At 38.2% G+C, this 72,089-nt stretch overlaps 1 protein-coding gene across 1 annotated transcript; it reads right to left on the bottom strand.

Annotated features, from left to right (window-relative positions):
• Positions 1-12,709: 12,709 nt before the first annotated feature.
• On the bottom strand, positions 12,710-48,729 carry LOC122800222 (selenoprotein P). The gene is made up of 5 exons (XM_044069719.1): positions 48,599-48,729; positions 34,787-35,007; positions 29,215-29,427; positions 15,189-15,306; positions 12,710-14,723 (listed from the first exon to the last, which is right to left on the bottom strand). The coding sequence occupies exons 2-5, from the start codon at positions 34,987-34,989 to the stop codon at positions 14,412-14,414; spliced, it is 846 nt and encodes a 281-aa protein (XP_043925654.1). The 5' UTR covers positions 34,990-35,007; positions 48,599-48,729; the 3' UTR covers positions 12,710-14,411.
• Positions 48,730-72,089: the final 23,360 nt, after the last annotated feature.

The raw sequence follows: 72,089 nt of genomic DNA, 5'->3' as shown, positions 1-72,089 counted from the left end.
GTGTCACTTTTATAACAACATATAGTCTTAATAGCAGTGAATGCTTCCAGGTACTATGTAAAAATTGGGAATTGTTTAAAAATGACAACATTGTTTATCACAAACTTGGTAACCATCCTGTAGTTACATATAAAAGAGCTAAAAATCTTAAAGCCCTTCTTGAACGACATCATATTAAAAAGACAAAGACAGCTGGCATGTTTAAATACCAGTCGTGTAACTTTTGCCAATATATTATTGAATCCAACAGATTTAAAGTTCATGATTATGAATATAAGTTGAATGTAAGGGCTAATTGTAACTCTAGAATGGTGATTTATTTAGCTAGGTGCCAATTTTGTACAGCTTTCTACGTAGGCAAAACAGAACAACGCTTATGTGATCGTATATATGAACATACGTATGCAATTAGGAAACAAAAATTGGAAAATGCACTAGCTAAACATATTTCAGTTCATCCCAATCATATGTTTAAATTCTTGGTTATTGATCAACTTGAACAAGATTTTAGGGGTGTTCCTTCACCCCTCAAATTGGAAGAGCGTGAGTTGCATTGGCAAATTAGACTCAATGCATATAATGCTCCAGGCCTGAATGAGAGCTGCTCTTTAAGCAGTGTCCTTAAGCTTAAAAGCCTTAATAGGTAAACCTTTTAAGTTTCCCTGTATATAGTTATAAATTCAGGGATTCTAACTAGATAGTTTATTCCAGTTTACAAGTACTTATGGTTATAGTTGGTTTAAGGCTTAAGAATTGCATTCAGGTGTACCATTGGACATCACCCCTTACACCAATAGTGTTTATTGTATATATATATTTTTGAATGTTTATAATATATATTGTATTTAATATATAGTTTTAAATACTTAAAAAGTATTTCCAAGTTTTTATTTTTATTTTTATGCTGTGTCTATATAGTAGCCGAGTGGAGGTTTAGTATTAATATTCTTATTAGTATTAACAATTTTATTACGACTTCTTGTTCTTTAGTTTTAAAGTGTGTCTTGTATAAGTTCAGTCATGCTTTTAGGTAAGATGCACTCCATAAGAGCGCTTTTACTTTAAGTAGTTAATTGACTAATAGATTATTAGCTCAGGGTGTATTTAAATTGTGATTTCACATTGTTCTTTGATCTGAAGAAGTTTGTTTACTGAAATAAACGAAAAGCTCTTAATTTTCGTAGTATGGTTCTTTCCAGGTTTTGTTTTGGTACTAGTTCGTTTTTGCCTGTTTTATTCAACCAAATGGTTGTCAAACTACAAGACTGGTTCTGCCTGGAGTAACCACTCCATGGTGGAACACCAAGCCCAAAGATTTGCTTTGTAGATGGATTAACATGAATTAATCCAAAGTTGTTCCTAGTGCCTACAAAGTGTTTAGCAAGGGCCATAGAATCACTGACCCAGATGATGAACTCACATGCTAGCCAGCTTGAGTGAACCAAAATGAGTCAAGAGGAAATCCATGAATTCTTATAAAAGGTCTACATGCTGCCAGGTGAATGGTAAATTAAAAGAAACCTGCAATTCATTCCTGCCTCATGGCACACTCAGAGGAGTTGGCGGTCCCACTTGGAACCTGATTCAGGCCCAGAGCTAACTTAAACAGTTAGCTCCAAATGTTGCCATATTAAGGGTGCTGAATGATAGACATCTGGAGGCAACAAGACTATTAGGTAAAGTCCAAGAATGGAATTATGCCAGGTTTCAGTTAAAAGCAATACTAGCTTACTGTCATACTACAAGTGAGGAATGATGCCACTCTTGTTGTAGACAGACTTAGCATCCAATTACAGTATGTCATATGGAACCACAGGGCCATAGCTGAGAGGGTTGCAAGCTTGCATACAGTTTCACCCAAGTGCAGTGGGAGGAGACCCTGACCAAGATCAGTCAGCATTGCTCCATTTGTGAGAACCTGTAATACCTATGAGTCTCTCTACTTTCCATGCCTTTAAAGGCTTTCCAGCTGATAGCTTAATCAGAATACATAAACTGGCATTCAAGGAGGCACAAAAGGATGAAGTACGCATGGGAGTCACTCATCTGACACAGACCAAGAACAAGACAATAAATACTAAAAAATAAGACTAAGTGAAGGCAGTTAAGTATGTAAGCCTGATATGGTCTCCAATTAGTTGTCTAGGTATGCAGCAAAGCTGGTATGCCAGCAGAAAAGTTATTTAAAACATCCACGTGTAAGTAGTTCCTAATTGAAGCAGCAATATAAAGTCATAATCTGCAGTCCTCAATATGTTAAAACTCAGGCAAAATGCATTTATCTTCTAAACCCACCACAGATAATACTCTGCTGGGATGAGACATTAAATACCAGAACAATCATGCAGCCCACGAACAGAAATACTTCTTTCATGATCCAAGCGGATGCTGGTACCAAACAAAACCATCTCAAAAATCTCTAGTCAGACAGTATAAAATCACAGAAATCTTTATACTGTAGTTAAATAGTGCAATACGATGATCAGAAACAATCCATCTAGGTGAGCAGACTGGACAGTAATAGTCTAAAAATGAAATATATAACAGTAAAATCTAGCAGCAACAAACATTTATAAAGTTTAAAAGTCTGACACTGGTCCAATTCCAGATACTATATCCAAGAAATAGAGATGGATGACAGTATACAGCTATGAACATGCCTCTGCAATCAGCAAAGAACACAAAACACTCCATGATGCTCAAGCTACCCATGTTTACAGGCTACATAGCCATTGGTCAGAGGTACATTGCTTACCTTTACTTTATTTATCTTTTTTAAAAAGCTAGGGAGACTGATCCAAAGACCCATTTTCATGCACAATCTCAGCTAAAGGTGAAAGGAAACAGGGTGGATTGTACTATACATACCCACACACACATCTCTCTCTCTCTCTCTCTCTATATATATATATATATATATATATATATATATTTATAAACAAACTTGAGATTACGTTACTGCACTCCAAATGTCACACATAGTCAATTAGCAGCTCATGTGATGGAGGGACCAGACTGCACAGGATGGGAGTGAATGGCTGATGCCAGTTTGCGCACCCTGAAGAGATGGTGGATTCCTACTCTTGCTGTGATATCAGCATTAAGAGCATGGTGAGCTCCATGCCACAAGCAGTATACTGCTTGGTCAGATTATTCATGTGATAAAGCACACATGCACCTCTCACAGACTGTAACTGTAGAGCTTACAAGGCTGCTGTTGGGTGGGAGAGGGTTACAGCACAACTGATACAAAGAAGTAAAAAAATAAGAAGGGCTCAGCAAAGAGGCTGTCACATTTGTGCATTAGCCAGCCGATATAAAGTACTTGCATTTAAACTTCAACATAAGATGATCGGTTTCATTTGATATACAGCCAGTATAGGTTCATTATGAAATTTCTGCTGGGAGTTGATTCTGCCACCGATGAGATGAAAACGCAGTCTCGTGGGGGTAAGTCCTCCCCCTTCTTTGAGTAGTTAGAATAGATATCAGTTAATGGAGGACAGTATATTATATTGATTAGTTTGTATGTGAAGGTTAGTTGGTAAGTTTATCAGCCATGCCCAGTGAAGTAACAACTACTTTGCACTTAGCAAGAAGACCAAATAAAAATGCAAGCAACCTACAAGTCATTCCAGGACAGCTTAAACTGGAATAAGCTTCACTAACTTGCAATTCTGTTAGCTTTACTTGCTTTAAATAAACCCAGAAATACTCGCCAAAGTAGAAACAATATTGTTTAATAGGACAAAACAATCCACTAACGTCGCACACAACAGATAGCAGGTTACCAGTTTCTTTTATCAATGTAAACTTCATCAGACAACATTCAAGTGCATTTCTAATATTTAAATATTCACACTCAAGTTCTAATTGGCTGAAACACTTAAAGCAACATTAACCCCTAAAATGTCTGAATAGAATCTACTGTGTTCTATAAAATATGTGTTACATGGTAAATACAAAATGAATGCATTGAATTAAAACAACTGCATCACATTATTCACTTACAATCTTACCAAAAATATATATATATAACTACTTAAAATATATTAAAAAAATGTGAAACTTTTTTCACCACATTCTGATTCATTCATGAAAAATATCTACTATAAAATCACTTAGAAAGGAGCAGCATTCATTTTCCTTCTCTATCTTCCTTCTTTCAAGTGCCTTTAATTTCAAAACTGGGACAATTGAAACTCTATCATTTATGCCCAGCCATCTATCAGCTTGTAAAAATATCTGCCATTTTAGTTCTTTAAGTTCTAAACTGGTACCCCATGGTGTCCTTTCATTAAGTTCCACATGGTCGATTGCCATGAACTTGAATGAATGGCTGACATTTTCATGACTATGACAGGCTAGGGCATTATTAAGATTTTGTTTTTTAATAGCATATTCATGCTCGTAAATTCTCTGATTAAATCTCCTCAGTTTTTCCTATATAAAAAACTGAGCACGGTTCAAAAATGGCTAAATATACTATAGCTTTTGAGTTACAATTGGATCTGTCTTTAATTTTTATTTTGAAATTCTTGATTTCAAATTCATCTCCTGTTCTGACCTCTTCTATTAAATTATTGACTAAATCTACTGGGTAAGCCCTTTTTATGAACATGGATCTCAAATTGGAACATTCATTTAAGAAATCTTCCTGTCTAGACACCATAGAAGCAGCTCTCACCAATTACTCCTTTACAACTGACCTTTTTTGATGTTCCGGGTGTGAGCTGCTGTAGTGTAAGAAGGAGTTCAAATAGGTTTTCTTTCTATAAATTGTTGTTTCGTATACATAATTCTCATCTTTAAACAAATGCACATCAGAATAGTCCATGTGGCCCTTATTTACTATCCAAGTAAAATGCAAGAACGTAGTTGTAGTGTTAATATATTCTAAAAATAATTCCAAAACTTTTAAGGATCCTTTCCAAATAATGTTGATGTCATCCTGAAACCTGTAATAAACCTTTATATGGGTATGATAGTTATATTGAAAGACATACTTCCTTTCCCAATATGCCATGACACTATTGGCATATGCTCCCCCACAAGCTAATCCCATGGCTATTCCAGTTAAATGTAGGTAATATTTATTATCAAATGATATAAAATTGTTTGTTAATACTGTCTCCAATCGTTCCATTATAAGGTTTATTTTGTAGTGGTCTACTTTATGTTCTAACAATAGTTCATTAACCCAATGTAAACCAATATCTCGTGGAATTACTGTATACAGGTCCCTAACATCAATAGTGACCAATATGTCATTCACATCATATTCTATTTTATTGATATGCTCTACAATTATCCAGGAATCCTTGTAGATTTGGCTCTCCTTCTTTCATATTGTCTTAAGTTTGTAATCTGAATACACTGAATAATGTGATGCAGTTGTTTTAATTCAATGCACTCATTTTGTATTTACCATGTAACACATATTTTATAGAACACATAGTAGATTTTATTCAAGCATTTTAGGGGTTTATGTTGCTTTAAGTGTTTCAGCCAATTAGAACTTGAGTATGAATATTTAAATGTTAGAAATGCACTTGAATGTTGTCTGACGAAGTTTACATTGATAAACAAAACCGGTAATCTGCTATCTGTTGTGTGAGATGTTGGTGGATTGTTCTGTCCTATTAAACAACATTTTTTTTACTTTGACGAGTATTTCTAGATTTATTTGCTCCTAGGAATGAGGCACAGCCTGTTTGTCTTTCTGCAGTTTGTTTCAGTTGGTTTTCTACAGTTTTTATGGCTTCAGGCTGTAACCTTGATTCCATTCAGGAGCGAATGGTTGTTTCACCAAAAGAAAAAGAGAACAGCATCGGCAATTTAACTGCCTTTATATTGTAGCTGAGTCAAAGGCTTGACAACTTATATCAACAGATCAGCATTTCTGAGAATTCTGATGCTTGTGGAACTTTGAATGCACCTAGGGAAGGAATTTGTCCTTCCTCTGACTTTAGTTCAACCCCTCTATGCCTAGCAGCAAGCCGTGCTGCAGATCATGTGAACAGCTTGCATCATGACACTTTTGGTTTGGAAGAAGCTGAACCAAGAGTTGTGAGTACACGGAATGGCGAACTTGTTGGTAATGGTATTTTAAGGAAGGAAATACCTCTTCTAAAAGAGTGGCTTGGGTCTGGACTTTCTTTTATGGTGGATTCAAAACAAAGCCCGCCATCTTTGAATGGTAAGCCGGATGAATTTGATGACCAACTTTTATGTTGTAAAAAGTTGCAGTTGGAAAACGCACACCTTAGAGAATGCATTAGACTAAAAATTGTCCCTAAGGGTTTAAGGTTATGGTGTTTTCCAAGAGAACTTAGTCATAATTCTGCTCTCCATCTTGAATTGTTGCAGTTATTTGATAAGTTTGGGACTGAGTTACTGGTTACAATAGACTCTTTATTTAAAGACTTGAATGGCTTAGATAAAGTTATTCGTGAGGATGCTCAGTATGACACCATGAAGTTTGAGCACCTAAGGATCTATAACAGCATAGACCAGTACATTAGTAAACTAAAAGCTGGCAAGCTAAATAAAATTAACAGAGACTTGAGTGACTATGCTAATGGTTCAGCTTACCCAAGACCTCCAGGCTCATACAAAAAGGCCAAATATAATGGTGGCAATAAGAACATGCATTCTAATACAGCCACAGAGTATGAGCTTGAAGAAGAGGTAGCTGAAATTATAAGTTAGCCAGCTTTGAACTATGAGAAAGATTATCCTGAACTTAGAAGAAGTGAGCGGCTTAGAAACAGACAACTCTTATGGACAGCAGCAGTTTCAGATGGGGTTTCCAGCAGCAGGGTTTCAAAGGGCAAGACCCAAAACCAAAAAGTGGAGATCATAAATTCCAGTTTTTTGGACAGCACAAGTTCAAACAATTCATGTATGAGTCAAAACATTTAGAATGTGAAGTTTCTACAGAAACTGAAAGTTTAAATAATGAAACTCAAGTTTTTTGATCAATCAAATAATGGTGTGAATGAAAATGTGACTGATGTTGTTTTATCCAGTATGAACTTAAACAGCGAATGTGAGATAATTTACAACCAACAGAAAGATTTTGCAGTGTATAACTATTCAAATTTAGGTATTGATGAACATATAGCTGATTGTTTATCGAAAGGGATGACATTTGTACCCTCTAAAGGGTTCAATATTATTGACACCATGACTGACCTTAAGCTCTATGTAAGAAAATTAAACTTAGCTTTAGTGCTTGGGAATCATAGACAGAATAATAGTCATAACTTATATTCTATCAGCTCTACTTACAACCCTCCTTTGCACCCAAAGCTTATAATTTATGAGAAATTGTGTGAACTGGATCTTCACAATTTATATAAACATATAAATAAGGTTGACAGTATGAATTTGAGTGAGGACTAGTCAAACATTTTGAGGTACTTAAAGAAAGGGAATGTCAGAATTATGAAACCAGATAAGGGGTGGGGTGGTTGTGATGGATATTGATGTATACAATAATAAAATGCAAACTATTTTAGAAATGGACATTTATAACGAAGTCTCTGTTAACGAGTTGAACGGGGCTTATAAGAAAATATATTGTCAATTGACTGATATTTTTTTGGAAAAAAGAACAGACATCAACCTTTACAACTACCTAAACATTATAACCCCTAGAATTCCCGTGTTTTTTGGCATTTGTAAAATACACAAGGGGCTTTGTGATCCCCCCATGAGGCCCCTTGTGGATGGTAGAAATTCTATAATATCTGCATGTGCCCAGTACCTACATTACGAACAGAAGACAATATTAAAGAAGGAGAACCAAATCTACAAGGATTCCTGGTCATTTTTAGAGCATATCAATAAAATAGAATATGATGTGAATGACATATTGGTCACGGTTGATGTTAGGGACCTATATATAGTAATTCCACGAGATATTGGTTTACATTGGGTTAATGAACTATTGTTAGAACATAAAGTAGACCACAACAAAATAAACCTTATAATGGAACTTTTGGAGGTAGTATTAACAAATAATTTTATATCATTTGATAATAAATATTACCTACATTTAACTGGAATAGCTATGGGATCGGCTTGTGGGGAAGCATATGCCAATAGTGTCATGGCATATTGGGAAAGGAAGTATGTCTTTCAATATAATTATTATACCCATATAAAAGTTTATTACAGGTTTCAGGATGACATCAGCATTATTTGGAAAGGATCCTTAAAAGTTTTGGAAGAAGTTTTAGAGTATATTAACACTGCAACTACGTTTTTGCATTTTACTTGGGTAGTAAATAAGGGCCACATGGACTATTTAGATGTGCATTTGTTTAAAAATGAGAATTATGAAGTGTATGCAACAACAATTTATAGAAAGAAAACCTATTTGGACTCCTTCTTACACTACAGCAACTCACACCTGGAACATCAAAAAGGTAAGTTGTAAAGGGGCAATAGGTGAGAGCTGCTCGTATGGTGTCTATACAGGAAGATTTCTTAAATGAATGTTCCAGTTTGAGATCCATGTTCATAAAAAGGGCTTACCCAGTAGATTTAGTCAATAATTTAATAGAAGAGGTCATTAGAAAAAGAGAAAATGGACACTTTAGGCCCATTATTAACAGAAAGAAAGGCCCGAGTGAATTGTCATCTTTTAGGGAGGGAGTTGCACAACAACTGAATGGCTCTTTGTTAGTGTCCAATCTTTTGATAGCACAACAGCAGAGGCTGAAATTGGTTTCACAAGGTCTTTGACCATTACTTTCACTCATGATTTCCACACTTTGAGATGGGTTTTTAATAAAAACTGGGAAATTTTGAGCGAAGACTTTAACATCAGAACTCATTTAGGTGACAAACCTGTCATTACCTATAGGATAGGTAAGAACATGAAAAACTTGATGAGAACTAGTTAGGTTCCTTGATCACAGGTACATTTTTGTATGTATAAGTGTGGAACATATAACTGGTGCCATAAGGTTAGAAGAAGAGATGAATTTGAAGTCAAGAATTCCAAAATAAAAATTAAAGACAGATACAATTTTAACTCAAAAGCTATAGTATATATAACCATTTGTGAACCATGCTCAGTTTTTTATATAGGAAATACTGAGAGGAGATTTAATCAGAGAATTTATGAGCATGACTATGCTATTAAAAAAACGAAATCTTAATAATGCCCTAGCCTGTCATAGTCATGAAAATGTCAGCCATTCATTCAAGTTCATGGCAATCGACCATGTGGAACTTAATGAAAGGACACCATGGGGTACCAGTTTAGAACTTAAAGAACTAAAATGGCAGATATTTTTACAAGTTGATAGATGGCTGGGCATAAATGATAGAGTTTCAATTGTCCCAGTTTTGAAATTAAAGGCACTTGAAAGAAGGAAGATAGAGAAGGAAAATTAATGCTGCTCCTTTCTAAGTGATTTTATAGTAGATATTTTTCATGAATGAACCAGAATGTGGTGAAAACAGTTTTTCCCATTTTTTAACATATTTTAAGTAGTTATATATATTTTTGGTAAGATTGTAAGTGAATAATGTGATGCAGTTGTTTTAATTCACTGCATTCATTTTGTATTTACCATGTAACACATATTTTATAGAACACATAGATTTTATTCAGGCATTTTAGGGGTTTATGTTGCTTTAAGTGTTTCTGCCAAATAGAACTTGAGTGTGAATATGTAAATGTTAGAAATGCATTCGAATGCTGTCCGATGAAGTTTACATTGATAAATGAAACCGGTAACCTGCTATCTATTCTGTGTGACATTGGTGGATTGTTTTGTCCTATTAAACAACATTGTTTCTATTTTGGCGATTATTTCTGGATTTATTTGCTCCTAGGAATGAGGCACAACCTGTCTGTCTTTCTGCAGTTTGTTTCAGTTGTTTTTCTATAGCTTTACTTTGTTTGCTTGCTAAATTGCATTAAAAACAGCACTTATTGTCTAGTTATGTATAATAACACAAAGCCACAAGATAAATCAAAATCAGAACTGACTACTGCGTCTAGAAAGAGAGTAATTGCCGTCAGTGAAAATGAGTGGCAAACAACATGCATCTGCTAGCTGTACAAAATAAAAAATAAACTTTTAAAGTCTCAAACCAGATATCAAGTGACACAGACAAGTAAGACACACAGCGATGAAAGGAAAATACAGCAAACTAGTGAATAAGCGGACAGACAGTAGCATCACACAACCTGTGGCAAACTGTCCCAGGGCAGTGAATGTGACCACCTTAAGTTGCAGATCTAGCCCTCTTCTAGAGCTAAGAATCAGGGACTCTTGTTTCTAGAATATCTTTTGATGTAGATAATCCTGGCAATCAGTATATTTGCTACAAAAATGCAGTTCTCCAGGTTCTGTTCATTTCAGGAAATAGCCAACTGCTTTTCTCACTTTGGAGCAGACAGAATTTATTTGCACAGTCGACGGTAGACAGATTCTCCTTTGTATAAAAGGGACAGTTCCAATATCCCTTCCCACCATTTCCCATTTTTTGTACCTTTTAGTCAAGTGCAGAAAAAAAGGTCAAAGCTCACTTTTGTCACTCCTTGGTAGCCAAGAATAGTACGGATTCAGACAATCATATCCCTAGATACATAGAAGACATTCCCATACTGAGTCAGGAATATTGCAACCTGTTGGGGAAGCAACTTGCTCTACCTCACAGCCTAGCTGCTTTGGTATATCCATTGATCCTGGTGGGATTCTGGCTGAGGTCTTGGGAGGTAACTGAGGCCTCTAGGAAAAAAAAAATCTATATTAAGTAGAAATAGCTGGTGAACATACAGGTCTGTTTGATCTAATCCAGACAGCTGTTTGATTTGTTCCTAAATGATTCCATGGTCAAGCTGAATGTTTTCATCTCAGCATACATGGACAGCAGGACTTTGGCTCAGCATACTCTTCACAAGAAGTTCCTGAAGGAGGTGTTCCTTCTCCACTTGAGAATTTCTGTCTTCTACAGAACTTCAGTCTCAGCTGGAGAATGAGAAGTGCATCCGTCATGAGCTGGCTGTCTTAGATTGCTTCCTGCAAGGCCTTCATAGTGAAAATGACCTTCCACAAGATGGACTTTGTAGTAACAGGCACTTATTTGCAAAACCTCCTACTTGGTTACTCACAAGACCTGTTTCCCATTAGAAATGGAATCCATTAGTAATAAGGCTTTGTACTTTGGACATGTACTATCAGCTCAGGTTCTATCTGAAAAGGTTGCAACAATTTCTTAGTTTTTGTTGTCACAGGTAAAGAGGGACAGGCAGTGGCCAAACAGATGTTGCTTCAGTGGATTGCTAACAGCATAGTATGGCCAACTATCCATTGACCAGTGGTGTCAAAAGTCACTCAGAGAGAGAAGTTGCTGATTAAAGTGAACATTTTACCAATGTGTGCATTCAGGAGATTTCTGCAGTGAGCATCAGCCAGTCATCATACACCTTCATCAAACAGTACTGTTTGCATCTATTCCAGTCATCAAATTGTCTCTGGCACACCTACATTGCAGAATTTGGCCATCTGAGACTCATCTTTGCAACTTCTTTGGCCCTTGCCATCACAGGAATAATCTTCATACTATTTAGGATTCTTCTTAGCTTCCAATTAGTGCAGACGTCCCTACAAAGTACAGTATAGCAGACATAGGAGTACTCTACCATATCAGTTGTTCTTCAGCAGAAGCTTCTGTAGTGATTACTTATTAGCGTCCTTCCATCCCTTTGTTGGTGGATAGCCCTTCCACCCACTTTTGGGGTTGTTTTCTTCTATACTTATTACAAACTTGTACTTTTATATTTTTGTTTAATGTTCTTCCCTTTCAGATACAGTTCACTAATGCTGGGGTGGGGGGCAGAAATGAAGAAAGTGGTGTCAGGGGCTCCCTACTAACCTGGCACAATTACATTATGCTGTACCGTGAGGAGCAACAACATAACTGAATGATTATGTATGTATAAGGATTCAAATCCAACATGTCACTCACTGTGAAGACCATAGTGACCACTCACATATCTATTGCTTCCTCAGCATCGTGTCAGTGGTCTCCCTGTCTTTCAACTATACAGATTTTCTCAGAATTTCCAGATTTTTGCCTCATATTTTTGGTCTGTTCTTCATAAAATTAGTGGTTTTCTGGCAAATCACTAATGACTTAAGTCGCTAAATAATGATATGCATTTGATTTTCAGATTTCATAACCTTCAGAAAATGCATGCTAACATAAATCCTGTTATTCTATAATTTTATTAAAGCTGTCCCTATGTCTGGGGCTTTTTCCACCCAATATGATAGGATTTGACCAGATTTGTTGCACTAACAGGTTAAGAGGTATGACAGTCCCTCTTTGTTCTTCAGTACAAGCTATACACTGTCACTGATTCCATTTCAGTTAGTGACCCCAAGATATGAGCTAGCATACCCAGTAGCAGGAAACAGACTGCATCTCTTACTTCACATTTTGTAACTCTAAGAATTTACCTACTAAACAACTCCATGTGCAAATGACTGTTTCCTTGAGATCACCGTCCCGTCCTGGTGGTCCAGCTGCCAGTTATTTTTGTGTGACCAATGCTGAAAAGTTTAAACTAAACTTTTAAGCAGTTTTTTTCCTTTTTTGTAAATATGCATTATTAATTATCTCACACTTTGCTTTTTTATTATTATACAAATGAATAACAAAACACCACACAACATCACATTGTTATGCATTCCTTTATTTGAGTAGCAGCAGTATTGGGTTAGATGACCTAAAACACTTGAAGATGAACTAGGCGATCTGGTTAAGTTACATTCACATAAAATAAACTGTAAAATCAAAGCTGTCCACAGTACAGCACATTCAGTACTTTCTGGTACTGGTTGTTAGCTTTCACTATATGAGGAAATCAGGTAATACAGGGTACGGTTTTCCCTAAAAACCATCATGAAATATAGCTTATGCTTTCAAACAAACCAGAAAATAATCCCCTCCTTTACTCTACCTGCTCATCTTCTTAACAACACACACACATACAAAATATCCTACATACTTTAAATTTTAGATGAGAAACTAGCAATCTATACTTTCTGTTTAAGTGGTGGTGACAAAACTATGTTGCTGATGACACTTATTAAACAACAACAATTTAATTTGGGTCTTTTTCAAAGAAGATGCTTCTTTTTACAAATATAATGTCACTGGTGCTTTTTTTTTTATAAACCATCAATAAGCTGTTTCATTATAAACAAGACAAGTAGTTAAAAATAATATGTTAAACATGGATTTCTAACATTTTACAACGTTGGCTTATATTTTGTTATAGTTTAGATAAAAATTGCTATTTAAGCCATTTTCTGATGGAATTATAACTAAAATGATTAGCACTGTCTGCTTCATCTCCTTCAATTCATTTTTGTTACATGTCAGAAAGAAGCCCCTATCGCTAGTTTATGCTTCTGCCTTCATTAATACAAAAGTGAATGCTGGCTGAAGTTAGTGAGGAGACATTAACTAACCAAACCAGACTGAATGAAGACTGTTTGGCAAAAAATAATTAAGATGTTCTTTTGCAGTTTATGACCAACATCAAACCTACAGGTGATACTTGGAAGTAGGCGCTTCTTTTTTAAGATATAATACCTAGAACAATGTGGTTTTACATGTAATTTTTACAAACCTCCAGACAAACAGATTATTACATTTCATTGACTCTATAGGCAGTGGCAGCAGATTGCCATTGACTGAATATTACATACTCTTCATCAGTATATTACTGCTTATGGAATTCTCTAGTTGTAATAGTAACAGTAGTACTAATGAATGATTCATCAGGTTATTTCCAAATACTGTTTGGAGATACCCAGAAAAAAATAATCTCAGCAGTCCAAAGATGTTGAAAAGTGGTGACATGTTATGATATGGCAACCACTACTGCAGTGATGTCATATTTTTCCATTATTACTTTTCACTGCCTGTTTGAAAAAGTAATAACCACATTGGTTCAGTAAAATATCATTAATATGTGAAGATACACAGGACAGTAACATATTTCAAAGATAAACTGTTTACTGCTCCTGATTTGGTCATAATCAGCTGCCTTCCCCTGTGGGTCATTTTCAGGACCTGACAGACTCTTCTGCTTTGTGTCGGTTATCATGACCTGTTTGGTCCCTTGATCGTCAGGCAGCCAGAGATGAACGTCACTGTCAGGATTCAGCAACATTCGACTCAAGCTGCTCCTGCCTTTCTCACCGACAAGAAGATGGAGGCTGTTCCATGCAGTGTCAGGTAGCTGTGTGGGCTAATGTTTCTTTGCCTAACAGCCGACGTCAGTATCAGCATCAGCTAGATGACTCTAATGTTGATGCCCCGAGCCACTTTCAGCTAAACAGGTGGCTGCATCTAGAGGACCCTTTTTTTCAGGGCTTAATATCTAGGGCATGACTCTCTACAGGTTGTGGGGGAATGACTAATTCACGATTTGTTTTAGACCGATCATGGACACTAGCACCTGGTGCCAGCTGATCAAATGTCTGATCCACTTTGTGCTTTTGGCCATGGGCATGCTGATCATCTGCAATCCTATCTGTTGCATGCTGCTGATGCTGCTCATGTCCATGGTCTCCATGGTCTTCATGAGGATGATGATGATGGTGGTGGTGGTGTTGGGGTACTGGCTCAGTTTCTGTCTTTGGATATGTTTCACCACATACTCCTGAAATATTTGTTGGCTGAAAGAAAAGGAAATCAATGCTTAAAATATATTTCAGATATATTCTTAGTCATTGCTTATATCTTCAAAATTATGTTTAACAGATTTAACAACAGTTATGACACTAACTCAGTTAATTTTCAGCAGCAGCAGAACACAAATGCTTTCATGCAGGCAGAAGGGCTTATTTTAATCACTTTAACAAAAAAAGTGGCATGCATTGCAAGAGCTCTGTGGGGCATATCATATTGAGATGTTTGGTATATCACAAATACTTTTGCTCACTAAATCAAAGGGCACATTAATAGAGACAGCTGTTGTTTATAGCAGAGCAATCCTGTGTTAGTTTAGACGGTCTCTGCTATGCACATGCCGCCATATACCTGATCAAACAATGTATTTGTACTTGTAGGGATTTTCTGCCGATTAATTTTTATACTTGTGAAAGAAGGCATGCAAATAAATAAATATAATTTGTACTTACTGTGTGTGAACAATTTCCACAGGGTGTTTTACAATATGCGACCCTAACTGCTTTCTCTACATGTGGGTAATGCAGCAATGAATATGGTAGACCAATGTGATAGATCAGACGACCACATCTAAAAGAGATAATAAGGCACAGTTTTCTACAAATACTTCACTAAGTATGTTCTAAAATAAATGTTTGCTTTAAATATAATCACAGATTTACTTTAGTATAACTGTCAAAAAATGATTAGAATAAATATCTGCTGAAGTATTTAAATTTTTTATCAGTCTGTTTATAAGACCACTGCAAAACAGACCCATCCATCCAATTTTGTAAACCACTTTTCCCGGTGAGGATTTCAGTGGTAGCAAACTGACCAAAGCAGGACAAAATTCGCTAATCCCCTGGGGAGCTGTCACTGCATGTTCAAGACAGATTAAACGTATAATGTCTGCAGTCTGCCCTGGGTCTGCCTTGGGGCCTCCTTCCAGCGACTGAGAGTCATACCCTCCAGGGAGAATGCTCAGGGGTCTCCTCACTAGGTTTCCAAACCTGCCTCAACTGAATCTCCATTCCTGAGGGGCAATGGCTGTACTTCAGGAGTCTATGCTTGTTAGGCTACTCACTCCATCATGGAAAGTGAGTTCAGTAACCATACAAAGGAACTATACTTTTCCCTCCTGTATCCATGATCTCATACACATTTGGTCAAAACATGAAGCTCATGAACAAAGGTGAGTATGAGACATATACTAACTGATAAACTGAGAGTAATCATCCTGGGACTCATCTCCCACTTCATCACCACAGTCTGGTACACTGCCTGCAATACTGCCAACACTGTACCCATCCACTGGTATATCTCCTGATCCCAGCCACCCTCACTTATGAATAAGACCCCAAGATACCTATACCTCTTTACTTCACGTAAACACCAAGCCCTCATATGCAAAGAGTGAGCCACTCTTTTCTGGGAAAGAACCATGACTTCAGATTTAGACGTGCTGATTCCCAAATGGGTTCCCAACTAATATGTTTAATCAAATCTGTGTCCTACAGAATAGAATAACAAAAGAAAGATGCAGGTAATAAAAACAAAATCATCTGACATAGCAAATAGCGTATTTCAGTTTTATTGAATTGTTCACATTCCACCATCTACTACCCTCTTCTTACCCTTGCTCACACCCTTCCAATTTCATAGGTCCACCACTGAATTCCAGACTGTACTTGGTCCCCATAAGGATTGCCTTGATTTGCCTCACAGTAGGTGGTAGGGACTTCTGCCATCAGGGATTGTGATTTTCAGAACCCATTTTGTCTAATCCTTCCAGGGGCAGCCTTAGCTGAAACGGCACCCTAGGCGAAGTACTGCTCTGGCGCCACTTAAGCCCCACCCACACTGAACTCAAGGAATACCCCTATTTGAGCCATGTCCACAGATGGGTCACTCCCACAAAACCCACTCCAGTTCTTTCAATGTTTAAATGCATGAAAAAAACAGTCATATTGTAACAGACACTTTGTAGTGTAGTTGACTGCAATTGAAGGCTGAATCCTCCTTAACAAACCTGCTTGATCTGTTGCTAGTGTAGCGTTCACACAGCCAAATGACAGGTGCTAAAGCCATGGTTTAAAGCTCAGTGCCACAAAATGTATAATAGTACCCTTTGGGAAGTCACTCACCCTAGGACATGACCTCACTGATGGCATACCCCTAACGGGAGAACAAGTCGGGATTTGGGTATGCATGTAGATGGTAACCTGGTTTTGACCAACATGTGTCCAAGATAGTAAGGAAATTATTCCATGTTGCTCAACCTATAAGCAAGGGCATGCCATCTAGGTCCAAGGAAGTTATTATTTCACTGTATTCGGAACTCATCAGGCTCATAATTGAGTACAATGACCTCTTTAATTTGTACCTGATTAGGCACCGGTAACAAATGAAATGTCTATAAAGGTTTTTCACAGAAAGAATAGAGGGTGGAAACCACATGTCCTATGCAGATCGCCTTACAGCCCTATCTCTATATTCTGTTTCCTACAGACTGTTGAAAAGCAATCTATGCCTGGCATACAAGGTGTCCTTGAATCCTACTATGATGGACCATTTGCATATCAAGAAAATGAATAAGATTCAAATGACTTGATCTAGGGATTTAAACTTCTCTGCGGACTTAAACAGGACACGTTGGAGGGACAGGTGTGTGTTTCACAGAATTTCTCTTCTCTGGAACAGGCTTCTTATCTATGTGAAGCAGAGTTTTTCCCTAACCCTATTCAAAAGAAACCTGGACCAGTAGATGGGAAATTAGAAATACACCCTGGGTCTTGCACCTCTGTTTTTTGTCCTAGCTTACATATACACCTTAAAATAGCCTTTAAGGCATATAAACTTCTGGGATACAATTTGCATGCTTGGCTAGGCTTATAAAGGACACACTGGTCATTATCTTAGTATACACCTATTAACTTATAACAAGTGTCTCATAGAACTTGGAATATATATGTCCTAGACCAAACATCAGTCTGATGGTATTTTAAATCGGCATTGCTCTGTCTCACCAGTTCATCTATCAGGAAAGGATACTCCACTGATTGTTTTCTAGGCCCCATATGTCATACACTTGTTATAAACACTGTCATGATTATTAGCTCAAATATTCTAGACTAAGATCACTGAACATCATCTAAAGGTAAATAAGTCATTGCCAAAAATAGAAATAAACATTAACTGTAAAATGGGCAATGTGCTGTTGTTTAGTAACTATAAAAGGGTTAAACTAGTACCTTTAGACTCAGCTGCTTATTGACAATAGGAAGCAATTGAGATTGTGTAATGGGGTAAATATCTATGGAGATGGTTAGACAGCCATCCTTTCCTTTGCTGACCATGTAGAGAAAGCTCAGAACTATGTCTCATAATTGCTGAGAATTTGCTCCAGAATATAATACCTGCTAATCAGACTAAGTAAAATCTCTCTTGAGAAATTAATACCCATCCCCCTACTAGATGTGGGTATGGCAGTGGTCGTCTCAAACTTTAAATGGGTAAGACTATGCAATTTCTATTATCACAGTCATCTCCACTACAAATACTTTGGAACTTCATGACTATTTGTAGTGTCATGCAGCAGTTTCCAGGAAGGGATCACTGCTGTGTTACTCTTTCTAGACCAGCTGCACCTTAAATGTAATCTGCTTTGCAGAAACAGTTTCAGCGAGGTACCTAGTGCATGCATATTTGAGATATTATGTACATTTCCACTTCCTTGTTATTCTCATAGCTAGTGACCTGGACTATAGCTGAAAGTGGCTATTAGACTAGTTCTGTTACTCAGAACAAATCAACCTACATTAATCATTTGTTGTACTACACCTGAGTAGGGGATTTTGCCAAAATGCTTGGCCAGGTCAAGGTAATGTGGCTGTTTTCACCTTCATCCATTGCTTTGGTAACAAGAGTAAAGCTTAAACTTTGCCGATGATTGAGCCTTTCACACTTTTCTCTGGGCTGGTTTCGAACATTTTTAGGGCCATGCACATGTGAATACATTCTTTGATTCACCTTCATGATTATATTAAATTATATTCCTTGTACAATACAGCACCAGTTGTTAGATTGTGTTTTAAATTTGTAGTTTTGAACAGTCTTCTAGTAAGCAATGAAACAAAATGTATGAACCAATGACACTACCCATTTCAGAAAATTTCAACCATAAAAGGCCACTCAAACTTCTGGCATTACAACTCACCAGTATCAGTAAACATGCAAACTCTCTGCAGAAGTAAGTAATCTAAATAATTCCACATCAAATGGATCTATCACTAATGAAGAGGTCGTTGCTAGGAAACCACTCTATATTTCATCGTTTCATCTACAAATAAAGTGGCTGTTGCCCTTGAAGAATAAATGGTCTATGTTAAATTAAAGAATGATAAGCTAGTCATTTTTGCAATAGGGAATGGATGGCAACATGATAAATGGTTCATAGTTACTAGGTAATTGCTCCAAAGGAGGACATTCACAGGACTGCAGCATCCACTCCCTTTAAAGTGCAACACAGTGCAGTATCAGTGATCCAGCGGCATAATGTGGGAGATTTCAACCATAAAAGGCCACTCAAACTTCTGGCATTACAACTCACCAGTATCAGTAAACATGCAAACTCTCTGCAGAAGTAAGTAATCTAAATAATTCCACATCAAATGGATCTATCACTAATGAAGAGGTCGTTGCTAGGAAACCACTCTATATTTCATCGTTTCATCTACAAATAAAGTGGCTGTTGCCCTTGAAGAATAAATGGTCTATGTTAAATTAAAGAATGATAAGCTAGTCATTTTTGCAATAGGGAATGGATGGCAACATGATAAATGGTTCATAGTTACTAGGTAATTGCTCCAAAGGAGGACATTCACAGGACTGCAGCATCCACTCCCTTTAAAGTGCAACACAGTGCAGTATCAGTGATCCAGCGGCATAATGTGGGAGTAGAACCCACAGCCTTCTGCCTCAAAAGTAAGGCTACTACCTGTTGTGGTACTAACAATGCAAACAGACGCGGAATAAGCATCACTAAACTACTCTTCTCCTGAAGCTCTCAGCAAACTTTATTTAGCATTTGTTTACCAGGAAAGTTCAACTTGCAACAAAGCCAATTTTCAGCAAAGGCCCATGGAGAAATGCTCCAGACACATGTCATTGTAACAGGGGAGGAAGGAAACCAGAGCAGCCACAGAAACCCACACAAACACAGGGAGGACATACAGACTACACACAGAAGATACCACAGCCAAGAATCAAACCAGAGAACCTCTTGCTGTGTGGCAATAACACTACCAATGCACCATCCACTTGACACAACTAGATCTCTCAATTTTACAGCAGAATATATCTGGAGCAAGCCAAAAATTGGGGTGGGAGGAGGCCCAAAACCAGGGGCACATTTTAAATATTGCTTGTATAATCTTAGAACATTGCTAAAATTATGTCGTGTAACCATGTGTTTCCAAAAAAGATAGGAAGACAAACTTAAAGGGCTATCATGATTTAGTGAATTCCATCCTCACTGATTTGCCAGAAAACCACACAATTTAAGAGGAACAGACAAAGTATAAGCCAAGTATAATATTCTGTGAATATGTAGACAGTTGAGAGCTATGGACTGAACTTCCTGAATATGACAAGTGCTGATGTGGGTAGAGAATGCAGGCTCCTGTACGCAAGGTATAGGGTTTGAGCCTGGGTTAGGTCTAACTGCCTGTTATACGTAACTGGGACATTTTACAGATACACACAGACACACACACACACACACACACACACACACACACACACACACACACACACACACACACACACACACACACACACACACACACACACACACACACACACACACACACACACACAGAAATCTCTCCTTAATGGTGAATGACCAGCAGAAGCATTGCACATAAAATCCCTCCTTAATGTTGAGAAAGCAGAAGCATTACACAAAATCTCCTTAATGGAGAGGAAGCATTGCACATTGCAAACATTACCATTTACCTTAGAACTGCAGTAGTAAAATATCAATGAGACAGCCCATTACAAAAAGGCTAAATAACCTAAGGGTCTTTTAGCTTTCCTGATTATAATATTTTCCATTCTTATTAATACACCCTGCATATCCCTCCTTCACTTTACAGCATAAGTATTTTACACTACTTTGTAACTATTCTTTCTCCTGAAAACAATAATTGTGCTGTCATTCATTTTGTCATGTTGTATTGTACTGTATATTTCTGTATTGTCTATATTTTATCTTTTACTGTTAAAATGTGGAATTTTGTAGAGATTTTCTCCTTGTGCCTATCTGAAGAGAGGTCTAACATGGCTCAGTTGGATTCTCCCTGTTATCCAACACAAATAAATAAGTAATACATCATGCAAAATATCCCGTCTTCAGCTTCACTTCTTCAGCGTTAACAGAACAACAGACCACTACCCACAAATCATTCTCATATGCTGAAACTAAACTGGAAGCTCCTCAACTACTAATAAATGCTAAAAAGAAAAAGTTATTTTTATTTAGTCTAAAATTTTACTAACATGGCAAAAGCAGCCTCACTGTTACATCATCAAACAAAGCCCAGATAGAATTATAGCTTCACTGCTGCACCATTAAACAATGCCCAAATAGAACCAATTCCCTGTTAAAAATTACCTGGTGTTATTACTGACAAGAACTTGAAATTTGACTTTCATAGAACTTGAAATTTGACCTTTATATCCAACAACCTGTTCAAAAAGCCTTCTTAAAACCTTAGTCTGCTACACAGTTAAGTCGTATCTAACATAACGAGGATATAAAGCTACAAAATGTGAGTATCCACTCATGAGCCTTTTCTGCACTTCCCACATTTTATTAATTTATTTATTGATATTTGAGCACCAGGAAAGTCTGACTATGTAGGGGCTCATTTTCAACGGATTTTCATTTGTAGCAATAAAACGAAATCTGGTTCCACTACCAACTGAACAAGACCACGTGCACGTGTTTCTATATACAGCCGGGAAAGCAAAAAAATGGCAAGTTGTACAGCCTTATTCTAACTTAATAAAGACAAAGCAGAAGAAATTCACCTGCAACTTTTGTGATTTAGGCAGCTGGTTTAAAAAAAAAAAAAAAAAAGATGACTCACCATACATCACGCGGGGGGGAGGGAATGGAAGAATAACGTAGGGAGGGGGGTGTTCTATGCTGTGTGCTCGTGTCGTCAGTCATGGGGGGGAGGGCACAATGCTACTGTGTAGAAACGAGCATTGGGCGCAATGTTAAAAAGTGAAAAAAGTTTCACTTTTTAACTCTGGTTTGTTTTGCGATTTTGCGCCCCTTATGAGGCCGGCCTGTAGTTCGCCTAAGTCTAAGGCCGGCCATGAATCCTTCATAGGCTCCAGCTGCAGGATGCTCTGTAATGGTGGTTTTGTGTGAGGGATGGGGGATGGGTGATACTACTCAGTAAAGTGTGTACTTACTGCTTGCTTCTCCTTTGGAACAACGAGGCCATAATATGATGCCACTGCTCCAGCCATAGTCTGCAGGACCATCAGGACCCTCACTGTCTCTGTCTCACCCACACAATATTATATTATATTATATTATTTTGATTTTTTAACTGGGGTAGAGCACTAATCCCACTGGACCTAAAACACAACAGATACATTACATTATAAAAAGAATGAATGACAAAATGTAATACACACATATGTAACATACAAAGTGAATATCATAGTTGGCTTGAGTGTATAAAGGTGATAAATAAATGGCATTGTATACAGAGTGACTACAAAAACACAATGTATACATACGTTATATATTGAGTAGCATCAGAATTGGTATGCTGAAAGAATCACAGTCAAAAATAAGAGTCAGAGCAAGATAAGTAGACAGAAAGAGGGAATGAAGTTAAGTTATATGATCAGAGAGATAACAGTTACAATTTTCCTACAGTCTTGAAAATGTGCTTTTATTGTGAATGGAAAATTGGGTAAGAGAAATGATCCTTAAGAAAAGAAAGGAGAGATTCCCATTGTTTGGAACCGAGGACTGAGAAAGCATGGTCTGTGCAGTGAAGCTTAGTTTGAGGGTTTTGGAGGAGAAACATGAGTGGTCACACCTCTCAATCTCCTAGAGCAAGAAATCTGGACAAAGTCATATATAAAAGTGTGACAAAGGCCCAAAATAGGGACAATTTTTAAATACTGCTCTTACAAACTAAGAAAGTTGATAGAATAACAGGCTTTCAATTAGCATGAACTTTCTGAAGGGTATGACATCTGAAACTCAAATGTCTGTAATTTTCTAACTCCAATCTTTAATGATTTGCCTCTAGTTTGCCAGAAAACAACAAGTTTATGAAAAACGGACCAAAAATATAAGGCAAAAATCTGGACATTCTGAAAAAATCTGTACAGTTGTGAGAGGAGTGGTTAAGATGTCTAAAGTTGTATATTGGAGTATCTCTGAATAGTCTGAAAGCTAGTCAGGGGAAGATGTCATTCTTGGTAAGTTTAAATAGCTGAGCAGTATGTAGAAAGTCAACATGTTATTTCATATGTAGCCAGTTAGCTTTTTAAATGGTTTTGCAGTGGTGTTCATTTCTTGGAGAAACAGTGATGAATCTGAGTGCAGCACTGTCTATTTACAGCAGTAGGAAATTCTTTCCAAGACTGCCATGCCTATTATATTACATTATATTATATTATATTATATTATATTATATTATATTATATTATAACATGATTTACAAAGTGTTGTTTGATTCCAACAAATTATATTACTTTTTATCCACCTTATGTTAGGAGGGATGGTTTAAAAATGCAAAAAGGATGTGCTTCAATTGAGCATCAAATGATAAAATAGTCTTTATTCAGTATCCAGCTCTACAGACCTAAACCTATCCTGACACGTATACCGGCTGGCATGACAGGTACCCAGTTTAATCAAATTATCCCTCATTTTTAGAAAATGTTTTTCTGACATAAGCTGAATGCTTTCCTGTCAACCTTTACAATCATTCTGGATAATTAGATGGTTGATCACAAATTTTTAACTAGGATGTGTAGGGCAAAGCTACTGAATGGAAAACACTAATTATTTCCCTCCAGTATTGGATGACATGGCTGAGCATCTCAATGGTCTCCATGGCTGTAAGCTTATCTAGAGCCTACTTGCCTGTTAACCTCATGTACTAATATTACCACAGTTCCAGAACAAACAGTGCTGCCCCATTACCAATATGTCATTCTTGAACTTGTGACTGATTACTACTAACAGCAGCATCTGTAATCAAGGACTGTGCTTCTCTCCTTACTGGTTCACTTTTAGCTGCAAGCATGGAGTTAGTCTCCAACCCAGTACATGCATCACATTACACGGACTCATCATGTACTGGGCTGCTTTTACCTGCATGCCCAAATTCAGAACATGTAAAAACAACATTTTATATTCTGTAAGTTGTTTTTTTTATCTGGTTGTTCTTTAAGGGTTGCATAGTGTTGTCTAGGGTTCTGAAAAGGCAAATGACATACATATATATATATATATATATATATATATATATATATATATATATATATATATATGCATATGTGCTAAACATATACGCACACAGAAGTCATGACATCCCTCCAGTCTTGCTTACAATGCAAGATGTCCACAGGGGTGCAGTATATCACTCTGCTGTAAGTGTCACCGTGTACAGATATTTCTTCTTGGTTTCTAAAACAATACAGGAGGATTTTACATACTGATCATAGATAAACATAGGCTATCAGTCTGGAGACTATTATGTGTCTAGGCATTAGCCAGAGATCAGAAATAACCCTGTACCTTGTATCTGTCAGCAGTGCTGGTCTTTGTTGCTGAAGTTGGGGGAGGCCACATATCTTACTGACGACAGCTGGTTAATAACACCAAATTTAGAGACTATTCATCTCTAGGACACAGTCGTCTCTGTCTTTACTTCCTCTTTCTTCCAAAAGTTATGGTTACTGTGAGCCTACAAAAGTCCTACACATTTCCTACTCTGATATGTTTCTTTTCCTTGGCATATAGGAAATGCATTTCCTTTGTGGGTTAACACTTGATTATAGGAAAACAGTGAAGAGCACAATTCTAAAGTGACAAAAGTCCTAGCTTTCTAAGATTTTTATGTTTTTATGTTCATGACAGTGAATTTAGCAATGGTTGGAAGGATAGAGAAGATTATATATATATATATATATATATATATATATATATATATATATATATATATATACTGTATATATGTGTACATATAAAATTATTAATATCAAAACATGGCAGGTGGCTTTGCTAGAAGAAACTGCTGGAGTTACTGTTAAATAACTGGGTCTTGAAGAAAATTAGTGTTGAATTTCCACTGCACTGAGTTTGGTTGTCTTAGCAGTTCCTGGTTGAGCTAGATGCTTACAACAGAGACGAGGAAGTGACTGCCTGACTGACACGTGGTGACTCCCATGATAAGGCCATCCTTTTTAGAGGCTCCAACAGTGATACTGTTTGGGCTGAGCATGTCACCAAATAGTGTCTGCAATGATACAGCTATAGTCTACACATTTGGTTAGGAATGTGATGGCATTAAATCATTGCTACTTCATGCCAGAGATCAGTATGTTGTATAACTCCAGCAATGACATAATCAAGGAAAATTAAAAGCTGTTGTACAAAAGTTCCTTGAAATTCTCATAAGCATTAAACAGAACACATGTGCTACTGACAGCAGCATGCTGACAGCTGCTGAACTTCAGATGGGAGGACAGTACTCGTAGGTGTTCTTTGTCACTGGGAAGCACCCTAAAAAGTGTGTTTTTAATGACAATGCTTAATGTATGACTGTATCTTTCTTCAACAAACTTACCTTACCAGTAGAAGGAGAAACTTCAGCTCTATTCTCTCATTGGCTCAATCATTCATCACCAAGAGTGCTAGTCTGATGACTACGAATCTGAGATTTCAGATCAGCCCAGTTGGAAAAATAACACCTTATTGGACAAAACACCACCTCATGGGAAGTAGAAAATATTAGCACGGGATTACAGCACTCAAATTTCTTTAAGGCCAGTAGTTTGTAAACTTTGGAGTCAGAACAGCAGCTTCAGACAGAACCTCAGAGGAAAATCAAAAACATCAAAAACAAATGGTGGCAGGACAGGACCAGGGGAAACCAGCTCTATTTTAGCAAATTGACACTCAGAGTGAGTTTCCAGACTACAAGGATCATTTATGGGCCATACTCCCATGGTACCGCTCACCTTCTAGTGTCAAGTCTCAGTCCTTCTAAGTGGAAACTAAATCACTCAAGCTGGAATGAACAAACTATTTGACCCTCCTGAAGTATAAGTCATTTGAGGTAAACACCACTGTTAAATATATCCCTACCACTGAAGAAGAAAGAAACACCATCAGTCACATCAAGAAAAACAAACCCATAGGACTAAAGGGTATAAAGAATGCAGTTTTGAAGACTTGGACAGGGAACTAGTACTGAAATTTCACTAAATCGTTAACCAAACCTGGAGTAATGAGGAGAACGATGATCATTTAATGAATGCTAGCATTCTTAAAACAATAATGAAGGGGCAAGTCAGTGTATCAGACTGATCAAGACAATGCATTATATTCTACAACGGAGAACAAATGTGTCTATATATTTCTGCAGCAGATTCTTCGCATCTGTAATGATATTCTTCTGCGTTCTTAGTGTCACTTCATACCATCTTTCAGACCAGCTAACATTATCTTTATTATCAAGCAAATCAGAAAAAGGTGGTGGAAACTATATCAGGAATGATACAATAAAGGCTCATTATTACTCAAGAATATTTATGCTGATTGGACAAACCAATCAACATGCTCACTGTAAGTTCAACATTAATCATGGAAAGAAGTTCTGTAGCCAGTAGATGTGCTGAAAATAAGTACAGCTACTGGACCAATGCAAGTACCAATTGTATGCATTTACTGAACATCACAACTGTTTGTTTTGTAACACACTCTTCTGTTTAAGTGCCCACAGGTATACACTAGGTTAATGACCACAAGGACCTTTTTACACCCAGCCATGCATCCCAAATGTACCCAACAAGTTTAGTGTCCTAGGGGTTATTTTCAGGGGCATGTGTAAGCTAGGGCATATATCCTCAAACATTTACAGTTTTCCTCTAAACATTAGAGGCATAGTTGACAGACCAGGGGTAAATTTCTGATTTTCCATACATTGGTCCAGGTGTCTACTTGTATCAAGATCATATTACTACAGATGGGACTCAAATCCACAATCCCTAGCTTAGGAGTCCACTGCCTTATTAATTAAGCCACTGGAGCTAACATGTTCTAACATATTTAGACAGCAACAGCTCGTAAACAGAAGAAGCATACATTAGAAGAGCTAACTCATGAGTCAGGATGCAAGGACAGTACAGTGATTATACTCAACCCTGACTGCCTCTGGGGGAAATAAAGAAAGAGAAGCAACAGCAGAACCTGCTATGTACTGTGCAAGCATCAACTTGTACATGCTGAGTGTATGTGCAGTACATCTTTACATGTCCCTCGCAACAGGAGAGCCTCAAAGGAACATTAAAGTGCATTTATACAATGACATTATTTAGAAAAAGTAAGACAGTTTTCTTAAATAATGTAATTGTACAATAGCAATAATCCACTCCTTGTGTTTGTGTAATGCTGGCGTTATCCATGGCTGGCTTGGTTTGATCAAACCACATCAGCTGTGGGTAAATCCAGGACCATCCACACCCACTCACGCACTACTGCTAAACTTCCACTGCTTTCAGATCAGTGAAGGCCTTTTGACTCCTTTACTCAGTAGTGTTTGCAGAATTTACTAGATTCAATTGCCCTAAAAGCCATTCAGATCATGAAGTTTCTTCATGGTTAGATGTTTGCTAGCATTCTTTGTTGTTCTTCAATCAAACATATGTCATTTCAACACCTAAACTGGGGTCCAGCAAGGGAGTGCTGTTACTTCATCTTTTTTTCTGCTTTTACTAACATTCATTCCAGTAATCACCAATGGGTGTCTCTCACTGGAACTGACAATGAGTACAGAAAGGATAGAAACACAGAGTCTTTATCTTGGGACAGCTCAACTGAAGGAGCATAATGAAAATAAATTTAATGAGTATATGAGATTTGCAAAACCCAAGTCTTTTCCTTTTCACAAATGCAAGGCCCTTAGGAGAGTGACATTAAGTATCCTTTTTGGTCCATATTCTATTCCTGGTACTTACCCACTGAGTAAACTGAATAAAAATTGCCTGGTTTACCTATGTTTAGCTGAACCACAGAACTATGAGTTACACTTGGATGTTTTTATATTATGAATCACAACTTGAAAATCCTGAAAGAGAGAGAAAAAGTTTTTGCAAGGCGGGAAGCCCTCTGCACTCCTTACTTATACAAGTCAATGCAGACTCAACAAATCACGATTAGACGTTTTTCAATAACACTCAATGCAGCCTGAAGATATAGTTTTTGCAACAAGATTTTGAGAGGTCCTGTAGTTGAACATATAGAGAAACCCCAGAGTTTCATAACTAAGAAGATCTCAGGATTAATGACCCTGAACTACCAAGAGAGGCTAGAAGTACTGCCATTTTACTCAGTGTCATAGACTCTTGAGGGGCGATGTGTGCCTCTCCTATTGTGCAATTACAGACCTTGTCATCCTTGACCTCCTACATCTATGCAAGTCTAATAGTTTAGCAGACATCAGAATCAGAGACCCAAACCTTCACCAGCAGATAAACAGTATGTGATGGAGAGAGACTATCTAACTGGTGCCTCCCCATCTGTGGAATAAGCGGCCCCTGCAGATTAAGCAGTGTGGTACAGTATCAACTTTCAAAGAGAATGTGGATAACTGGATTGTTAAGCTCAAATTTATCCTGGGACAACTAGCCTATCCCTCCTTGAAGAAAGGCTTTACAGGCTGAGAGCATATATTGGTAAGCACTTGACAATCATGAGATTAAATTGCCTTGAATCTCCTATGAATCCTATGAAAACAGCCTGTCACTGATAGACTTCCAATAGACCTCTCTTATGTGATTAACATGGATGCTACGGGAGCAACAAAGCGCTAGTGTCATATCATGGGTAATCCATTGTAAAAGTAATGAAATGGGTTCTAGTCAGTGGCACATCTGTAACTGGGTATATTGCTGTTACAATTTTCTACAAGATGTCCCTTAACCATCTGCTGTTACAGAACATTCTTAAAACAATAGTTCATGGGAATGGACTACTGCAAACCATAAAACTATATGGAGTGATGAAGTGTTTCCAGGATGTCTAGTAATGTAGCCAAGACAGTACAAGGATATGTAGGTAAATACAGCACAAATTCAAGAAATTAAAATGTAGAAGGAAGGAGGAAGTATTTTGAAGAGGATCAGGAGTTAGTAGAAAACTGATACAAAACCCATATGTTTATACCTTACCTGTCATATATCAGAAAGTCATCCTTTTCTCCTTTTAGAAGCTTCCAAATGTCAGGCTTGTGCTCATGTTGTTGAAACACAGTGATGTTCTCAGATACTTTGTTCTTTAGATGTTCATAGAGTTTCTGAGATTCCTGCTCCTTACTATTCACAACAAAGTATGTTACATTCTCCAGTCCTTCACTCTCTAACTTTTGACGCAGCTTGTCCAGTCTGAAAAGACAACAGAAGTGTTTTCATTTAGCAAAGAACCATTGCTGTATATTATAAACTTATAAAATGTTAAACTGTAGATGATCACTTTAAGGGGACATAGCTGTACCCAATAGTAAAATTGCTGCTAGGTTTGATTTCCAGAAATTGTGATGCCCTCCTCTAATAAAACAAGAAAAAAGTCATTCACTTTATCATCGCAGAGACAATTCCAATTAGTAACCTATGGAAACAGGGCTTAGTCTTTCACGGTGCACTGCGGATTTGCTGATGCAGCTTCCAGTAGAGATGAGTTTGAAGAGCCCTGCACCAGCCTCAGCTGCCAATCTTACTGTGTTGCCTTAAACACTACCAACACTGGCAACTTTATATGAACCACGGAAAGAGGCAAATCTGGATATACCGTGGCTGCTCCCCATACCTACTTTACTTTCTCACTCTGAGGTCAGTGCACCTTGGAAAATAGTGATCAGTAACATATGGTGAAAAATATATATCTTTCTCTTTCTCTCAAGATGCTGCAGTCTGTGAGAACATAAAACACAATAGCATTCAAGCACCAACACATTGCTCTTAAATTGATTGAGCAGAAAGACACTAGCAACAATTCTGTCATATTATAAAGCTCAAGCAACCTTTATTTGAGCTACTTTATATCAAGCCACAGCATATAAGTCTAACAAGTACGGCTATAGCACTGTCCCCATTGGGCAGACAAAAAAAAAAAACCTCACCCCACAGCTATCTCACCTACTTTTTATTCATCCTGGTAAGGCCACTATCTACAACTGATTCTTATCAGGGGTGACCAAGAGCAGTGTTTCATCAAGTGACTTAGATGCCAAATAGGAGTGGTCTGAGCACAGAGCCCTGAGGTGACTGGACTCTTAATGGATATATCACCAGTCCTGATTTACTGGGTCCTGTCTGTCAGCTAGTTGGCAATCCAGAGAGTTATAAAGGGGTTTATGACCAGTTTGGTGAGTCTATCAACTAAACCCAAGTCCCTAGGCTGTATGTACTGTTTTTCCCACATCTATTGCCTTAGTGACCTTTTCAAATAAGTCAGACAGGTTTAGTAAACATGATCTTCCCTTGATAAAGCACACTCCAGAACTGGGGCTAGACTTTCTCTCCAGGCCCCAAATAAGACTCCACCTTTCTCTTTGCAGAAACCAGTGCTCTGCATCCCTGTTCCAAGTAGCTGACACACACACTTTCTGAGATTTGATTTTCACACACACACACACACACACACACACACACACACACACACACACACACACACACACACACACACACACACATCTGGGAAAGGCTGGCACAGATTTACCAGTTATGCCACTTCCACCAAGACTATAAGGAAGATTCACTGCCACCAGCCAGCTACTTTAAGGCTCTTACCAGGGTATCCAATTACTCTTAGTAAAAGTAATACTTAGACAAATGGTAGTATTAACCAAGTAGCAAGACTTTCATGAGCATGAATCCACAGTGCCACCAAATAAATGCAATTACTCTCAAAGGTTAAAATATTTTCTAAAAGACCAACCATAAGGAAAGGTTTAGATACAGTTAATAATAAATAATAAAACAGAAAACATGAAAATACTGAATATCTATTTACAATAAACACCAGAGTTTCAATTAAAAACAACACAGATAGAAAGGTTCAGACAGCTACAGAAAAACAATACTTAACTGTGCTGGCTATATAATGACATCACATCTGTTCACCTGATTATGTGGTTCCCACACTACCCCCCTGACTAGAAGCTGCACCAGGATCTAGCAAAGACATGTCATAATACACACCTAGAGCTTTGGTAAGGCATCTGGAGACTGTAAAACAATTCCAATACTTTCATCCTTCTGCAGAGACTAACCAGCCATTCTCTGGCACCCCAGGGTAGCAATTAGTTCACTATGAAGGAGAATAAGAGCAGGATACCAACCCAGACATTGTGCATCTGTCTGTATAGAGGCCTGTGAGATACAATCTTTATAGCCTAAACTAAGTAATTTAATTATAAGCTAATTTTCTTAAGGTAAGCTGGACTGGGCTTAACCCCTTCCCTTTCAGCATCCTCTGTTAACATATATACATTTCAGCAGCTACAATATATTCCCATAGAAATGTATATTTTTTCTGTCCAGCAGAACCCACTGTTAATGCATTTTTAACACAAGCATCTGTAAATATCAGTTTGATATACAAATGCCATAAAATTGTTTATAAAACTCCAGCTACCTATGCTGGCATATGCTACACATACACTGCCCTACCCTCTCTGGCATGGCTGGCACTACCTCACATCATCACAGAGGGTTTTGAGGAAAATGAGAACCCCCAAGTCCCTAAACTCTAGATCTGTCTCTTGATATTTATACATTAGTACAAGCACCTTACACATGGAGACATGCGTGAATGGACGTACCTTCGTTGAAGGCTGTGCGTCACGCCTGGCAAGCCGGTACGTAAAAATCAACTGCCAATCATAAGTGGACTGGAGTTCCGCTGTGGCAACCCCTAACCGGGAAAAGCCGAAAGACACAAAGTACAAGCACCTTACACAGAATACACATATATGTATGAATTCTGAATTCCTTCTTCTTAACAAGTTTCAGAATTTAACTTCTAGTCTTATCCCCCATATGTCATAGCTTTATTTATTCTACAAAATTTAAAATTGTTATCATTAACTTGCTGGCATCTGGCACACACCCTCTTGTATTTCTGAAGGGAACATAAGGTGTATGCGTTTCTTTTGCAGACATTATCGTACAGTGGTTAAGGTGATAAGTCAGAAATTAGTTTCTCCCTTTAATCTTGTAGACAAGTTTGATCCCCACAACTTCCCTTTCCACACTGCACAACTCTAAACAAGTGAATTAACCAGATCCATGCTGCATTAGAATTCAGGAAATTGCAAGACGCTTACCAATGTAAATAAATAACACTCACTCATCTTGGGTTCTGTCTTTGTGCCACAAGGCTGACCCTGCAGTTTATCCTTTGTTTCACTCTGACTCAGTCTGACTATGACACATATGCATGTTTACTAATTTTATAATGTTGGTTGCATTTGTGTTCTGCATTTATTACATCAAGTTTTAAAGTTGGAATTCAATGTACTGTGATTTTGTGAAGATCCTTTCAGAATAAAGTCTGACATATGTTACTGATTTACATTTTTATGGTAGAACTGTTCTTGAATCTGGATGAGAAATTAGCAATAATGTTTGGACTAACAAAACACTTTCTTATTCCTGAACTGACTCCCTCTGCTATAAATCGCAACACCAGGTTTAGCTGTGAATGTTGCCTGCTTGCACCAACTGGAGTAGCTCACAAAGTTTGCTAAAATATGCTAAAATATGCAAATTTACCTTTTTGTAATGAACAACTGAAATTCTACAGGACCCTCTTATCAAAATGTTTGTTCCATATTTTAATTGCATCACACTCATTAAATGTGTACTGTTGTAACTCCAACCAAATGGTTTGAAATATAAGCTTACCAGTACTGCATTGTTTGTAGTTCCTGGTTTAAATTACCCAAATGGGTAAACCAGCTGTCAAGAAACAAATACTACAAACGATGATGACAGCAGGATGCATGGCACTCATAAAAACATCCAACGAAATAAATATTTAAATGTAATAACGCTTTAATAGAACACTTGTAAATTGGTAAGCACTTTCACCAAACAAACATTGGCTTCATCAGACCATAATAATAATAATAAAAAACATAGAAACACACATCATTAAATAATCAAAAAACAATTAAAACAGTTCAAACTCACCAATAACATTCCCCACAACCATCCCATCTCATATACTGAGTGCATAAGTCCTTATGACATCATCACATCTTAAAGTAGACGAGTCCAGATGTTTACAATGCTGTATAATAAACTTTACTATAAAACAACAGTTAATAAAACCTAAGTCAAACTCCACTAAACCAGCTGGCAAGTATATCATACTTTGGTAAGCCCCTCTTATCAAGTATCAGTCTAATAGAGACCGTGCTATTCAAGCCAGATCCGTTATCAGCTCTCAACTTAAGGATCCATCTAAGTTCCACCTCACCAGTCCTGTTTTCAACATTGCCCAATCTGGCTCCTACATTCAAAACCTCAATAGCCCTAAATCTAAAATAATGGACCCGATCACCACCTATCACATATCTGGCAAGGGCATTCATAGTATTACCAGTTCGTATACTGTATAAGTGTTCCCTCATACGCTCTTTGAGCATGCGATCTGTCTTCCCGACACAGAATTTTTTACAACACTCACACTGTGCTAAGTATACCAAATGTTTTGTCGCACACGTTGCCCTTACCTTAAATCTAAACTTCCTATCATTATTAGGATGTATGAACACATCATCACTCTCTATCAAACTGCAAAAATTGCAAGAGCCACATTGATATGTTCCAAATTCATCCTTGCAGCCCTTAATCTCCCCTGTCCGGGTAGCATGGCAACATCTTAAGCGACTTACAGTTTCTAAATCCAAACTTCGGAGTATATTTGATATACTTAGCACAGTGCAAATGTTGTAAAAGATTCTATGTCGGGAAGACAGATCGCATGCTTAAAGAGTGTATGAGGGAATGTTTATTATTGGTTTATTTATTCATAGACTACTTGCCAGATACCACATTTTACCCCAAGTACTGTTTTAAGGTGTGACCCAGGTGACTATATTACCCAGTAGATTTTACAGGTAACCATTTGAAATGTCGGGACTCGGTAAAGTGAGTTCCAAAGTGTATGACTGAATGGCTGAAAGATTGGACTTGTACATACTAAGTCCAAGATGCCATTTCTCTGAATATTCCCTTTTCTCCGAAGCATGGCAATCTCAGAGTTAGTACATAAGTTTGGAAGGTGTGGGGGTGGTGGGGAGGGGACTTACTCCCTCCTGCAAAAAGAAGCTTTAAGGAAAAGAGTGATTTTCAAGAGTCGCTCTTCTGTTTTCTCAGTCTTTTTTTGCCTTTTCAACACTACGCATTTCGACTGCTGACATTTGAATAGGAAGCCAGTTTTACACTGTGCTGCAGAAGTTCACAGTAAAGCACTCAGTATTAGTTTATTGGCAGAAATATTATGCCAGACATCATGAAGTGAACATGAATCAGTACAATGCAACCTGCCATAAACTGCATTACATATCACAGCAGACTCAGATACAAATAAAGACAGAAGGAGCAAAACATTTCACTGCATATATAGCTGGTTAGCAAACTGTAAAACAGATTGTTTCACTATTTCACAAACTGCACAGTGGTGTGGTATAATTGTACAAGATCACTTTGTTTAAATAAAATCTTAACAATGTACCTGGAAGCCTGCATCAAGCAGAGAGATCAGCTGGCCTGAAGAAGTGCCACTACGGTCACAGAACCCATGGACTCTGCCATTGGATTGTTTTCACCAATCTGCCATTCAGGTGGGGGTCTACAGCGGGTTCTGCCACCCTGGCTCCCTGCACTTCCTCCGAAGAGGAGGCAGAGAGCCAGGACAACATCCAGCCCCCTCCACATAGCTGTGTCAGGTGTTATCTGCAAAACAATCAAGGAAAAAAAATGACTGCTGAAAATCTTGTGTCATCACAAACAATGCATTTACTTAGAATGTGTAAAGAAAGCACCTACTGTCCTCTGCTACTGCTAAATGTAATTCAATACAAAACAGTTTTGGCTACAACATTCAGTCTGCATTGTCCTCATCCAAATGGATACCATAATGGATTGACCACTGTCTTTCATGGTAGACACTATTTCAATATATGCAAGAAAGTAAATAAATATTTTGCTTTTCTATATATGCAGTTTACATATACACATTGTACCACAGTTATCTCAAGTTGTTGTTGTGTCTTTCGGCTTTTCCCGGTTAGGGGTTGCAACAGTGGAACTCCGGTCCGCTAATGATTGGCAGTTGATTTTTACATGCCGAGTTACCAGCCCTGACGCACAACCTTCAATGAAGGTATGCCCATTCACGCATGTCTCCACGCAGAAGACGCTCTAGCTGAGAATCAAACCAGACAGCATCTTACTGTGAGGCGACAATGCTACCGCAGCACCACCACCGGGGATACCACAGTTATCTCACGTACTGTGTTGAAAATTAAATTCCACACAGTCTGTATTATCACCACTTACCCATTTGATCTTGCAATATCACAGCTTTTGGGACTCATTTTTAAATGATAATTTAAAAAGCAGTACATTGTATAGTTAACCTCAAATTACTTGAAAAGAGTTTTGTAACCATCTGTAGTCAGAATAAAATTATCTCCAGAATGAATAGTACTTCATTTACAGATCCATTTACACATTTATAAATGCGAAAAAAAGGACACAGTCATTTTTTTAACAAATCGGTATTTATAATTTTAAATGAAACAGGACTATGGTACTGTGAAATAAAAGCAGATACTAGGCTGTATTGGTGGAAAAATAGTTAACTTCCAATTGGCATTCACAGTGGCTTTTTACAATGAATCACATTATTTGTACATGCATTTTTTTACACAATGTCTTCTTACAACATTAAAAAAATACCACCACCCCCCAAAAAGTCAGACAATGGAATACATGGGATCAAAAAGGTGGATAGATTTTTTATTTACACTAAAGTAGGTGGCTACATCTCACTTGTAGTATGAAACTGTAAATACATATCTGTGTGTGTGTGTGTGTGTGTGTGTGTGTGTGTGTGTGTGTGTGTGTGTGTGTGTGTGTGTGCGTGCATGCGTGCGTGTGTGTGCGTGTGTGCGTGTGTGCGTGTGTGTGTGTGTGTGTGTGTGTGTGTGTGTGTGTGTGTGTGTGTGTGTGTGTGTGTGTGCGTGTGTGCGTGTGTGTGTGTGTGTGTGTGTTGACAGTTTTACCACAGTTGTTTATACTAATCTTGAATTCTAAGTTGTTTCTATTAATCTTGGAGATTCATTCGCACATGGGCACAAGATCACTGAGAGCACTGGTTTCCTGTTTGATATGCCAGGATGAGGGTGACTGGAAAGCAGATGGTTAGTCAGGGTCTGAACTAGTCAGTGGGTGAAACAGAATGCTGACCCATAAGTTAGATGGTATGGGACCAGTCACTAGTTGGAGGAGGGCAGAAAAGCCAGCAGATCCCACATTTCAGAGGAGTTGCAGAGTGTGTTTAGTGACATGCCACTGAGGAGGATGGTAGGAGAGGTAGGCTGCAAGGGAAACATCACTAGCATGGAGAGGATGTAGGCAGGGGACACAGCTGGTGACAGGCTATTTTGGAGATGGCAAATGGCACCAGTCATTGACAAGCCAGAGGACACTGATCACACCCAGGATGGGAGAATGTCATCAGAGGACTTTAATCAGTATGAGAATGGGACAGAGAGATAGGCAGGGGAGTTCAGTTGGTGGCAGGATACACTGTGGGTGAGGGTGCTGTAGAGAACAGATGGATGTACAGGAAGTTCAGGGAGCTCTACTGGTTACCAGGCCAGGTAGAATGTACTGACTGCCACTAGACTGGATGGAGGACTGAGGACACTTACTTTTAGGAGATGAGGGGCCATGAATGCAGGCCACCTCTGAAATAGGAAGGGGAACTGCGCTGAACTCCACTTGCCTTTAGTAAACCTGTGAGGATAATGGGGACTGTTACCTATCAGTTTAGGAGGACACATTTATTACTGGAGGATGGAACATCTGCACTTTGGCTTTTTTTTTCAGGCACACAAAGGCACTCTACTGACAGTAGTAGCTTCTATGAATTACACAGCTCCAAAGGTCACCTGCACTTAGGGATACCCTGTATTCCCTTCATATAGTACCAGTGGAAGTGTGTGGAGGAAAGCTGTGGGAGGAGGAACTTCCTGAAGTGGGATTCTCTCTGTTGCCCCTCACAGCTGTGACCACACAAAACAAAGAATGTGCACAAGGCATAGGGTGTTTGGCCTCTGGTGTTCTGTCACCAGTGGTGAGGGTTTCCTCTCCCTCTTGGTGCTACACCAGTAGGTCACACTAAGTTATCCTGCAGGAGTTGAAGAGTGTGGTGACAGCACTGGGGGACTGGCAACTTCATACCTGTACTGGCTGACTAAAGAATGCCCTTGTGCAACTGGCAGAGTCACACCACTGCCTAGCCCCACCCATTGGGCCATAAGCAGCTGGGACAAGTGGGAAGAGCAGTTGTGGAGGTGACTGACATCTGGCTAGGTGTACAATAGGGTAGTATGAACACGGGCTATCACCCCACCCATGAGTATCCCTTCCCTTCACCATTTGTGGTCTAATTCTCCCTATCACCAAATGTCCTCCTTCTGGTTGTCTGTGTCCCTCCCTTGTGTTCCCTCTCTTTGTGTGAGCACCTGCCCTCTTGGTCTGTGATAAGTCTATGACAGGTAGGGAGCTTGGAGCCATATTAGGTTTGGAGAGCCCATTGCTACTGGTGGAAGCTTGAGCATACACACACACACACATTGGATTTTCTTAGGTTTAGTACACAAAGACATAATAGCAGTAACTTCTATGAATCACATCAATCCACAGGCCACATACACTTACAGATAATTTGCATTCCATTAGTGTAATGTCAGTGGGGGGTGGGGGGGGTGGGTGCTACCTTAAGTGTGACTCCATCTGAAGCCCCTTAAACATGCCAGAAGTGCAAAGCATGGAGCTTGCAAAAGGCCTGTGGTATCTGTGAATCCCACCATTTATCTGTTCATTGCTACAGAAGTCCTACACTTAGCATTCTCAATGCTTTACTTAGTGTTACTTGTAACACAGTAGCAACACTACAGTAACTGCAACTTAAATACATTCTTTTAAGACTAAGTATTCAGTTTAAAATATTACAAATATTACTTTGAGGTACACAGGAATATATACTTATTTATTTTTTTATTTTATTTTACATTTGTTGACTGGGCTAGTCTAACTGGATATATGTCCATTTTCAGTAGAGGCCTGGGGAGAAAAGCTCCACCTAAAACAGATAAAGAAACAGAACATTAAAACTTCAGTTACAGAACATTAGAATTACAAATAGCCTGACAGACAAAAAACAGGTGTTACAAGGCAATTTAGCATACATGGAATACAGTAGAACATGTAGAACAAACATGAGATAAGATAACCCTTTTTGATTCCGAGCTGAAGGTTAAGAGAAAGTAACATGAGAACAGACTAGTTAAAAATAGGATTGGAGAGTTAGTGGGGGGAGTCATAAAAGAGACAGAGAGATGTCAATTCTGGCTTTCCTGGGTACAATAAGTACAACTAGAAGGGAGAGGGCTTAACGTGGCAATAAAGTGAGTAATAGCATAGGAAAAACTGATAAAGATGAAAATAGACAGAGAAAGTCTTAGTCAGGGTTAGTACAGGGACATAGCCAGTGGCTGGTAAGGTGTGATTTGAGTTTATTTTTGAAAAGTGTAGTAGAGGACAGAGCTCACCCCATAAAGAGCCCATCTCTATACCGGAAGAATGCAAAGTTCCTGTAATCATGGCTGCACAGCATCCATGGGACCAGACAACATCCCAGGCTGCATTCTACACGAACTACAGAACAAACTGGCACCCCACCTAAGTACCATGTTCAATCATAGCCTCACCTCAGGCTTTGTGCCTGCTGAATGGTGCACAGCAATGGTTATCCCACTCCAGAAGGGGGGAGCCACCACGGACCCCAGGAACTACCGCCCTATTAGCCTGACAATTCTCGTCTGCAAGGCCATGGAACGTATCATCATGGAACTTATAAACAAGGACATTGGTAATCTCCAAACTCTGGATTCCACCCAGTTCGGGTTTGTAAAAGGCAGATCGTGTCTCTTAAACCTGATAGACTTCTTTGAAGCAGTCACCAAAGCCGTAGACAAGGGTAAGGTGGTTCACACAGCCTATCTAGATCTTGCCAAGGCTTTCGACACCATCCCACACTCTGGAATTATAGATAAACTCACTAAACTAGGTATAAATCCCTATGTCAAAAGATGAGTTGACAACTGGCTCTCTGACAGAACCCACACTGTGAAAGTAGCAGACTCCAAATCCGACTTCAGACCAGTGACAAGTTGAGTACCACAGGGTTCTGTCCTGGGTCCTCTCCTGTTTGGTATCTACTTCTCTGAAGTACAGGCTAACACAGAAGGTCTTTAGCCAATGAAGTTTGCAGATGACTGAAAACTAGGAACCATAATTGAAACTCCTAATGATGTGGACATCCTACAAAAGGGCCTCACTGAGACAGATGCCTGGTGTCAAAGCCATGGCCTCAAGCTCAATGCCAAAAAGTGCATTGTCATCCCCTTTTGTAACAACTCTGTACCCATGAACTACAACATAGGCAGTAGTATACTTAACACTGAAAGTGTGATAAGAGACCCAGGGACACAGGTGGACAGTAGTCTCTCCTTTGATAATCACATTGCCACAGTAGTCAGGAAATCCTTCTACATAGCACACCTCATCACAAAAGGTTTCTCATCCAGAAAAAAAGAGGTCATTGTTCCCCTCTACTCATCACTCATTAGACCCATTATAGAGTACAATGCCCCTTTTGGTATGTACCTCATAAGACATCTACAACAACTGGAAAGGCCGCAGAAATACCTCACAAAGAGGATTACCGGCCTCAAACAGATGCCCTCATGAACCGTCTCAAAAAACTCCAGCTTTACTCTGTCGCATATCGTCTACTCAGAGGTGATCTCTGCCTAACATACAAAGCTATGTCAAACACAGAGCTGTTGGACATGCTCCACTTAAAGAAATCCCAATCCCTCTGAGCTACACGCTCTAAGGATCTAAACCTTGTCACCACAATAAACAGAACATGCCGGAGGGATAGATTCCTGTCCCAGAGACTTCCCATACTCTGGAATAAACTACCTATCTATATCAAACAAAGCTCCTCATTAGCACTCTTCAAGAAAAATCTTGATGATTGGATGGGAAATAGGAAATTCACCCCAGGGTGTCACTTCTGTGGCTCTGCTCGACAGTGGCACAGGAAAATAATTTTCTTGGGTGGCAAAAGCCAGGGTACCTTTTTGGCTGGGCTTGTATAGGCCCCAGGGCCGATAGCCTAGTACCTACCTATGAACCTATGTAAGTTCACTAGGAAGTAGGTTCCAACTTTTCCCCACAGTGTTAGAGAAAAGGGAATATCCTGCTTTATTGTTGGGTTTATGTCCGGATACAAGAAGTTTATTAGCTGAGCGTAGGCTTGAAAGATTTTTATATGGGCTGATTAGACTTGTGAGAATTGGTGTTTTATCTGGGTGATAAAGGATTTTATGGGCAATAATCAGTTGATAGAATAAGATTTGATTATGCAATTCAAGCCAACCCAGTTGATTCAGATTTTGGCAGTGGTGGGTTCTAAAAGGGGAGCTGGTGGCAAATCTAACAATATTATTGCAGGAAATTGACAGCTTGTGGAGGTTGGTTTTGGATAAATTTATATATATAGGAGAAGCATAAAAGAGAGTTGAGATAAGGTAGGTGTGGGCAATAGTAGTTCTAGCTATGGGAGTAAGGAAAGGCTTAATTTTAAAGAGGGAGCCTAGTTTTCGGTTTATTGATTTTATTGTGGTGTTGATATGAGCATCATAATTAAGGCTGTGGTCAAGAGTTACTCCTAAGAGTTTGGTGGTAGTGTCAGGAGATATGACTGTACCATTTTTCGATTTGATAGAGAAGTGAAGTGGGGTGAACCTTTGTGTAGGTGTAAACAGTAATAGTTTTGTCTTTTTAGGGTTAAGGAGGAGACTCCGCTGGAGAAACCATTATTCTACAAGTTCAAATGTATTTTGGGTGAGGAACTGCAGTGCAGAAGACCCTGTGGTTGAGGATATTAAAGTGGAGTTGTCAGCATATTGTATTGTTACAGCTTGGGGGATACTAATAGATAGATCGTTTATAAAGATAGAAAATAGAAGGGGGCCCAAAATGGATCCTTGAGGTACACCAAGGGTGACAGGTAAGTTAGAGGAAAGAGTGTTTTCCCAAAGCACTGCCTGTTGCCTGTTGTCTAGATAGGACTTGAACCACTGGAGTGCTTGAGTATCAAATGAGAGGGTCTTAAGAATATTCAACAGTAGCTGATGGTTAACCATATTGAATGCTTTTGAAAGATCAATAAAGATAGCAGAGGACAGGGTGTTATTGTTGCGATTTTTGTTAATGTGGTCACAGAAGGAAAGGAGGGCAGTAGTGGTGCTATGGAAAGGTCGAAAGCCATGCTGAGAGCTGGCTAATAGGCTATTTTGGAGAAGGTGGTCTAACAGTTGATGGTGGATGCATTTTTCCATTATTTTAGCAATAGGAGAGAGTAGGGCAATTGGGCAAAAGTTGGAATGTTTTGTGGAGTTGCCTCCTTTATGTAGTGGGATGATATGAGCGACTTCCCAGATGGCTGGGATCGTACCTTCATTAATGGTTCTATTTATTAGGATAGAGATAGGGTAAGCAATAACTTTAGCTGCTATTTGAAGATATTTCGAAGGTAAGAGGTCAGTTGAGGGGGTAGAGGGTTTGAGTTTTTGAAGGAGGGTATAGATGAGGGATGTGGGGACAGGGTGGAGTTTGAAGGTGGGTGGTGAGGTGTATGAGGAGGAGGGCAGATAAGAGGATGAATGAGGTAGAGAGTTACCTAGTGACTTAATAGCTTCAGTAAAGAAGTTATTGAAGGAGTCAGCAATTTGTTTGGGAGTGCCATGGGTAATTCCAGATGGGCTTGGTGTTTTTGAGTTGCCTGGATGCAGGAGTCTATTGATACCTGACTAGAATTTCTGTGGACTTTGATGGTTGGCTAGTTGAAGTTGGAAGAAGAATTTTTTTTAGTCTGATAGTACTGATGCTTTAGTATAGTTTCTTAGTTGTTTAAATTGTAAGTGATCAGTTGGGTCTTTAGTGATACGCCATTTGGCCCAGAATTTGTTTCTTAGCAAAATGTTTTGCTTGGTTTCCTTAGTAAGCCATGGCTCTGTTTTGGTACTGTCATTAAAAGAAATGTGAGATGACATAGAACTATTAGTTTTTCAGATAACATACAAGTTTGAGTAGAGAGTACATGATTTATATACAGATATGCTTCTTCAAGCTATCACCGCCTCTTCTAGTATTTGCCCTATACAGCTACTATTCTATTTACTGAACTGCTTTCAAGTTACTCCTTAAGCTCTTCCAGTTCTACGTAATGTTTACTTCTTCCTGGACAACTCTTCCCTGACATGCCATTTCATCCTCTTCTTATGGCTTTGACATGCCTATTATTTCCAATGTATAGTTTTTTTCCCATTTAGCTCCATAGGTTAGCACTAAGCAATTGCCCTTGCAGGCTAATTTAAGCTAAGCTAAATATCACACTTGAGAATCAAACCTTGCGTCTGTAAGGTAAACACCTTAACCATTATGCTAAGCCCCATAGTCGCTCCCAATATGACGTTTCAAAATCTGCATTATCTTTCCTGACACTATGTGAACTGCTCACATGCTATCATTGTTATTGTATGGTTATTAGGATTCAGAAATTATGGTATTCCAAGAGAATCTTTCTCTGTAACCTACTCAACAGAACAGCATCCTTCTGTGTCTGTAGGCTACACTTCATCCTATCCACTCTACTATTTTAGTGGCTTGCACCACAGTACTTAGTTATATATTTTGTTTAACTGGGTGAGTGAACAGATCCAGGGACCATTTTCAATCTTACCCTGGGCCAAAGTGGAAAAGACAATTACAGTGAATATAAAAATACAACATAGCAATAACTGTAGCCCAGGTCGGTATGACCCTAGCCCTGAGTAGCATCCTGACATCACCGAGAATGACACCACAGTACAAGGACAAAATGATTGACTTTAACAATTGGCTAAGCTTCTGGTGTCATTCTAAGGGAATCCAGTATCTGTCGGCCTGGGATGACATGATCGACAGACCACGCTGCTTTGCCAGAGATGGCCTGCACCTGTCACCCTTGGGATTCCGGATACTGGCAAAGGCTCTTGCCACCCCTATAGTGCCTCTTTTAGGCAAGGTTCAAATGACAAGTTCACCACCGTAACAGGTACAAGCAAGCAAAATCTGAGGGTAATGCTACTCAATGCTAGAAGTCTAAACCTCAAAATGCACTCACTCGAGGCACTCCTTAAAATGGAGAACATTGACATCTGTGCAGTGACAGAGACCTGGTTCAAAGCTCCAGAGAGCACCCCTGCATTACCAGGCTATAATTCATACCACACCTTTCGGCCACCAAACCCAGACCAAAACACTAAATGTGGAGGCGTGTCCATATTCATTAAGGATATCCACACCTCCAAACTAGTTGCTCAGCATAATGCATCTGAGATTATCCAAGTTCAACTAACTCTGGGCAAAATCGCAATCCAAATTGTAGCTTGCTACAGACCCCCCACCATGCCCCAGGATCCCCACTCCTCTTTTCCTGATACACTGGAAAATATTAAGGTACAACCCAACACTCTAATAATGGGTGATTTCAACTACCCTACCATTAACTGGGAAAACTACTCATGTACCAACTCTTTTGCTCAACGTTTTCTGGAAATCATCAATTCCAACGCTTTGGATCAACATATCCATACCCCCACCAGGGGCAGCAATATCCTAGACCTGGTCATCACCAACATGGGTGACCGGTGTTCCACACCGGAGGTCAGCTCCTCATTGGTCAGATCCGACCACAAGCTAATCACCCTAGACATCCACATCCCGCTCCTGCCCCCCATTGGGAAAACAACCATAAAAAATTTCTCCAAAGCCAGCTTCACGCTTCTTAAGACAGAAGTGGCAAACTTCACAACACCCATGCAGATGGACAATAGAGGTATGACTGCTGAATCCTACGCAAATGCACTTTATAAGCACTTACACGAGTGCATGGGTTGTGCTATCCCTAACAGAACCAAGATGCTATCCTTCAAAAAAAGGAAGCCAATCTGGTGGTCTTCTGCCATAAACAAACTCTACAACAGAAGAAAGAAACGGTTGCAGAAAAGAGTAAAAATCCCACGATTGGAGGAACTCCCTGGTCAGCCTTAGTAAAAAGCTGAGATCCCTCATAAAATCCTCCAAAGCTAGTTATGAAAACAAAATTGCCACTGATTCTAAAGACAATCACAAAGCATTCTATAGCTATGTCAAAAATCTCAATGGCAACACTCAGTTCTGCTCTGAGTTACAGCATTACACTAAATATACAGAACCAACGGATATTGCCAACATCCTGGCAGATAGGTTCAGTGCTAACTTTACCCGCCTCTCACCCCCTAAAGGGCCCATCTTTATACCAGAAGAATGCAAAGTTCCTGTAATCACGGCTGCAAAGGTAAAAACTTCACTCTCCAAAGCCAAGAACACAGCATCCATGGGACCTGACAACATCCCAGGCTGCCTTCTACATGAACTACAGAATGAACTGGCACCCCACCTAAGTACCATGTTCAATCATAGCCTCACCTCAGGCTTTGTGCCCATTGAATGGTGCACCGCAACAGTTATCCCACTCCACAAAGGGGGGGCCACAACAGACCCCGGGAACTACCGCCCCATTAGCCTGATGAGCCTCGTCTGCAAGGCCATGGAACATATCATCATGGAACTCATAAACAAAGACATTGGAGATCTCCAAACTCTGGACCCCACACAGTTTGGGTTTGTAAAAGGCAGATCATGTCTCCTAAACCTGATAGACTTCTTTGAAGTAGTCACCAAAGCCGTAGATAAGGGTAAGGTGGTTCACACAGCCTATCTAGATCTCGCCAAGGCATTCAACACCATCCCCCACTCTGGAATTATAGATAAACTCACTAAACTAGGTATAAATCCCTATGTCACAAGATGGGTTGCCAACTGGCTTACTGAGAGAACCCACACCGTGAAAGTAGCAGACTCCAAATCAGACTTCAGACCAGTGACAAGTGGAGTACCACAGGGTTCAGTCTTGGGTCCTCTCCTGTTTGGTATCTACTTCTCTGAAGTACAGGCTAACACAGAAGGTCTTTGGCTAACTAAATTCGCAGATGACTGCAAACTAGGAGCCATAATTGAAACTCCTAATGATGTGGACATTCTACAAAAGGGCCTCACTGAGACAGATGCCTGGTATCAAAGACATGGTCTCAAGCTCAATGCCAAAAAGTGCACTGTCATCCCCTTTGGTAAAAACTCTGTACCCATGAACTACCACATAGGCGGTAGTCTACTTAACACTTAAAGTGTGATAAGAGACCTTGGGACACAGGTGAACAGTAGTCTCTCCTTTGATAATCACATCGCCACAGTGATCAGGAAATCCTTCTACGTGGCACACCTCATCACAAAAGGTTTCTCATCCAGAAAAAAAGAGGTCATTGTTCCCCTCTACTCATCACTCATTAGACCCATTATAGAGTACAATGCCCCTTTTGGTATGTACCTCATAAGACATCTACAACAACTGGAAAGGCTGCAAAAATACCTCACAAAGAGGATTACTGGCCTGAAACAGATGCCTTACGCAGACCGTCTCAAAAAACTCCAGCTTTACTCCGTCGCATATCGCCTACTCACAGGCGATCTCTGCCTAACATACAAAGCTATGTCAAACCCAGAGCTGTTGGACATGCTCCACTTAAAGAAATCCCAATCCCTCCGAGCTACACATTCTAGGGACCTAAACCTTGTCACCACAATAAACAGAACATGCTGGAGGGATAGATTCCTGTCCCAGAGACTTCCCATACTCTGGAACAGACTCCCTATCTATGTCAGAGCTCCTCATTAGCACTCTTCAAGAAAAATCTTGATGATTGGATGGGTAATAGGAAATTCACCCCGGGGATCACTTCTGTGGTTCTGCTTGACAGGGGCACAGTAAAATAATTTTCTTGGGTGGCAAAAGCCAGGGTACCTTTTTGGCTAGGCTGTATAGGCCCTAGGGCCACTAACCTAGTACCTACCTATGAACCTATGAATATCTATTCATACAAAGCATTAAACTCAGAGAATTAATAAGCAATATAAATATACCTTAAATAGAGTAAAATGTAAGCCAGCTTACTGACAAATTGTTTAGGACATCTGGTAGTAATAAACTCGGTATGATCTGTGAGAAATGTGACCAAATCTTCTGTGGGGTTTTACATATGCTTTTATACCTTTTACGAGTAAAGCTGCTGTTGAATGTTTTTTGCCATTCAGCTAGATCCAAGAATTTTTTCTTGCTGTCCACGGTTTGACCCAAGTTTTTGACTCTAGTTGTACCGTTCATCAAGACTTTCAGTCCAATTGTCCTGTTCTCTTCTGATACATTCTCAGTGGTATCCTGACACATTCTTAGTGGTAACTACTAGTGATTTCTCCAAGTTCTCTTGCTTCTTGTAATTTACCTATAATCCTTCACATTATTGTGTTACTCTTTGGTGATTTTTCCTCCATTAATGAATACCTGGTTGTGTGAGGAATAGCTGGTAAGACTGGGTAATCTTATTTGCTTTTTGACCCTGTTCACCACCTGACGATGCAAGTATAGAACCAGGGCAACAATAAACACACACTGCCAAAACAGTATAAACCTGTCTTGTGCAGTTAATCTGTAAACCCAACAAATAGCAAGGACTGAAAATTTCAACAACTGCAAAAATACATAATGCAAATAACATTCTGCACTGTAAACTGTCGGGACAGATTTACATGATGTAAATGTCTGTTGACAACAGAGGAGAGGGACGTCTGAGGTGAATACAAACAGCTAGAGGAGATCAAACAGAAGAATATTACTTAATAGTTACAGCAATAACCTGTAAATGAGATATGCTGCACAGCTGATCTTGAACCCCACACCCTCCAGTTATATACTCTACAGCTCTGAGCAACTCACTTAACTAGCTCTAGCCCCAAGATCATCCAGTAAACAGGGGACTATACTGCAGAATTAGCTCTCACCACTGTTTAACTGACCTGTGGTGACACACATTCACAGGAGAGGAACAACAGACTAGGGAAGTGAAGTAGCAGCAAAAGGTGGGATCTACAGGAGTTAATGAAAACGTACAGGTGAAAGAATGTCATTTGTACCTAAACAGCCTTGGCTGCTGCAGTCCTGTGTCTGTTCCAGATGCCCGATACTAAGCTACAGTAATGATGCACAACCTGATTTAGGAAGGATACAAATATCCACAGGGTGGTGCTGTAATGCCAGCACTGCTCTTTTCTTGTATCTGTAACATTGTTTTGACCACTTACTGATAACGACTGGGGTGGGGGTGGGGAGGATGTTGTTTGCGTTAACATCTCATTTTTATTTGCCTTACCCCTCCACTAATAAAATTCTTTGCAGATTCCTTTACTTTCCTGTCTCATTTCCATCTGACCATAAAGGTCCCAGTAGTAGGCAGAAACTCCCAATTTCTGTATCAGCTCTTCACCTCCTTCTGACTACAATACATTCCCTGTGAGTAACTTACTCAGAGCTGTCTGTTGACTAAATTTAATCAGTTACAACACTTCTCTTCACACTTCTCTTAATGTATTATTACATTAGGAGTTTCGCTGCAGTCAAATTATTACTTCATGTTACAGCTGGAAACTTTGCTGTAAGCAGAATACACTACAAAACAAGTTCTGTAGAAGAGTATCATAACTATTTCAGTGCTTTAAAAGTTAGGCGCAAAGTAATTTTATTCCATTCCTAACATCCAACATGCACAGGAGTAACTGTATCATAGTTTAACACAAGTACTCTGTTACGGTGGTCACAGACAGACTTAGAGTTACCACCCATTTTTGTTTCTGCAGGACCTAACTGATTTGGGCAGTTGTGTCCTGCAAAATATGCCTTGTCAGATACCTTGATAATTTCAGGAGAAAATATTGTCTAGATGTAAATTTAAAATATCGGAAAAAAATAATATGATATGAAAAAAAGTTCTATAACAGCTTTAATTTAGTAATAAAAGTGAAAACAATTATTTTCAGCTGTGGTCAATGTGGCTTGCCCTGCAAAATTTCCAAGTTTTGTTTTCCTTTTGTGTCAGCTGCAAACAAATGCATGTTTTTTTTTTTTTAATATTAGCATCACAGAGCACACAATATAATACATTTGAAACACATTCAATTTTTTTTCAGGAAAAAAAAGACATCTTACCTTTTTCTTTCTCAGTACTCTGTTAAGTTTGTCTTGAAAATAACAACATTCACAGCTGTTCTCAAGTATTTATACCAAGCTTGTTTTTCTTAGCTTGCATGGGTTTGGTCCAAAGTTCAGGTCATGTAATTGCGCAAATGCAACAGAACCAAAGGTCATTCTAAAACAAAAATGCCAAACATGATTAATCAGATTTTAAGTGTTGTTTCAAGTCCAGTGCACACAAATATCTTCTGTCTAGCATATATAATTAATAAATGAATACCATCGTTATTATTCTCCCACCCTAAGCTGCTAAATGGTACAGTCCCCCTAATGTATACAGTCAGTGCTTGGTGGATATCGAGGAGCAGGAACAAAGAGTCATAAGTTTTGTGGTTTTAGCATTTGTACATCTAGCTTCACTTACAAGCTATTTTCATATCCTGAAAAATTTTCTCTTGACTTCACAATTTAAACTTGCATTCATTTACAGTCATTTTGAAGTTAGTATTAAAATGTTTTTTTCCAATAACATCTTGGTTTTAGCTTGCTGTTGAAACTAAAAAAAAACAGCAGTCAGTGGGGCCATCGGAGGGAGAACATTTTCTTGTTTACTTCACAGCCTGATTCTTTGTTAAAACTGCTGTATTTATCATTCAGCTGCACATATATTAATTTTTGTTACTTATAAAGTCTTAGGGCTTATCAGGATGTATAGTCATGCAGAACTAATGTTTATGCAGATGTATTTAGTTTGTAAAACTGTAAAGAAATACAAAAGAAAATACAGTTTAGAAGTACATTATAGAAGGGTGTAGAATAGATAATTCATATTTAACCCATGGAACGGGGAGTTATTTGTTCATGAGCATACAGTCATACCTCTCAACTGTCCAGATTTTTGCCTCGTATTTTTGGTCTATTCCTCATACTATTTGTGGTTTTCTGACAAATCACTGAGATGAACTGAGGACTGAAGTTACTAAATAATGACATACATTTGAGTCTCAGACTTCAAATTCTTCATAAAATGCATGTTAACACAAACCCTGTTAGTGTAGTGACTTTCTAAGTTTATAAGAGCAATATTTAAAATCTGTCCCTATTTTGAGGCCTTTATCCCCCCATTTTGTCAGGCTTTGTCCAGATTTCTTGCACTAAGAAGTTGAGAGGTATGGCATACAGCCAGAATGACAAAAACTAGGAAATATATATGAAGTGGTCACAGCCCTGTCATAAAATATCATTACAAAAGAGTGGCATTACTTACAAGAAAAAGGAACGTGTTACTATTTTATTAATATAAAGGCACTGTATTGCTTTTGCCTCCTCTTTGCACTTACATGAATCAGTAGGGGCATGCACACGATCATGTATGTGGTGACATATTTGTAGTACATTGTAAATACTGTATGGAGTTTGTTCCACTGGTGGTATGGTTGATGTTGTTCATGTGACTGTATCCATTTTCAGAGCTGGAGGGGAAAGTTGTGATTCAAAAGACTAACCACAAGTTTGTTATTTTTATTTATTTTTTATTAGCAGGAGAGTTTTTTTTAATTAATCTTTGTTTTACATTTGTTTTAGTGGCAACTTAAAATGGAGGTCATTTTAAGCTTGATTTCTCAGCAGTCACACTGATTTTTTTTTTTTGGTACAGTGCAGCCAATGGACTTGGTGGGTGTGCTTCTTTTTACCTCAATATTTTGCCTTACTGCAAATTATGAAATATGCTGACATATTTATAATGGACTAAATGTATGAGTTCATGTGCTTAGTGCAGAGGGATAAGGCTATCATCAGCTGTAGTGCCTGTAGTAGGATTTGATTCCGTCAGCCCTCATGTGCCTAATCTGTAATCTCAATCAGACAGTGCTTACAGGCGAATAGGAATTTGGGAGAGACTCCTAAATTATCCCTAGACTGTAAGTCTAGTAACCTGCTATGACCCTATTATCTGAGACTCAGTTTCACTGTTTTTATAATCTTCTGATCAATAGTTTATATATATATATATATATATATATATATATATATATATATATATATATATATATATATATTTATATTGCTGTCACTTATTTAAAAAGTACCACTAACATTGCAGTGCTGACATTCACAGAACCACCCATTAAGTCATAAGAAGTTGTAGCAATGAGGCAAAAAAACAGCAGTACAAGCAAGGCATGATATTTGGTGCAAGGAATGCCATCAAGAATTACTCAGTGACTGGCAAGAAAGGATGTTACATGCTCAGCATTGCTGAATGTCAGGCACTATAAATGGGCATGCTGCATTCAGAGTGATTAATGGCTATGTAGCTAAAAATGACATTACACACTGGTGGGGTATTGGTAAATATATGAATTACCCACAAGCCTATCATGCTATGCATTATTTAAAAAGAAATGCCTTGTTTTTGTTTTAGAAAACAAATTACATAATTCTCACTCCTTGATTTTTATTTCTTTCTGAGTTGATACAAGTCAACAAAGATGGCTTTAGAGCATTTGGCACATGCACATGTCTACTGATATTGTAATACATTCACAGCTGATTGCAAAGATACATTTGTACCACTGTTAGTGTGACTTTTACAATTTACATAAATGCAGTCTAATTTGCACTGGAATGGAATTTTTTGTGGGTGAAAAAAAGTCTAATGGCATGTTTGTTATTTTAGTTATTTGTTTAACTTACTTTTTATTAGTAGGAGATTTTTCTTTATTTGAACTCATTCCAGATTTGGTCCACTAGTTAGCAGTGATTTAAGAAAGTAACAGGTTTATTGTGTTTTCTGTTAGCTGCACTTATGATTATGTCCAGCCCAGCTACTGGACTCACTGAGGGAAATGTACTTCTTTCTGTTGCCAGAGCGGACTGCAATGCACCACAGTGCAAGGTGAAATTTTCCTGTTGTATAACTTATTTTCTTATAGTAAGTGGAAAATTTTGTTACTAGTGTAACATGCTGTGAACTTGAATCCTTTAACAGTAGAACTTATCATCAGTCACTGACATAGCTATTCATTTTTTTCTCAGTGAGCAAAACCTTTATGAGAGTACTAAAATAAAAGTTCCTTGAAAAAATACAACAAAGTAAATGATGTTTATTTCATTATCACACACACTTTTTCTCAAAGCAGAAGTTAGATGCAGTAGGCATTCCTTACGTCTGAGTTGTTTTCTGATTCCCAGATGAAAATCTTCCTTTTACACCATTCATTTCATCATATAGATCTATTCATCTTGTCCTGACTGTTAGGTAATTGACCATCAGACTACAGATCAGATCTTTGCAGTGTGTGTCCTCAGTATATTAGGAGAAACCCACTCTGCCAGGGGAAACAGTAGGAGTTTACAGTTTTGCATTCCATGGCAACCATTCCTGGGCAACATTCATTGTTTTGAAGCAGAATTAAACAGATAAGATAAAATCGTAAGGATGATTAAGTAGTATGTATACCCTCTCACAGAGAAATGCTGTGCAACTAAATTATTTGACACATACTCAAACATTTTGAATCCATTTTCAGATATATCCACAAATAAATCCACACAACAGAGTGGTGCAGAAGTTTGGGCTGCTACTTTACAGAATTTATATCTCCAGTTTCATTGCCACATGGGGTGCATTCTTTGTTAAGTCTGAATGTCATTTGTATGTCAAAATAAGTTTTCATTCAATGCTCCAGTTTCCTTCCAAATTCAAATCGTGTCTGGAATGTTGTAGGATTTTGGCAAACATTCAATTTTCTTGTGTGTGTGTGTGTGTGTGTGTGTGTGTGTGTGTGTGTGTGTGTGTGTGTGTGTGTGTGTGTGTATGTATGTGTGTGTGTATGGGTGTGTGTACATACACGTCTATGCACACAGATGCACATGTGTATATGCATCTCTGTGCACACACTACACACACTACTATATATGTGTGTTTGCCCTGAAACAGACTGGCATTGTGTCCAGTAATAGTTTTGTCTGTTTTGTGTCATTGATTGCTGGTACAGGAATTGGGATCTGGCTCCCTCGCAACCATGAAATGGATAAAGACGATATGAAAGAATAAAAAGACAAATACATTATGTATGAATCTTAAAAATTTGGTAAGACATTTAGGAACATATAGAGTGTAGAATCTACAATACATACAGGAGCTCCACTCCTAATTGTGGAGTAAAAGTTTCACAATGAATATATCTAAATGTTTTATTGTTAACTTGTGCAGAAACAGGAGATAGCTGTTCAGTCTGTGCTTAGAAGAATATGATTGTCACATTATAATCTCACTTCATCAAGCCCATTAATGCTCATAATGTATATTATACCTACACCCATTATATACTTCTTGCATTTCTTGGTCATACCTTTTGCACTGGAGAATTAATCCATCTAACCAAAGTATATATATTTATGAAGCACACAGAAATAACCTATAGCTAACCTTTGCATGACTAATACAGCAATAAACACACAAGTAGTTGCAATATATCCACAAATGGTTATACCTATATGCTTGACATTTCATATCTTGAGGTACTCCTATTGACTTTTAGAAATGATTCTGTTGGTAAGACATGAGTGGAGCATAATGTATTTAGTACACTTAAAAAAGAAAATGATGTTAGCAAAATCTTAGTCATGTTTGTTTAGCAATCTATATGGTCAAGGAACTGATCAGACAAATCGGTGGAGCATGAGCATTTTTGGTTATTTTACAATGTTAGTAGGCATTGTACTTTTTGCCATAGTCACTGACTTTTATATTAAAGGCTCGTATTGTGAGGGCAGCCTTTCACTTCCTGTGAGAAGTTCCATTTGGTGGGCATGGCATTACTGAATGCTTGGTCTGCAGTTCAGAATAAAGTATTGGGGGAAAGGGAGGAGATTTTTATCTAAACAGCAGTAGGTAAGTAATTTATATTTATAGTTTTAACTTTTATTGTTTATAAAGTATACGTAAATAAAATATTATGAAATTGTGGTTGTAAGAAGAATGATTTATGTTTGTTAAAAATTAATAAAATGATATTTACTGATGAAATTTGTGGTTAATGACGAGCTTATTTTCCTAAGGTTACAGCATTGTCTGCAGACTAGATTAGATCTGTGGTGACACAATTCCTTGTCACTGATGACAATCAAAAAGGCAGGAGTCCCCCATACTGACTCTTGCAGGACCTTTATTTCTACTTCTTTGTGGTCAAAATGTGTTGCCTTCCACTTACCTATTTGTACCCTTGATAGTCTCTAAGTTAGGCTACGGTGGTTTCGCTTACTCTGACTAAAGGTAGATTATTATTTATTTTTCATTTGTTTACCGGGATGGTCCGGCTGGGACACTGCCCATTTTCAGTGGTGGCCCGGGGAGAAAAGCTCCAGCCTAAGCTTACATACAAAGTCATCGCATCAAGTATAGAAATTACAGACAAAAAAATGAGTGTTAACACATTTACAGGATAAAAAATTAAAAACAAAAATATATGCATAGTATCAAATAGAATAAGACTTTAAACACTTGAATACAGACAAATATATGGTTGAACTTGTATATGTGAAGGAAAATAACATTAGTTAGGAAATTAAGTAGGGAGAATCACTTAGGCAAAGTAGTGCATAGTTAGTAATACTTCCGTGGTGAGAGTTGCAGCTAGGAATATAACTACTTATAGAGAAGTAGAGTTGTTAGAAGGGATATGTTAACAGTTAGTATTCACAGCCAAATTGTATTAGTGCTAAGTTAATAATTAACCTGGAGTGTTACATCTGCAAAGCCAAGATTCAAATAAGTGTGTTTTGAGAGATATTTTGAAATGATTAAGACTGCTTATGGATCTAATACTATGTGGAAAGGTATTCCAATTTTTGGCAACAAAGTTAGAGTAAAGAGAGTTGCCTGCTGTATTGGATACTTTGGTTACTTGGAGTAATTCTTTGTTAGATGATCGAAGAGTACGAATGTTAGAGTATGGTTGTAGAAGATTTTTTAGGGAAGGTACATTGTCTGGATTGTGCATTATTTTGTGAGCCATTATTAATTGGTTATAGTTTATAACATGAAGTAGTTCCAACTAAGAAAGATTTTTTAGGCATAGACAGTGATGGGTTGAATGTGTGGAATCTGTTGCAAATTTGGCAATCTAATTGTAACATGATTCTAATTTACTTGGTTCTGACTTTTTGAGGTTGGTAAGTATGGGGGATGCAAATAAGAGTGAGGAGAGAAGGTGGGTTCTAGCTATGGCTATTCTTGCACGCCTGTTAAGATTTTTTTTTCTATACATTATTCCCATTTTCTTGTGAACCTTTTTGATTGTGTTAGAAATGTGTATGTCAAAATTTAGTCTGTTGTCAATTATGCTGTCTAATAGTTTTGTTTAGGAATCTGGGAAAATCCTAGTATTATTACTGGCAGTGATATAAAAGATAGCTGGGAGGTTAGTAGGTAGGTTTAGGTGGATGAAAGATCATAAGTTTAGTTTTATTAGAGTTGAGAATGAATTGTGAGTTTGCTAGCCACATTTCAATATCAGAGAAGGCTTTTTGTGTGACTGTAAGAAGTTGAGTTATTGTAGATGCTGCCCATATGAGGGTTGAATCATCTGCGTATTGTATGATAGATGCTTGAGAGGAGGCAGTTTTAAGATCATTTATGAATATGCTGAAGAGGAGGGGCCCTAGGATTGAACCACGAGGGACTCCAAGTGTAACAGGAAGGTGTGGGAATACATCTTGCTTCCATTTCACAGCTTGCTGGCAGCTAGATAGACAACTTTGAAACCAATTAACAGCATCAGGGTTGATATTAAGATTATTCAGAGTGGACAGTAACTTAGGATGGGAAACTGTATTGAATGCTTTAGACATGTCCAAAAAGACAGAGGACACTGTTTTGCCATCATCTCTGAATTTATTTATAGTATTAGTGAAACTTAGAAGAGCTGTAGTAGTGTTATGATATGGTTGGAATCCATGCTGTGACAATAAGAGGAGATTATGGTTTAGAAGGTGTTTAAGAAGATGAAAGTGGATACATCTTTCCAGGATTTTAGAAAGTGGTGAAAGTATAGCAATGGGCCAGTAGTTTGTTAGTTCTGTTGAATTGCCTACTTTGTGTAATGGTGTAATATATGCAATTTTCCAAATAGCTTGGACATACTGTTCTGTTATAGAGTAGTTTATAAGTAATGAAACAGGGAAGACATTAACATCTGTTGCTAATTTTAGACATTCTTCTGGCAAGTTTTCTGCTGCTAGTGAAGTGGGTTTCAACTTCTTTAATAGTTTTGCAATAGTTTGTTTTGGGACTGTCTGAAATGAGAATGCATCTACAAAATTTCTTAGCTTGTTGGGTGTTGGCATTGTGGGAGACTTGCTATTCTTAGTCAGTGCTAAAACACTTTCAGTGAAGAATATGTTAAATTATTCAGCAATATTATATCATTATTATTATTATATTACAGAAGGGAGTGGCTTGAAATGTTGAATATTTTGGACAGGTTCAGAAAAAAGGCACCCATAAACCTTTCCCATTTTTCAGAGAAAGAACAGAGTTCATGTTTTTATTTATGTTGCATCAGTTGTGTGCCTTGAATTAATGTTGAATATTTGAAAAAAAATGCTTTGTAGGTGGCTGGTGAGTTGCCTGTACACTAACATTTCTAATGCCCTAACAACAGGGTACAGAAGGGTAGATGGTCTGTAGTTTCATAACACATCTGGGACACGACCCCTTGTGAATGGAGGCTGTGCAGATTTGTTCCTCGGGAAAGGTATCCTTTACTCTAACTGTGACAAAGGAGGTACTGCCAGCACAGCTAGCTGGAATTTTATAAATAATTATGTCATTTGTGAATATCTACATGATTTATATAATATGCTTGTCTTATAACTGTATTAGAACTGTACGTCATGTGTATATCACACTGGTACAGAAGTGTGGGTTTAAAAGGTTTATGCAGAGTGCTGTTTGAAATGTAACCACAGTGTAGCCTACTGAAAAGAACAGAAATGTACATGCACTACTGTAACTGTTTAAATGTATATATTTTAACACAGGAAACTGGGATACAGTAGGTTAACCTCAGTCTAGTACATTTTAGAAAAATAGCTGAAATTAAATTACTTAATGACTATACAATAAATGATCATATATTTCAGTTGGGGGTAATTGTTTTATGACTTCCAGCATCTGCCAAAGATCTGAGGTCTATGTATTATCACAGGTAGATGCTAAATACTGCTAGCTTCCAACAGTGGGAGTTTCATCTGGGATAGAGTCAGATGACAAGAAAATATGTAATTCTGCATGCTAGCTGAGCACTAATATTTGAGATATTAATTTAAGAAGTCTCTGAGTGAGACACACCATTCTGTATTCTGTCTTGGATCTGACATGAACCATTCACCACACATCTCTCTTGCTCTGATGAAGTAAGTTTCTAGGGAACAGTATAATTCTCTTGGATATAGTCAGGAATATAGCAAAGCTAGTTTAGATATTTTTTCTTTCTTTATTTGAGACTGTCCTGCAATGTTGTTTTAAATATTTCCTGTGATTTTGAACTCAGATGTCACGGTGAATATATATTCAGTATTGTCTTGTTCTTTTATTATTTATTATTAAATATATTTAAATCTTTCATTGTGGCTGATCTGTGTAGAGATATTTCAGTTCTGAGAGTATCTGCATATTTATTTGGTGACACTGTGTAGGCCACTCCTAATAGCTTTGCTCTTGGTCAAACTACCATTTGCATCAATAGTAACATTACACAGTAAGATTGGACACCCTTTGTTAAAGGCCTTAAAGTAGCTGATAAGGAGTTGGCTGATGGCAGTGATAACTACCTTATAGTCTGGGCAAAAGGGGGCATAGGTAGGAAACCTGTGCCAGTCTTTCCAGGTGTGTGTTTGTGTGTGTGTGTGTGTGTGTGTGTGTGTGTGTGTGTGTGTGTGTGTGTGTGTGTGTGTGTGTAAATCAAACTTCAAAGAGTGTGTGTGTCAACAACTTGGACAGGGACATAAAGCACTGATTGGACAGAGAGGGTGCTGGAGGTCTTGGCTTGGCCACTCAGCTGAGATCTCAACTCTATAGCTGTGCCAGTGGGGAGTCTTATTGGGAATCTGGATAAAGATGGAGAAACCAGCCCCGGACAGACTGTGGTCTTTGTGTGCTCATAAGGGAAATTGCACTTGATGCAGAGAGCTGCATCTGGAAATATTTTGTGTGCACTTACCTCCCAATGTACATTCCCCACTGGTGCCAGTGGTGAGGATTGAGGCTCTTTGATTACTGGTCCAGTGGTGGGTTGTCACATTTATTGGTTGGCAGTGGTGGGATCACCACATCACATATTAGGATTCAGTGGTGTGGATATTGAACTCTTGCAGCCTGAAAACAGTGGTCACTAAAGAAGGTGTTTGTAGTCTCAAGCAGCCACACAGCAGTCATTCAGAGTTCCATATCACAATAGCTTTATTTATTTTGTAAGTGACAAACCAGGGAAAGGACCCGCCAGGTCCTGCACCAAGAGCACAAACTAACCACACTGTTGTGCTACGAAACAAAGTCTTTTTAAAAATAAACCCCAAATGGTAAATGTCCAAAGGTGCAGATTTGCAGCTACCGTAGATAATCCTCAACGAGCCAAGTAATGAAAAATCACTTTATTTCCAAAATAGACAGCACAGAAAACAAATAAATCACGAGCGCTTTCGCCCGGTCTTACCGGGCTTTTTCAAGTGTAAATAGCCAGTTGAAAAAGTTAGCTTTTATAGCGCAAGTGCATTACATTAATTAAATAATTAAATGAAACGTCACCATACTTATAATGAATTAAATCTAGTTAATTCAAAAAATGTTAAGAAAAAAACAAATGAACATGCTGAAAATGTCCAACCACATTGATTCATTGTTAAAAATATGCATGTAAACGCTGTTAATATTCAATAAAAACTGGTTCATTATATTAAAAGTGATTTGAACCCATTAGTGAATAGAACTAACCTAACTAGTTTATATTACGTACCCTCATTAGTAATAAATCAACATTTCTGCAACTGAAAATACCTGAAACGGTATGTGTACTAACTATTGATTTTTGATGTTCCAGTTACAATTAAACCCTTTTAAAAGAACCAGTAAGGTATTTAAAATCTGAAAATTGACTGATACTGTGAATCTACTTATGTTGTTCTACCTATACCTAAATAAGGGATCTATAATACATTAATGTAAATACTTAATCATGTCAGCTTGAAAATAAAAATGATAATAATGAGAATAAAAAGTAATAAAAATAAAAAATAAAAAATAAAATAAAAACTGAACCTTACTATGTTGTTTTTATTCCTTAAGTATTAAAGCATGTTTCTTTTCTTTTTTAATACTGGTGCTAAACTAATACCATCATTCAGCCCTGGATACTTTGTTGCGTTTAACTGTAGCTGCCAAATGAGTTCTCTAATGGCCAGTAAAGTTTCCCAATCCCCTCCTCTTTGATCCTGCTGTATTTTTTCAATAATAAAAAACTTTATGGACATTTGTGGACATGTCAAAGAATGTCTATAAAAGGCAATCGTATCTTTACTTTTGCTGATGTCGTGTAGGTGCTCGTATACTCTACGTTTAAAAGCCCTGTCAGTTTTGCCGACATAAAAGCCGGACAAACTTGACAGAGGCCAATGTATACTACTTCTGTAGTGTTACATGAAAAATGACCCTTTGCATGTAAAGTTGTATTTCTTGCCCTGATATGTACATGAGCACCCTGAAGTATGTACTGGCATTGATTGCATTTGCCACATCTAAATGTTCCATTGTGCCCAAAAGTGTTACTATCTGATGATGACAACTCCGCAGTTAGATTTCTTTCAAATAGCCCTTCAAGATTAATGTTGTTTTTTTTAACAAAACCTATTTTTGTGGGAATAAGCCCTGAAATCTCTTCCTGCATAGTCACCATGGGCCACAAATTCCTTATAGTACTTTCAATAATATGGGAATCCTCAGTGTAAGTGTAGACAAAGTTTTTTCTGAAATTGGTCTCAGATGCCACTTCCTTTTTGGAGATTTTAAATTGGGTACCTAGTAATGGAGGGTAACATTGACCCCTCTTGAGTGTAATTTCTTCCCGAATAGACTGAAATAGCTCTTCAGGGTAACCTCTATCCAAAAATAAATTCTTGAGAAAGTCAACCTCTTGCAGAAATAGTTGATTTGTACTGCACATTCTTGATGCTCTAATGAGCTGTCCCTTGATGATACCTTTTTTTTGATATGGAGGGTGCCCACTCAAAATGCAGGAAGCTGTTGGAATAGGTAGCTTTACGAAAAATACAAGATGTTAACCCCATTCCAACAGGATCCTTGCATAATTTGACATCTAAATAATGTAGCTCACTATTGCTCACTTCATAAGTAAATGAAAGAAAATCAGTAGACCTGTTTAAGTGCTGCATAAATTCCTTCAATTGTGTTTCGGAACCTTCCCAAAAAATGCAAATGTCGTCTAAAAACCTCCTGCAATGCTTAATATGTCTTTTCCAAATTGTTGAATGAATATGGTCCAACTCCCATTTGTGCATTTGTCACTAAAGAAGGTGTTTGTAGTCTCAAGCAGCCACACAGCAGTCATTCAGAGTTCCATATCACAATAGCTTTATTTATTTTGTGTTAGCTTAGTTAGTCAGGGAGAGCAGGCAATGATGTCAGCAGAGGATTACAGCAAGCTGACAAGGAACCAGTTGGCTGAGATATGCCAAAGCCAAAGGATTGCGGCATGCCAACCTGACTAAACCAGAAATTATTGCAGCCTTAACCACAGCTGTATCACAGACCAGCAACCAGGAGAACAAAAATGGACAGTTCAACTATGCCTCAGAGGACTTAAAAATCCATCTGGAGTTAAAGAGACTTGAACTGGAGGCCAAACCTTTGGAAATTGAATCAGCAGAGAGACTGTGGCATTTGGAGGTTGAAGCAGAATCAGAAAAGAGATTGAGATGTCTGGAAGCTGAAGTAAATGAGAGGCAGAAGCAACATGTATAGGAGATGCTGACTCATTGCCAGGGTCATGGAGGTAATGGGGAAGGGAATAACTGAACCCCAGAAGCAGCAAAAGTCAGTAAATTTCTTCCAGAACTTACACAGGGTGATCATTTTTATAGTTTGATTCATATGTTTGAAAGGGTACGTAAACATTATAATATTGACCAAGGGCTGACTCCCTTACTCCATTGTAAAACTGTAACTGTTGTTTCTGTGGTCTCTGTGTGCTCTTAAGGGAAATTGCACTTGATGCAGCTCATACTGTCTGTGTACTTGTCATCCTCCCAATGTACTGGTGTCAGTGTTGAGGATTGAGGCTCTTTGATTACTGGTCCAGTGGTGGGTCATCACACATACAAACACATGCTTGCAAAGATTTTGAACAGCCTGGTGACCTACTGTGCTAATGGATGCAGCAAGGATAACTGAATACCATCAACTGCTGCTGATGGTCTTTTAGATTTTCTTATGAACCTTTCACTTATACCTCTCAAATGCTTTGCTCACAAATTCTGGGCAAAGCCAAAAATAATGGGATGGCAAAGGTTCAAAATCGGGGAAAATGTTTAAATATTGCCCTAATGTACTTAAAAAGTTAACAAAACAACAGAGTTTGCATCAATATGCATGCTCTAAAAAATAAAAGTATGAAAATCTGATGTCTAGCATTACTGACTAACCGTAATTCTCAGTGATTTATCAGAAAGTCGAAACGTTTACAATGAATAGGGTGTGGGATAATTGAGAGATATGCTTTTACCAACTACCTGAAAGTTAAGCTATGACTAAACAGACACCGTGTTGATGTAATCTCTGATGCAGATTTGGGTAGCACCAACACCTTTCTAGCTGTCTCATTTGTGGCTTTTGAAAGCAGTGTCCCCCCCCCCCAAAAAAACAGTGGGTTAGTGGGATCGGACAGAATGGCTTCCTAAAGGACTGTGAAATGTTTCTAGGTCTGCCTGAGAACCTGTCTACTTGTATTATTTCCATATTCAGTCCTTGTTTGGCATGAATTTCATGATAGTGGTATTACTGATTTGTGAGAAGAACGTTTTGCTTTTAGGATTATTCTGGGAGAATTTCCTTCAAAGATTGTTAAAAAACCTGATAAAAGTAAATTTGTACTTCACCATTTGTGCTTTAGTTGGTGAGAACTATGCTGACGTCTACACTCAAGTACCTTCCAGATATCTTAAGTGGGAAGTTCTTCAAGTGTTTTAGCACTGCTACTCTCATGGTTACCTTAGTAAAAACATTCTTCCAAACTATAAGCACTGTCAAGTAGTCACTCAAGGTATCATGTATAATGCTGGCCACACTTTATGTCCTGAGGACCACTTATGACTACCCATTTAGGACATAGGTAGTCACAGTGATCTTATGCATTTACATGGGAACTGTTAGGAGATGGTGATACTTTCTTAGTTTAAACTATTTTTCAGGTCTAATGAGCCTCTTTCACAGAATGTTAATGTCAGTTATGGTTATGGTTATGTATGTTCACTGTCTAGTTTGACATCCAAAAGAAACTTTGTATGATCTGGGCTGTGGTATGTACTACCAGATTAGCTGAGAGCAGACTATCAGCTGCTGCATGTTTTTTTTATGTTATCTGCCTTCTGTTTTATGTTAGAGGTGACAAAGTAGCAGCTTATCCAGCCTGTGCCACTTCTGTTTGTCCTGTATACTGCGCAGTAATAATAAGCAGCTTCTTCTCCACACTCATTAATTTACAAGTTGCCATTTTCACAACTTTGTTTCTACCAAACTGATATTTCATCAACTTCCAAGCAAGCCCCAACACTTGAAATGTTGGGACCCACTAGAGTTAGCCCTAAAACATGGAGACTGAATGTCTGAAAAATATACTTACATATACTAAAGTCAGAGATGGCCATTTCTTGGAAGAGTGATCTTCGAGATTCACTTTTCTCCTGGGTTTTCAGTCTTTTTTTGTTTGTTTTGAGGGCACTCAACATTTTGAGTGCTGACATTTCAATAGGGATCCGAAGTGAACATATTCACCCCTTCAATTCATTATGTGGTGGCACAAAATATACTGCTGAAAAGCTGAGAAAAAAACTGTGCTCCTCATACATAAGCTTTAAGGGACTGTTTTAATTTGGGATGCATCAAACAGCAAACTTCTGTATTACTTAAACTTCATAACTTGAACTTCAAACCAAGGCCACCTTCTGTATACATATTGTCTTCCTGTGCATGTGAGTTTTACCTGGGTGCTCAGCTTTCCCACATCCCATAAACACGCAGAAGTTGAGCAGGCGATCCGTCTGATTGCCAGTTGATGTGAATGCCACATGTGAGTAAGTGTGCCTGTGTATTCTGTGAAGAGCTGGACTGCCTATAGGTGTGAATGCCACATGTGAGTGAGTGTGCCTGTGCATTCTGTGAAGAGCTGGACTGCCTATAGGTGTGAATGCCACATGTGAGTGAGTGTGCCTGTGCATTCTGTGAAGAGCTGGACTGCCTATAGGTGTGAATGCCACATGTGAGTGAGTGTGCCTGTGTATTCTGTGATCAGCTGGACTGCCTATAGGTGTGAATGCCACATGTGAGTGAGTAAGTGTGCCTGTGTATTCTGTGATGAGCTGGATTGCCTATAGGTGTGAATGCCACATGTGAGTGAGTGTGCCTGTGTATTCTGTGAAGAGCTGGACTGCCTATAGGTGTGAATGCCACATGTGAGTGAGTAAGTGTGCCTGTGTATTCTGTGATGAGCTGGATTGCCTATAGGTGTGAATGCCACATGTGAGTGAGTGTGTCTGTGTATTCTGTGATACGTTGGCACCACAACCTGGATTAGTTTCTCTGCCTTGCGCCACTATGTGTTGAAGCTGGTTCCAAACTCCCCTTTGATCCCAATTTGGATTAACTGGGTAACTGAAATGGAAGAATGAAATAAATATAGCAATTCTTGATAATGGGTTTACTAAAAATAGCTTTTCATTTCTGCTTTTTGACTTATTGACATTAACTGCTTAGGTTTCTCATTCATTATTCTTACACTTAGCCTTACACAGCACATCTGCTTTGCTTCTGGTACTATGTTTCACTTTTTACTAAGTTTATCTATAATATCTGCGATGTTCACATAGAATTGTTAATAGTGCTTCAGTCATTCCTGAGTGAAATGTCTGCACCCTTCCCACCTATGCTCTTAACAATCACTTCAGTCCATTCTCACCTGCACAGCTGTACAGAGCTATTATTCTATTCCCACTGTCATTTCCACTCTGTCACTTATATTTAGTTCTTTGTCTCCCATCTCACCCTCTCTTGCTATCACCAACCGTGTATTCTGTCCCCTTCCCTCTCTTTCTGTTGCAAAACAATTTTTTCAAAATGGCCATGGCCCTTGTGGACACAGTATTGATACTGTTTTTCATTTAATTTCCTTACTGTCCATAACTTCTTTCATTCTTACCTCAGATTTGTAATCCCTTCCTCTCTCTCTTTCTCTCTTTCCTGCATTCTCTTCTTGGATTGTCTTCTTGGGGGAACTGTCTGAATTTTGACCTAAAACACTCACCCCTCAAATTAACCACCCAGGTGGTTTAAATGTGTGAATAGGGATATGTGAGATTATGTGTCCAAACAAAAGAGTCAGATGATGCGCACAGTGACCAAAACATAACATTCAGCAGTTCTTTTTACAGAGCTAAAAATGCTAGAGGCTGGTTAACTTTCTTATGGGAACTTTAAATATTGGATGAGGCAGACTTCACGTTGTGCATAAGGGAAAATGAGAGTGGAAGTGGTGTCTTTACAAAAATACAGTGCCGCTACCACTTTCATGGATGGATACCTACATTTGTCATATACAGACCTTTTAATGCAATGAATATTTATTTATCTTCTTTATATTTCTCAGTGTCAGAGAACACTAGGTGCCCTCGGTGCTGCTGGTTTGAGGCAGTTAATTCCTGCAATGGCAGGATCCATACTGGGTAGCAGTATTCAGATTATAATGGCAATGGCCGTATATGCAATATACATGTAATGCCAAAGTGAATACAGCATTACAGGGGCTGGACAACGTAGGAGTGCAGTGACATATTGTTAACTCTGTTTAGCTGATTATCTAACACTTGGCAGTTCACATTTTTGCTGATGATTCAGTTTTAAAGGTATTGGAAAGCTCACACAAACATCTTATTGTTTTGTCTACAATAATGCAAACTCATTTAGAAAGTCTTGAGACTGTGAATATGTTTTCATTAAGGAGGAAATAAAACTTGAAAACATAACCTGATTCTTCAGTATCATGCATTTTATTACTGCTGACTTCTGAGCTATCCTGTTTTAAAGGCGTCATGTGCTTCTATGCTGAGAATGCATTTTTTTTATACGTGTAAAACTGCAATGTATGCAAAAATGATCAAACCCCTGTGATATGAAGTTAGTGTCGCATACCTAACATTCTTTAGTTAAAATTTTTAATTTAGTGCTACAAAGTTATATTCCTGCTGCTTACCCTGCCAGAATGTATTCAGGCAACCAAAATTTTAAACTAACTTGACAGAAGTGTTAAAAAACTTTTGAGTGTCACTCTGACTGCACTCTACATAACCCCCTCTCTCTCTTTTCTAATTTCTCCAAGTCTTTTGGGTTTCTAATACCATGACAGGAATGAACTCCATTCCTAAGTCAAAGTATGATTAAAGTTCATGAAATTAGTATTGTTTCAATTTTGTTGTTAGACAGAAGTGCTCTCTCTGTATATATAGATAGACAGAAACACACACACACACACACACACACACACACACACACACACACACACACACACACACACACACACACACACACACAGCGCGCGAGCGTGCACACATATATTTGTATATGTCTACACTTGTGTGACTACTCCATATTCAATGTTTCCATCTGTATTGTATACTCACCATAATTACCTTACCATACTATAATGTGTATATATATATATATATATATATATATATATATATATTTGCTTGTTTGCTTTCCTTATTTACTACTTTCCGGTCTAAGACTGAAATTGGTGTTTTGTGATCAGGCTCTATTCTGGTTAACAAATAATAAGCTAGAAAACGCTGCATCTTCTAGCCCATTGCTGTAAAATGTTAAGATAGGTGATGCATCTTTACATATCTGACACTGAGATCAGTGGCATAATTATAGAAGCGACACAAAAAGGTACACAAAGTGCTATTAACATGAAATGAAAGTGGGGATACACTTATGTAAGAAATAATGCCTGACAGGGTGGGAATTAGTGGGTAATAGCAAACCATCCTGGGTTGTTGTGGGGGCTACGCTTACTGTAAGGACTGTTGAGTTTCCTGTTACTGGCCACCACTTTAAAAAAGCAGAACCAGAGGAAAAAAGTGCAAACAGAAGCAGAACAAGTTGATATGGGGGGAGATATTGCTATACAGGTTGTTCAACAAATCTAATGCATGATATGATACTGCAGAATAACTTATGGAATGAAAAGGCAAACAAAAACAAGTTTTGGAACATTTTACCAGCTTTGAGTGAATTGATGATAAGTATCGCTTGTAGTACAACACATTATACTTTCTCCCCAATACGTTAAACTATCATAGTGCAATATTCGATAATTCCTGTTTTCCATGCTTTGACTCAGATACTTGAATCGCTTACTGATCTCCAGAAATAGTTATTATATCTGGTTAGAGAAACTTATTAAATGGGTTAAATAATGTTTGGAGCAGAGACAATTTTAGCAGTTGTGGGCCCCAATTTTGACCATTTTGGTGGCCCCTCAGCTGACCCTCTCCATCAACCATGCTATCCTCCTTCCATCCACTGGCCATATGGATTTATTTCAGATTAGGTATCAGAACTATATGCTATTGCTTATATTAAAAAAATGTAGAGTGCAGGCTTCAGGAGACACACTTGGAAAGAACTGGACATGTGAATTTGATAAAGAAAGGTTTTCAAGATGGTTATTCAGCAGAATATCTTAGGCAAAGGAAGAGAGGAGTACTTATATTAATTGCAAGAGGAGCTCCAATAGTAATAGAAGAAAATATAAAAAGACAATAATGGAAGATCTATAATATTAAAGGGCTACTGCCAAGGGAAAAGGATTACATTGGCATGTATTTATATTCCACCAAAAACTGCTATAATGGAGCTAAAGAAAATTCTGGGAGAAATAATCAGCTTTCAGTAAGGAATATTACTTATAGGTGGGGACTGAAATTTGGTTTGCAGCAGTGAAGATGTGCCTGGAGGCCCAGAAGGGAAAATATAACAAAGGAGTGTAAATTTTTAAAGAAATGTATTAAAACATTTGGCATGGAAGATGTGAATTCAATACTAGGAGTTCGGAGTGTATTTACGTACTATTCTCCAAGATACAAAAACTGGGCTAGGCTAGACAGAATTTATATTTCACAGGGACATATGCATTTAATTGAAGGTCTTGATACATACCCAATAACTATTTCAGATAATGCGGCAATAATAATTAAAATAAAAACACAGGATAATGAAATAAAATGAGATACTGGCACTTTCCCACCTATCTGTTGAAAATAGAGGAATTTAAGGAATGGGCAGTAGACATTATTCAGGAGCTATATGAGAAGATAGAAACCGCTTCTGAAAATATAGCTAGGATGTGGGATAAAATTAAAATGGAATTTAAAAATAGGGTGGAAATAAAAGAAAGGGAGATTTTGGTAAGAAATAACAAGAATTACTTAGAGGGAATGACAAATGTTAAAGTATTGCGAAATAGGGGGAATCTCACAGAACAAGAAGAGGTGCAACTACAGAATGCTAAACAGAAAATAAGGGACTACCTTGATAATATGCATGAGTTTAGAAAGAGTGCAGTTAAGCAACAGTTTTTTGATAATAACCCTAGGGCACGAAAACTTTTAGCACAATCACTCAGGCAACAGAAAATAGAAAGGGCTGTCACCAAGCTTAGGGAGCCTATAAAAAGGAAGATAACAAGGGATCCTGAAGAAGAAGTATTGGAAATACTTCAAAAAGTCTATGAAAGTCTGTATAAAGCAGAGAAATATGGAAATCAAGAAAAAGTGCAAATGGAAATGCTTATGGATGAATTAAATATGCCCAGGCTAGAGGTAGAGGAGGCTCAATTACTAACAGTAGAATAGTAGGAGATGAGATAAAAATGGTGATGTATAACCAATTTACAAGAATGTCCCCAGGAATAGATGGTGTTCCTGTTGAGATTTGGAATCTAGGAGGGAAAAAACTGATAAAGATCTGGAAGGTTTTATTTAACAGTATTTTAAGAGGAGGAGAAGTACCAACATCCTGTAAGAAAGCAGTGGTAGCTGTAATACCTAAAGAGGGTAAAGATCCATCAGATCCAGCTTCATACAGGCCCATTTCAATACTAAACCAGGATTACAAAGTGTTTATGTATATAATGGCAAAAAGAATGGAAAAAGTGATGCCAAATGTTGAGAGCTATGGATCAATGTGGTTTTGTGGAGGAGAGGCAAAAATCTGACATTAACAGAACACTGATGATCCAGAGGGAAATGGAATGTAAGACGATACCACTGTTGTTGGTAGGTCTTGACGCAGCGAAGGCATTTGACAAAGTGAGCTAGGACATTATGAGCAGAGCAATGGAAGCATTTGCATTCCCTGAAAAAAATATAAGGTTGATTAGGAGGATATATGAGGGATCGGAGGAGAAAATTAGAGTGTGTGGGGTTCTATCTGATAATCTCTGCTTGAACAGAGGAACTAGGCAGGGATGTCCTTTCTCTCCTTTGTCGTTTGCATTATACTTAGAACCATTGGCAAAGAAAATAAGGGACTCAGAAATTCAAGGAAATAGTTATTATGGTAGTCAAGACAACCTGGCTCTATTTACAGATGACATTATTTTATACCTGACAAAACCAGAAAGGGACATTACAGTGCTATAGAACATATTGAGACAAATTTCAGGATACAAAATGAATGAAGACAAAACAAAAGTAATAGCTGTAAATATACAAACTGGTTCAGCAATATCCATACTTAAGGGGACATGATAAAATGAAGTATTTAGGAGCAAGAATTACAAATTATACTGATGTGGCAGCTTAGGATATGTGGGAAGAGGCCAAATAAAAGATAATACAGAGTTGGAATTGCCTAGACATAGTAAGGCCTTACTGAGTCTAATTTTGATAGCTGCCAAAAAACAATAACTAGAAAATGGAAATCAAAGTCTAAACCAACTTTACTAGAAGTAACAAAGATAGTAACATAGATAAAAGAACTGGAACTGGTATCTTTAGAAAACAGTAGGAGTAAATTATACAGGAAAAAAATGAGAAATGTGGGACCTCTATATGCACAAGAGGAACAATGTTTAAAAGAAGGCAGAAACTGAATGAGCTATGCAATGGTTGATTGACAATGACTGGCTATGTTAAAAGTGATGTATAATGTTTGCTGCTACAGTTGTGTCTGCACGGTTTGTAAGGTATAATGTTTGCAACTGAGATTGTGCCGCTATGATTCATTTTCATTTTTATAAATGTAAGATTGTCTGTGTCACACATGATAATTTAATAAAGATGTTTCTTGTAAAAAAAAATATATATGATATTGCAGTACACTATTTTTTATATATATATATATATATATATATATATATATATACATATATATATATATATATATATATATATATATATATATGTATGTATATATATATTTATCTGTTACCTTATATTTTTTACAATTTGTTGTATAACACATTAAAACAGAAAAAGACAATCAATCTATTTTTTGTAAATTAAGTAGTCTACACATGTCAGCAACTTTCAGATCGGAGGTGCTGCTGACAACACCAAGCAGACCATGCTTTTCTGACACATTTGAAACATGAAAGCTCATTTAATATTATGACCTTCACAGTTCCCAGCTTTCACCTGCCATGTCCATTGCCCTCAGATGCAAGGATGTATGGGACAACTGAGTCAGTGGGTTTAGACTTAGCTGTTGTGGAGGAGTCTGAGGAGAAAAAAGAGCATGCATTTTTTTTTTTAATTCCATTAGGCATTCTCATTTCATATTACCCCTTTCTTCTCTCATGAGCTTCCAATCACCTCCTACATCTACTGTGAATTGTTGGAGTCCCTTGTCCAGTTAATTCTCATCACCTTATTACAGACAGTCTATTTCCTCAAAACCACATAAAATGCTTGAACTTCCTAAAAATGCTTAATAATAATGATAATAATAATAATTATAATGATAATAATAATAAAGATCATTGTCATCATAATCAGCATCATCATCATGATTACCATCATCACCATCGCAGGCACGTCCATAGAAGCACCACAGTTAGAAGAATTTTTTCCTGAAAGTTTATTTTTATTTAAACTGTGCAAGTCGACTAACGCATTCTGACACTTATGCAGACATAATTTAGAGCAATCGCTGAGCATCATGTTTTAGCGGGTGGGAGGAAATCAGAATGTCTTAAGGAAACCCATTTGGATATGTGGTCTAATGGATAATGAGTCTGACTTCTAATCAGAAGATTGTAGGCTTGACTCCTGCCATGGTTGTCCAAAAGCAAGACAACAGTTTTGGGGTTGGGGTTGGCATAAATGTTAAGATGTTTATCTCACAGACTCAAAGTACAAGGTTTCATTCTCACCTTTGAGGGAAAGGGGCTAGGCTTAAAACGGCCAACAAGGACAGCTAGCTTAGTACCTATCGATTAACCTATGAACATGCAAAAGCCCTCACAGTTTATTCAGTTTTCTGTAATATACTTCCTCCCAAAATTGCTCCCCAGTCCAGTCAAACCATTTCTAGCCTCTTCTTGCTTTACGCTTCTACTTATCCCTCCATTTTCTGTCTAAATCTATGGTACTTCTGCAGTGCATTTATGAATCAAACTGCTTCTGTTATTCTTTTTCCAATTTCTGCCAAATGAAACATTTTTCTACCTCATGTGTCACCTCTCTTGGATTACTTTGCTCCTGTCTGTGACAGCAACAAATATTTCCCTGCCATACCATTGAAATGGTAATATTTGGTCACAAGTCTTAGTGATCTGAAGTTACCTTACATCACAGTATCTGTTCATTTTCTTGTTAATTTGTGCTTATTTTAATACTGGCTGATTGTATTTCACAATTATATTTTATAACTGGATTAAATGGAAAACCAATCATGCACCCCATGTCTGCAAAAGAAGGAAAATAAAACATTGTAAATCTGTATCAGTCAACAAACCCCGTTGAGCACTCACTCAAGAAGCAGCCTATAGGTTCATAGGTTCATAGGTTCATACTAGGCTATCTGCCCTAGGGCATTTATAAGCCTAGCCAGAGTGTGTTTGGCTTTTGCCACCCATTTTAAATTAATTTTGCTATGCCCTTTTTCGAGGTTAGTATACTGTGCCTCTGTCTAACAGTGACACAGAAGTGATACCCAGGGTAAACCTACGATCTCCCATCCACTCATCAAGATTCCTCTTGAAGAGAGTCAATGAGGGAGTCTGCCTAACCTGGACTGGGATTTTATTCCAGAGTGAAGGGAGCCTCTGGGTTATGAATCTGTCCCTCCAGCATGTCCTATTTATTTCAGTGCTGAGGTTCAAGTCTCTCAAGCACGTAGCTCAATGGGATTTGGATTTTCTGAGGTGCAGCATGTCCATTAATTCCGGGTTGGACATGGCCTTATACGTCAGGCACAGATCACCTCTGAGCAGGCGGTATGCCACTGAGTAGAACTGGAGTTTCTTTAACCGGGCAGCATATGGCATCTGTTTGAGCCCTTTGATCCTCTTGGTGAGGTACTTTTGGGGTCTTTCCAGTTGCTGCAGGTGTCTGGTAAGGTACATCCTAACAGGGGAATTGTACTCAATTATGGGCCTGATGAGGGATGAGTAAAGAGGCACGATGACCTTCCCTGATCTTGATGTGAATCCCTTCATGATTAGGTGGGCTATATAAAATGTTTTTCTAACCACTTTGGCCACGTGGTTGTCAAATGAGAGATTGCTATCAACTTGGGTCTCCAGGTCCCTAATTACTTCTTCTGTACTTAATGGATTACCACCTATGTGGTAATTTGTGGGCACTTTGTTTTTGCCAAAGGGGATGACTATACACTTTTTGGCGTTTAGCTTGAGGCCATGGCTCTGGCATCAGTTGTCTTTTTCTATGAGGCCCTTTTGGAGGATGCTTGTGTCGGCTGGAGAGTCGATTATGGCGCCCAGTTTGCAGTCAACTTGGTCAGCCACAGTCCTTCCATGTTGGCCTGTACCTCTGAAAAATATATACCGAAAAAGAGAGGTCCCAGGACTGAGCCTTGTGGGACGCCACTTGTAACTGGTTTGGAGTCTGACATGGCTCCAGCAATTCTAACCATGTGTGTTCTGTCCTTGAGCCAGTTTGCAACCCATCTAGTGACATAGGGGTTTAT

The sequence above is a fragment of the Protopterus annectens genome, chromosome 1.part0, assembly GCF_019279795.1.
Source record: "Protopterus annectens isolate FY-2018-M chromosome 1.part0, PAN1.0, whole genome shotgun sequence".
In the NCBI taxonomy this organism is placed as follows: Eukaryota; Metazoa; Chordata; order Ceratodontiformes; family Protopteridae; genus Protopterus; species Protopterus annectens.
The sequence above is the reverse complement of the archived record's forward strand: the minus strand, read 5'-3'. Positions and strand labels throughout refer to the sequence as shown.